The sequence below is a fragment of the Xyrauchen texanus genome, chromosome 21 (genome assembly GCF_025860055.1).
Source record: "Xyrauchen texanus isolate HMW12.3.18 chromosome 21, RBS_HiC_50CHRs, whole genome shotgun sequence".
Lineage (NCBI taxonomy): Eukaryota > Metazoa > Chordata > Actinopteri > Cypriniformes > Catostomidae > Xyrauchen > Xyrauchen texanus.
The window spans coordinates 43,499,805-43,571,893 of NC_068296.1; the positions used below are offsets into that span (position 1 = coordinate 43,499,805).

The window sequence follows — 72,089 nt, forward strand, 5'->3', positions numbered from 1 at the left end:
ATGTTTGTCAATTTACCTTTAGGATCAGGCTTCATCTAGATCTTAGTTTTTATTTCTCCACTGGTTCTTTCTTCATTTTTACTTGGCATATAAAAATTAGAAATTATTTTAGCACCCTTAATTTAGATAAATCAATACACTTAGAGAATAAATGAATCTCTTGTTTTTTAAATGTATTTTCTTATACACTAATCTTCAACGGCAATATTTTGAAACAATTTTCCCAATTTCTTTCACCTTTACTTTTTAATACACAAAGTTCATTCAAGTCACTTTATTATTTATTTATTTCGCTTTCTCATTTCTTTGAGATTTTACACAATGGACTTCTAGATTTTACTCTTTCCCCTGGAGTTTTACCTTATGTAATATAACAACATTTATCTTAAATACAACCTTTGTTTAAATTCCAATTACTTAGTTGACTTCAGTTAAATGCAATACACTGGACTCAAAGCTTTAATTCTTATTCTTATTATTTATTATTTTATTTTTCTCCTAGCTTTTTTTTTTTTTATTTTTCAAACTGATTTTAATTACTTACAGTTGTTTCATTTTTTATTTCAATTTCAAATGTTTTATTGTTACTTGTCCCTGTGCTTTAAAGGCTAAACTTTAAGCACAGATATCTCTTTTGACTTCACAAATTCTCTATATGAAGTTCACTTGTCTTCTGTGACTAAATAGTTTGGAAGCTCAGCATATTTTTACCATCCGCTGCCAGCTGCTAGTTCTAAAAAAACCTCACAGCTCAGATTTTAGTTTTCTATGTGTTACCTAAGGAAATTTCCTTCCACAGTTTTATGAGACAGCTTTCATTTCCAACATTCATTCAACATATAAATGACGAACTTTCGTTATTGGACAGCTTTTCTCCATTCATCTTGTCTCTTATTTATTTATTAGGCTCATAAAACATCCACTCTGTGTTCCTTTTATTGTTTAAGGATTCATCAGACATCTCAATCCCTGTACTAGGTTTATATTTGTATTCAGTCATACACTTCCATACACACACTTTCAAACACAGACTCAATTACATTCACAACCACCGAAATGTCACACTTAGTACACACAATAGGCCTTTATAAAAACAGAGCTCACAATAACACAAAATAATTCTAGAACGCAACTATTCTACCACTCCTCTTGAGTGACCCGTTCCTACAGGATTTATACACACACACACACACACACTCCTCTTGAGTGACCCGTTCCTACAGGATTTATACACACACACACACACACACACACTCCTCTTGAGTGACCGTTCCTACAGGATTTATACACACACACACACATTCCTCTTGAGTGACCCGTTCCTACAGGATTTATACACACACACACTCCTCTTGAGTGACCCGTTCCTACAGGATTTATACACACACACACACACACATCCTCTTGAGTGACCCGTTCCTACAGGATTTACACACACACACACACACACACACACACACTCCTCTTGAATGACCCGTTCCTACAGGATTTATACACACACACACACACACTCCTCTTGAGTGACCTGTTCTTACAGGATTTATACACACACACACACACTCCTCTTGAGTGACCCGTTCCTACAGGATTTATACACAAAACAAGTAACAAAAATTTACTGTTATCCATCAAGGCCCACTTAACAGTAGAAAACAGATGATTGCATGCAATTATTTCTTCTGGAATCAAAACCCTTTATTTATTCTTATTTTCCTTTTTTTATTGGTTTAGAAGAGCTTTTTGAGTGTTCTTACCACCACAGGCAAACTGGCAAGTAACACAAACGTTTATAAGCAAAATATGCTTACCTCTTAATGGTGGCCACCGTGTTTGTGTTCGCCTTCCCAGCCAGTCCGCGATGTAACGACTCTGCTCTCTTCTGTCCCTGTTCAGGCGCCAATTGTAGTAGTTTTTCATGCCAATTTTGTGAAAAATCACTCAGCATCTTTGGGGTTTTGATTTCAGGAGAATAGACTTTATTATCACACAATAAAGCCGAGTTGCCTACAGTGAAACCACAGTACCAACAACAACTGAAGCATCTCTGGTTTGGTTTTACTTAAATACACCTCCTCAAACAAGGTGGGGTTACATGCATTATCATGCTCTTCATTGACTCTGGTCTTGACCATATTAAGAAGTAACAGAATGTCCTTTGGAAGAGATCAATTCTCCCCCCTAAGTAATGCTATTTATGTTTCTGCACACACAGTCAAATAGTCAAACATATGTGAGCACATATTCATCACGTCACAGGCCTTTACATAGAGTAACGTGCATGTTTGCCCCTCAGACATAACTGTGGTATAAATCAACAATATTTTCATTGATTATTCCTGATTAACTTGATAAAAATATACTACAGTACCCAAAGTGATAGTAGCCTCCCTCGGTGAACGAGCTGACGTCGATATTTAGACCAATCCTTGAAAGGTCACGGCACCATTGTAACGGGTGTGCGTGGTCTGCCGTATATCTGGCTAAATGCACATCCGTTGATGTCTGTGTGATCTGCGTTGTGCTCTGTGATTGTGACTGTGCTGATTGAAGGAAGGACCCGGACTAAAAACAGCTACTGGTTGCTCCGTTAATGCAAGCTGTATAGCAGTGGTAACTGTACAAATCAGTGGTATCTGTACAAATCAGTAGAAAACAAAAAATGCTCTGTAACATGCAGTCTCTTCCGCACACTTTGTTCATCAGTCTCCTATTAGCAAATAAACACACAGGAAACCCCGTAGCACTGAAAAACATGTGTCTCCCGTATAACTTGCAAAAGTGTATTTACAAGGTTTACATTTTAATGACACGGCTGCATGTTTACACTCTTAAGACTAGCATTCACTTTATAACTGCATATTGTTATATTATATTATCTACAAAACGAAATAAACTCCTAATGATAACCAGCCGAAAAATCCTTACCTCCTCTCAGTGAGCAAAGCGCGAACTGAGAGAGGCGCAGAGTTGACGTTGTAATACTGAGACCTCTTAAAGTGACAGTACAGGTATTAACACTTCAGTTTGAATATACTCTAAACCGTACAAAACATGTTATGAACTTAATAAAACACATATTCTTCAATATTTATCAGGATTTGGTGAAGTTTCAACAAAAAAAATAAAATATAATTTCAACCTGGTTACACAAGCAGCATGTGATTTAAATAACTGGACAATGTTGTTAGCACATAAAGAGTAGAGCATCACTGTGTTCTTCACCTGTTAGTTGCTTGAGCTGTGTGTTCTTCTCCAGAGACTATTTATTTGAATAGCATGTAAGTCATCTCTGCATGGGACAGTCATGCACTGGAGCTCTTTCTCTGCGCAGTTCTATTGACACTGCCTGCGTCTGTGCTAGAACACATGCAGGAAAAGTAGAGCTTTTAAAATGCCCCTTATCAATTAAATAATTGATTCGATTTTAAAAAGTGAGGTGTGCATTTCTTCTCAATTTAAAAATACTTTCTTGTATTCCAGCGGTGTTCAGAAACTTGGTTTTTAAACCTTTAGGTCATTTTCATTTGGTGATACTAGTGCTGCAGAAATAACACACTTCGTCTTTAAATGGTATGTATGCAGTAGTGTTTATTTGACATTATTTTCAGATTGTGAAGAAATTCAGATCTATTGACTCTTTTGAACGATTCTTATATTTTTTTTAGTATGGTTAGTGAACAATACTGCTAGCAACAGAAGAATCCACAGTAACAAAAATTAACTTGTTGAAGTAACACTAATGCATGTCATAACTTATTAACTAGCAGTGCAGATGATATCTGTAGATTAGGAAATTAGGTCAGGCCCTATTGGGCGAATCTCATGAAAACTTGTCAAGGTCACATTCCAGAAAAGAAAAGACTTTGCATAAAGAAAATGAAACCTATATTTTATTGTATAATTTTGTTATATTTTAACTCATTAAGATATTTTGCATTGTGACATAATTTTCATGAATCTTAAGCACATTTCCATCCACGCAAATTCACCTTTTTTAATGTCATTTTAATTACTTAAATGCAGTTCAGACATTTTACTTTTAGGTTTTTTGTGATTCCCTTTAGGATCTCATGATTGTAATGCAGACATTTTTACTGTATTTTACTGTATTTTATTACTGCAATCATTATTATTTAAAATAAGATTAAACTAAATGATGTGAAACTGCTTTACAATTAAAATAATAAATCACTATTTTAAGTGTGTTAAAATAATGAAAATTGCTAGAAATGGGCTTATTTGTCAGGAAAATATTACAGATCCTAAAATCTTAACCCTTCTGCATTTTAAGACAATGTTTACAATTATATTAGCTTCTTTTTTTTTTACTAAAGAAAAGTAAGATTAATATATAATTTAATTATCACCAAGTCAGCATGCTCTGCATTATGGGCAGACATATTGGTTTAGGTGAGTCTGACTTAATGATCACAGAACAATATAACCAAGTCATGTGAGCCGCATACTCAAAACAGATCCAATTATGATAAATGATAACAAGATTGGGTGAGAAACTCTTTCTCATACACCCTATAAGAAACTAAAGAATATATGTATGTATGTATATATGTATGTATATGAGTATATATGCAGTATGTGTATATAGGAATGTGTGTATGTAGACATATGTTTATACATGTATATTGTTTATGTTCAAAATTTGATGGGTAGTTGTTGTTTTGTAAATAGGGTAGGCGTAATAAGCCATGGCTTCAGCCTACACCCGTTCGGTTACCTTCTTTGTTTATAATGAATTTGTTGTATATACATTCTGTTTTATGTTTAGTAACCGAATAAACCTTTATTATTATTATTATTATTATTATTATAAAGAGTATGTATCTTGTGATGTATGTTGCCTGTTTTAGGGTTAATGCTCCTAAAATTAATCTTCATTTACTTTAAGCAGATTTGGGGGTAAAATTATACCAGGACATGTTCTTGGCAAGTTTTGTGAGATTCACCCTGTATCAGCCAGCAACCAATTAAATATTTTGTAGCAGTCAAGATTTGCTACTACTTGCAAGGTTCATTTTTGGACTTGAGCTTCAGACTCATCATCATCATCATCCTCATACATCTCACCCTCTTCTTCTGCTGTGGCATCCTGGTACTGCTGGTACTCTGAAACCAGATCATTCATGTTGCTCTCTGCTTCTGTGAACTCCATTTCATCCATACCTTCTCCTGTGTACCAGTGCAAGAAAGCCTTGCGCCTGAACATCGCCGTGAACTGCTCAGAGATGCGCTTGAACAGTTCCTGGATGGCGGTGCTGTTGCCAATAAATGTAGAGGACATCTTGAGACCCCTGGGTGGGATATCGCAAACTGCCACCTTTACGTTGTTCGGGATCCATTCCACGAAGTAGCTGCTATTCTTACTCTGAATGGCCATCATCTGCTCATCCACCTCTTTCATGGACATATGACCTCTGAAGACAGTGGCCACGGTGAGGTAGCGGCCGTGACGTGGGTCGCAAGCAACCATCATGTTTTTTGCATCAAACATCTGTTGGGTAAGCTCAGGCACAGTGAGGGCACGGTACTGCTGGCTTCCACGTGCCGTCAGAGGAGCGAAGCCGGGCATGAAGAAGTGGAGACGCGGGAAGGGCACCATATTGACCGCCAGTTTCCGGAGGTCAGCATTAAGCTGACCAGGGAAGCGCAGGGAGGTAGTGACCCCGCTCATGGTGGCTGAAACTAGGTGATTAAGGTCGCCATAAGTGGGCGTGGCCAGTTTGAGGGTACGGAAGCAGATGTCATAAAGTGCTTCGTTATCAATACAGTAGGTCTCGTCCGTGCTCTCCACCAGCTGGTGTATGGAAAGCGTAGCATTGTATGGTTCCACCACAGTGTCAGACACTTTTGGAGAAGGCACTACACTGAAGGTGTTCATGATCCGGTCAGGGTACTCCTCCCTGACTTTGCTTATGAGCAGAGTGCCCATTCCTGAGCCTGTGCCTCCACCCAGTGAGTGGGCGAGCTGAAAACCTTGTAGACAGTCGCAATTCTCACACTCTTTCCTCACTACATCCAAAACTGAGTCCACCAGTTCAGCTCCTTCTGTGTAGTGACCTTTGGCCCAGTTGTTACCAGCTCCACTCTGACCTGCAGTACGGCATACAAAATAATAAAATACATTATACAATATAACACTGTATAAACTACCTCTACACCACACCAATGAACCAATGTAAAGGAGCACTGACTCTGTTACTCTGCAACAGCGGACATAAGTCAGGATAGACTCCAAAATTAACATGATACGAATGAAAGCGAGGCTGTGAGGGATGGACATACAGTCTGTTCTGGGTTGGACTGTTGTTTAAATTGGTGATGCTAGTTTAGCTAAAAAATCCTTTTCAAAAAATTCCAGTGGACAAAAAGACATGTAACACCTGAAGTACTACTTTTGGCATCTATCCCTGACACTGCAGAAAGAAATGTATTGCTGGTCACCAGCAAATGTTGTTTTTGATGGTGGTTGCCAGCATGGACAGCAGGCTTCTTAACTATGTTAACCAGCAATACATCCTTTATCAACCAAGATCATGAGAAAGACCAGGCTTGTCAACCTGAATTACCAGTAACATTTAGCTTGTTTACCACCTAGACAAGCAATAGACCAGAACTAACTAACAAAAACAAAGACGGGCCCATATGGGAATTCAGACAGGTCAAAGCTGGTCTTTTCAGCAGAGGAGATAATGCAGAATTATGCAGTGTAACAGTGTGTTGAAAAATTAGACATTGTGATATAAGGTTCCTTTATGTGTGTAAATGTTTTACTGACCAAAAATGAAATTATCAGGTCTGAAGAGGTGACCAAATGCTCCGGATCGCACACAATCCATGGTGCCTGGCTCCAAGTCGACTAAGATAGCTCTTGGAACATATTTTGAGGCTGAAAGGTGATAAACAGAAATTTTATACAATAATAATTATTACACATCACTGAAAATTCAGTACCTGACAGTTTTGTCTTAACCTTAGAATGCATATGCAACTTTACTCCCATAAAATGTATATGTGGGGCAAAAAAGACCCAGATGAAATAATAAAAAAAGGGAAGTTAAGTTGTCAAGGGAAATTAACAGTAATTTTATTTTGATAATTATTTAAAATTTTTAAATGGCTTTTCAAAGATCTGAATTTTTTAAGAAAATTTAAAATGAATTGCTACTTTTGGTTGACAGTATACAAAAGGTTGTTTAACAGTAATAGGGGCTATTTCCATGTTTGGTGATTAAAAAAAACACTCAAACCAATCAAACACACCTGTATATACAGTAAGTACTAGGTATTAGGATCAAATTAGGTATGACATTACATTGCTATATTACTCTATGTAGTTACTGTATATGTTCTTCACAGTGGTGAGGCATACTAATTAAAGAAAAGTTGCAGGTTCAAACACACTGGTCCAAGAGCTATTAACATTGTACTCTTGCTGTGAACTAGTCATCTAATCTAAAGTTGCTACATAAGGATTGTCTCTGTTATAAGTATAATGTCATGAACTTTGGATAAAAACAAGGACTGCATGAAATCGTCTCAGTTACATATGTAACCTTTGTTTCCCGAAAGGAGAGAACTAGATGCTGCGTCAGTACCTAATACTATTGGAACTCCTCCCAGGAGTGAAGCCCATATAGAATCACTCCAAGCTATTGCCAAATGGTGCGTGATACTCCAAACCTTATGCGCACGCCATCATGGACAAATAAGCCGGAGCACAGTGCCATTTCATCAGGATTTTGTGACTGATGGGTGGAGCCATCTCTTCATCCCTAAACAGTTCTCGTTCAATCCTTTCAGGGAACCAAGGTTAAATTGTTCACTTTAAACCTGTTTCTCAAAGCTACGGCAGTATACTATAACATTGTGCTACTAATTCAGATGCACCTGGGAAGAGAGGAAGAAAGCATCCAGGTTATAGAACCTGGCAAAGGGGTTAGTGGGAAGCCCTGCCTGCAGCCAGACAGATGTCTCCTAGAGACACTCCAAGCCTGGGCTCCTGGTAGAATACAATTAAAACCCCACTGCTTGCCTAGTAAAAAACTCTGTTCTTGGAGATGGCCACTCTTGCGTGAGAGATGCTGAACATGTCGACAATGCTGATGAAGGTTGTTGCTGACTTGGAGGATCTTGCTGTGATACGTCGATCGATCACTGCCATTGAGGTGAAGTTTTCTGATGTGGTTACAAAAGTGGAGGATGTCGAGAAACGGATCAATTTCCTGGAGTCATTGGAAAGGGAATTATATGCTAATCCGCTAGCAACCAAGGTGGATTTGGAGCATGTCTTGGAGAAGTTGGAGGACATCGAGAACCATAGCTGGCAGAATAACATTAGCTTGAAAGCGAGCAAACTCACAGGGTTCCAGCTCGGTAATCCGTTGAGACAGGCTCTGATCCATTCTGGCCAAATTTCTGAGCTCATCCGATAAAGATCTTGTGTTAAGTAAGGTGAGGAGTAAAGGAAGGCTTTCTTGGAAGAACCATAACATTTTCTTGTTCCCAGACATTGCGAATTAGACAAGAGAGAAACGTAATAGATTCAAGGAATGCAAGAAATGTATACATCAATGGAAAGTCTCATTTGCATTGATATTCCCGGCCAAATTGAGAATAGATGCTAAGGATGGCTGTAAAACATTGACATGCCCACAGCAAACAATGACCTTCATAAAGTCAATGGAGTAAGTCATCTAGTTGTACTCATGTTGCAGCCTGAGTGAGTCGGCTCACAGTTTTTTTTATAGATTATCTTTTGCTGTGTAATTCTGTCTCACAAAATTTGATATAAAAACAATATATTTTTTATTATATGTCAAAATGTCAGATGTTAATATGAGTAGATTGCCTCTGTGAATGGGTTGGGGCACCCTGTAAAATTAAGGAAGAAATATGATATAGTGTTCCTTCAAAAAACACATATTTCTCTGCAGGAAGCTGAACATTTTGGGAAGATATGGGGTGGGCAGATTTTCAATGGTGCTGGCTCGAGGAAAATCAGGGGAGTGATTACACTGATAAGATAATATCTAATGGACTCAGTCCTTGATAATAGTGAAGCAAAAGTGTGCAAGCCCCCTAGAGCAACAATGACGCTTTACAGAATGTGTACAAATCTTAGTCTTACATATATTTGGAGACATTTGATCCCATCTGGGCGGTAATATTTTTTCATCAGTCCATATGGTTTACATTTACATTTATGAATTTGGCAGATGCTTTAATCCAAAGCTATTTACAGAGCCCTTATTACAGGGACAATCCCCCGGAGCAACCTGGAGTTAAGTGCCTTACTCAAGGACTCAAAAACAATTATCTTGATTCTGAGATAAGCTTGGAGGAGCTTGGCAAGGTAATTAAGGCAACAAGCAAGGTTCCGGGGCCAGATGGCTTTGATGCAGAATTTTTTAGATCTTATGCTACAGAACTTGCTCCACTTTTGCTAGAAGTTTATGCGAAATCATTAAAGAATAGAAAGCTTCTTTACTTTATAGACACCCGGTAGCGGCAGTTCAAACAAATTTATTAATTTCAGAATATTTTATTCTGAATACGGGTACTCAGCAGGGTTCTCTCTTCCCCCTTATTGTTCTGTCTTGCCCTGCAACCATTAGCAGCCACGATAAGAGAGGAGGATGATTAAGGGATATAATTTCATAAAATTTTATTCCAAGTATTCTGTTGTCTTTTTAATTTGCTGTATGGAATCAATAAAAAAATTGCTGACCAAAGTTTGTTTGCCTAATGACAAATCACCCAAAGAGTCCTGTTCCACTGCTATGACAGCAACATTAACTTTGAGTGTGGATGGTGAGGGTCCTGCATTGGGAGGAATGCCAGGCAACAACAAGCAGCATTTAAAGCATAGAGCTGCCTTGTCGAAAGAGCTCTGGCTTGTAAAATGGTGTCAAGTGTCTGACGAGACCCATTCATTGCCCTACTTGGAGTCTCCACATCTCTGACAGGGGATGCCAGATCGTGTCTCGTGTTTGCAAGAGCAGATCTCTCCTCAAGACAATTTTCAACAGAAGAGCATATAACAGCTCTACCAGCATTGAAAGTCACATGAAATTATGAGTCTTTCAAGTCCTCGACATGAACCAGCCAAACAGATAGACATGAGACAAAATCTTTCTCTGAGTAATCATCTTAAACAGAGATTTTTTGAGAGTCTGGTTCAAGCGACTCTAAGTCTAGTATTAGCCGTAGCCCACTGACTTTTATGGCAACCAGAAAATAACACCTTTTAGAAGCCGGATCTCTGTTGTACCTTTGTCACCTGCAAAACAGCATTCATCTGGCACATCGCTAACAGCAAAGATAGACATAGACACTAAAAAATCATTCCTAGGATCATGATGGCAGGAAAAGCGAGAGGAATGCTTGGCGACATGGAGGCATTTTTCCCCCTGGGCCTCTCAAGGATGAAGCCACTGTGCATACCTTAAATCTCTGTGTTGGGGCATGAAAGTCTTCTAGCATGCCGCTAACAACAGTAAAAACAGGCAGAGACCATCCTGTGTTTCAGAGGAGATGTACTACTGTCGCTCCCAGCCAACAATGTCAGGAAAACAAAAAGCGAATCCCTGAAAAATTAAGTCACGTGTGTAACTACACAGACACCATAGACCTGCTGATTTCCAGGAAATGGAAATGGTGCCTCATCTGAGCATGACTTTTTTCACCATTGGAAGCCTTAGTGACAAATATGCCTCACATCGTCCCTACCACCAAACATGATCGATTGCACCATGACAGAGCAGGCTGCAGATCATCACGGCATTCTGAATAGGGCAAAGAGAAGAGACACACAGTCTAAGCAGGTGACAAATCATTAACAACACTATCTGTCCTCTATAGTCTTCTATGGTTAAAGAAACAATCTCAACCTTCACATTGCAATCCTTCAAAAGGTGACAGGAATTTTACTCAGAACTGCTGTCCGGAAATCGGAACATGAGGACAATTGCATTTCAGACAATACATGGAATGTAGATTTTTCAGATACACAGCAAGGGGATTTAAGAGCTTTCATACATTTCAGTGAGGATGACCAAACTTTGGAAAACGGCATTGTGGACAGGGAGCATTTTGAAAATGAGAATGCTATTTTAAAATGTATCCAGATTGATGTGGATGTAGCCTCAGTCAGTGTGTTGCTTGGTGACAGGCAAATCTTGATACTTTGTTTCTTTTGGAACTATTGTTGTTGGAGGAGAACAAAATGCACATACCAACTGTTGGTAGTAATGCCAATATAACAAGATCCTGAGGCTCAAGGAATGAGCAAGCGGGAGATGGCGATTCCAACACGGGACTTTTTCTATTATTTAACACAAAAAATGTGTTTGCTTCAAGCAAAACAGTATAGCGTCAACATATAATATGAATGATATAAACGGCAGAGGCCAACAAGTCATATCAAGTCATTTTTATTTGTATAGCGCCTTTTTATTTGTATAAAGATTTACATTTACATTTATGCATTTGGCAGACGCTTTTATCCAAAGCGACTTACAGTGCACTTATTACAGGGACAATCCCCCCGGAGCAACCTGGAGTTAAGTGCCTTGCTCAAGGACACAATGGTGGTGGCTGTGGGGCTCGAACCAGCATCCTTCTGATTACCAGATTACCAGTTATGTGATTAGACCACTACACCACCACCACTCCGCTACCGATGTGTGTTGATGTACAACACACATCGTTTCAAAGCAGCTTTACAGAAGATCAGGCATTAACAGAAGACAAAACTGTAATATCTATAACGTCTTAGTCATCATTGTGTAGTTTGATAAAATACGATTTTGAATTGTGTTTAAAAATAAGTAATTAAATAATAATTGTATTAATAACTCCAGCGAGCAAGCCAAAGGCGACTGTGGCAAGGAACACAAAACTCCATAAGATGTTGGTTTATGGAGAAAAATAACCTTGGGAGAAACCAGACTTACTGTGATGGCCAGTTCCCCTCTGGCTAACATCATAAACATAATGCCAGTATTACTTATGTAAATTCATGGTTTAAAATTATTAAACTAAGTGTGGGGACAGCGTTTAAACAAAGATTTTGCAATGAACTGTAAAATTAATGACTAATGTCTTTGAAGTTCATCCTGGATTACCTGCAAGGCAAGGCAAGTTTATTTATATAGCACATTTCATACACAATGGTAATTCAAAATGCTTTACATAGAAGAGATTAAAATAAGAATAAAAAATAAGAATAATTGAAACAGTTTAGAATATAAAATAAAATACAGTACAAACAGTTCGACACACAGTGGCACAGTGCTCATTCAGTAAATGCACAGCTAAACAGATGTGTTTTGAGTCTGGATTTGAATGTGACTACTGTAGGAGCACATCTGATCTCTTCTGGAAGCTGGTTCCAGCTGCGGCTGGCATAATAGCTAAAAGCAGACTCTCCTTGCTTAGAGTGAACCCTTGGTATTTCTAGCTGATGTGATCCTAATGATCTGAGTGATCTGTTGGGTTTATATTCAGTGAGCATATCTGCAATATATTGAGGTCCTAGCCCATTGAGTGATTTATATACCAGTAATAATACTTTAAAATCAATCCTACATGTAACTGGGAGCCAGTGTAAAGACCTGAGGACTGGTGTGATATGTTCATATTTTCTGGTTCTGCTCAGAATCCTGGCAGCAGCGTTCTGTAGGAGCTGCAACTGTCTTATGGTCTTTTTGGGAAGGCCAGTGAGGAGTCCATTACAATAATTCACCCTGCTGGTGATGAAAGCATGCACAAGTTTCTCTAGGTCTTGACTGGAAACAAAGCATCTAATTCTTGCAATATTTTTCAGATGATAGTATGCTGATTTAGTTATTGCTTTGACATGACTACTGAAACTAAGGTCTGACTCTAGAGACCCACCAAGATTCCTGACTTGATTTTTAGTTGTTTGGCCCCTAGTGTCAAGGTATGCATTCACCTTGAGAACTTCATTTTGTTCCCAAACGCAATGACTTCAGTTTTGTCTTTGTTTAACTGAAGAAAGTTTTGGCACATCCAACTGTTTACTTCATCAATGCATTGGCACAGGGAGTCAATGGGGCTGTAATTGTTAGGTGATAGGGCTAAGTAGATCTGTGTGTCGTCTGCATAGCTGTGGTAAGCAATTTGGTTCTTTCTCATTATTTGGCTCATTGGGAGCATGTACAGGTTGAACAGGAGTGGCGCAAGAATTGAGCCTTGAGGGACTCCGCATGTCATGCAGAAGTTCACATAGATGCAATTGTCCTTGTTAGTTGGCTGATGAAGGGTTTTGTTGGCAATTAATTGATAGTCTATTTATTCCATTTCAAGAGTGTAGTCTATCATTAGACAGAGGTGATGCATGCAGAGATCAGGGAGGTGTATCGCAGTTCAACCTGGCCGGTATTTTCGGTGAGGTCTATCCTAAGTCCAAGGTTCAGGCAGTGGCTTATGAAGTATCCCATGTCTTATGATAGGAGTTGGCATCAGTTCATCCTCTGAAGTCCATCGTAATACACTGAAGTGATGTTTGGATGGTGCAGGCTGCTATTAGTCATCATCACACAGCGACACGTAGCAGTGGAGTCCAACACAAAGCAGGAATGGAGCTGGATCCATCAGGTTCTGGTGACCTCAGGATAGGAGTCCTGAGGTTGAGACAGGGAAACAAAGAAGATAATATTAGCATAGATGCCATTACATTTTTTCCAGAGTTATAGATCAAGATCACTGTTTTTGGTTCTGGCAGACCTAACTAAATCAGCCTAATTGTGAGTTGAAGGATAAATTAGGTGTATTTCTGGCTCAATAGATGAGTCTTTAGTCTAGACTTAAATTTAGAGAGTGTGTCTGCATCTCGAATAGTGTTAGGGAGACTATTCCATAGTTTAGGAGCCAAATATGAAAAAGATATACCTCTTTTTGTGGATTTTGATATTCTAGGAACTATTAACAGGGCAGAATTTTGAATTCTATTGAATTCAAACTATGAATTCTATTCTCCAGTATACACCACTCAGACATCCAGCCATTCAGTGACACAAATCTCCTATAAACCTTGTCACCACAATGAGCAGGGAGGGGACCAGAGCATATTACAGTGTCTGACATAGTTTTTGCAAATTCACACATCTCTTTAACATTATCTTTAGTGATCTCCAACTGGCGAAGCCGGATATCATTAGTGCTGAAATGAATAACAATTTTAGAAAATCTACGTTTAGCATTAGCCAGCACCTGTAACTTTGATTTGATGTCAGATGATCTGGCATCCGAAATGCATTTAACAATAGTGGCTGAAGTCTCTATTTCCACGTTCCTTACAATAGAATCACCAATAACAAAGGCTTTTTCAACATGATTCTCAGTGGGTGGATCACTGAGTGGGGAGAATCGATTGGAAACCCTAACAGGAACGGGAGAGTGGTGTCGCTTTGCTGAGCGAGTATGCCATCGAGACGTCACCCAAACGCCCTGCTGCAGGGGCTCATAGCCAGAACCAAAGTGTGTGTTTCTCTCTGTACTGCCCACATCCGAAACAGTATCTACTGGCTTCTCTTTCTCACTGATCTCCACTAGCATTCAGATGCGTGTCTCTAACTCATACATATTCTCCGTCAGCCTGATTAATTCCTTACATTTATCACACATGAATCCTTCACTGCTGACAGAAAAGGCTATTGTAAACATGTGACATGCAATACAGGAAGAAATAACATGAGCGGATGCCATGACTTACTGCAGTTGTTTGCTGTTGTTGGTTGTTGTTGAGCAGTTATGGTTTGAGATTGATGTGAATCCCTCATGTGATTGTTTGTTGTTGTTGGTTGTTCTTGATAAGTGGTGCTTTGAGATCGATGCAATAATCCGTGTAACACAGAGGAGAAAAACAGTGCATGCTGAAAAATGTATGCAGTTTCATTGCGATAAAATTAGAACGCGGATGCACATGGAAAATGCACGCAGTTGAATCGCGACAAGAGTATAATGCGGGGGGAAACCCGAAACGTGCTGAAAAATGGCAGATGTTAAGGATTATTGGCTGAAAACAGATAGATGTGTGATGCTAAAAAGCTAGCAGGCAACAAACACTAGGTGCCAGCAGCAACAGGTAAAATATAGTATACACAGATGAAACAGTAGAAAAGTGGAAAAACCGAAACGTGGTAAAATGACAAAGGATAAAATGTGAAGTGCAATGTGAAGGTTGTACAAAGTAACATTTATCTTTAACAATGATAAAAAAGTAGATGCCAAAATCTCATCAAGTGCCCGGTCTTGCAGGTTCACGCTTTACAACATCAGGAAAATCAGACCTTTTCTGCCTGAATATGCTACACAGCTCCTGATTTAAGCTTTGGTAATTTCAAGGCTGGACTATTATTATGCTCTGTTTGCCGGTCTCCAAGCTAGCACGATTAAGCCACAGCAGATCTTGATTTCACTCCACTGGCTGCCAGTAGCTGCCCGCATCAAATTCAAGGCTTTGACTCTGGTCTTCAGGACAGCTAATGGAACAGTGTCTTCTTACATCAATTCACTCCTTGCTCTCTGCAGTCAATGAACGAGCAGTGCTTAGAGATTCTGTCACAAAGAGGCACAAATTCCAATTCCTGATGATTCACTCTCTCTGGTTCTGTGGTGGAATGAGCTTCCACCTCCACATGATCTGCTGATACCATCTCAGCATTTAAGAAATAGCTGAAAACACATCTGTTCCACAAGCACTAATCAACACTAAATGCTCTTATTTAAAAAAAAAAAAAATCTTTGTCTGTGTCTTTGTCACAGTCTGTCTCCTGTCATGTTTTCTTAGGACTGTTATTTTGAAGTGTTTCCCCAGACTACATCTCCCAGAATTCACTGCCCTCATTATTACCATCTGTTCCTTATCTTCCTCACCTGTCCTCCATTTCCTCATTAGCACATTTTGTATAAATATCCTCTAGTTTTGTCCATTCCTTCATCAGTTCTTGTACTGCATGGTTTGTTGTTATGTTATGGTTTTCCTAGCACTGTTTCCTAGATTGATCCCTTGAATGATATTTGTTTCCACACCAGGGCCTCCAATTAAAAGTCTAAAGTTATTCCTGTGTTCTCCTCTCTTCCACTCCAAGAAACAACATTACGCTCTTTCTTCTGCACTAGCATCTTTACTACTCCAGCCACTGTGAGAATTTGGCAGTGTGACACTGAAGATATTGATTACAAATAGGTTTTGTTCATCATTTGTAAGTTGCTTTGGATAAAAGCATCTGCAAAATGATAAAATGTAAATGACACATGACAACAAATAAGTTTTTTTTTTTATTCTGTCTTCCCTGTCCACACTATAACACGAAGGTGCCATTTGCAAATGTATCCACATGGGAGAGCATTTTTGAAAAGCTCAGTTTTCGCTGGACAAAAACACCATCTCAGTGTGGATTGAAGGGCTAAATGTAGTGAAATCTATGCATTTTCAAATGTAAATGCATTACTGTGGATGTGGCCATAGGATATTTTCTTATAATCTTAGAAAATATACTATTGCCACGTTCTGAGTGCAGGGCAGCAAAGTAGGTTTTCAGTGAAGGCTTGCATCATGATGTTGGTGTTTGTTTCACTCACACGAAGCCTCATTGTAGTAGACACTGATCCGCTCCAGCTGCAGGTCTGAATCACCCATGTAGTTTCCCTCAGGATTGATGCCATGTTCATCACTAATCACCTCCCAGAACTATAGATGCATACAAACACATAATCCACTGCTTGAAATGCTGAGGATGTGCAGTTACATTGATGACAGAACTATATTTGAATCACTTTATTGAGTTTTGTCCTATAAAACAAATCCACATTAGTCAGAGAAATATAAGAGAAAAACTGTGATTGCTTTAAGAAAATCCACAATTGCATCTACACTTGTGGCCAAAAGTTTGGAATAATGTACATATTTTGCTCTTATGGAAAGAAATTGGTACTTTTATTAACCAAAGTGGCAGTCAACTGATCACAATGTATAGTCAGGATATTAATAATGGGAAAAATTACTATTATAATTTGAAAAAATGAAACTACTTCAAAGAGTTTTCATTAAAAAATCCTCCATGTGCAGCAATGACAGCTTTGCAAATCCCTGACATTCTACCTGTTACTTTTTCTAGATACTCCGGTGACATTTCACCCCATGTGGCTTGTCGGGCACTTCTCACACACCATACAATTTAGCTGATCCCATAATCCAATGGTCCAATAGTCCAATGGGGTTAAGATCCATAACACTCTTTTTCAATGATCTGTTGCCCAATGTCTGTGTTTCTTTGCCCTCTTTAACCTTTTCTTTTTCAAAAAGAGAGGCTTTTTCTTTGCAATTCTTCCTATAAAGCCTGCACCACTGAGTCTTCTCTTTACTGTTGTACATGAAACTGGTGTTGGCAGATAGAATTCAATGAAGCCGTCAGCTGAGGCCGAGGCATCTATTTCTGAAACTAGAGACTGATGTACTTATCCTCTTGTTTAGTTGTACATCTGGTCTTTCCACATCTATTTCTGTCCTTGTTAGAGCCAGTTGTCCTTTGTCTTTGAAGACTGTAGTGAACACCTTTGTAAGAAATCTTACAATACCATGCTTGTAAATTGCTCAAAACTAAGAAAGTTGTCAGATTATATCTCCCAATCAGAATGATATAGAAATATGGGGGCAGGGTCAAGTCAATCAGGCTATTTATGGGACCCTAGCAACAACTCTCATTAACTTCCATTCAAATTGTCTCAGAAGGATATCTTCAGAACAAAATGTCTTAGAGACTTGCGGATTGGCAACTTTGAGTCAGGTTAGTAAGCAGCCAATAAGAATCACTATGTTTAATGGTTAGCCACACCCTAACAACCTAAGAGAAATGCTTGAGAAAGCAACCTACTGATCTACTATCTAAAACTCAACAGATGTGCACAAAAACACGTTTGGTGTGAACGGCCCCTAACTCGTCTGTTCATGTGCGTATGTGAGTGAGAGTGCGTGCGCGAAACAAGTTCAGTAAGCTTGTATATTTTTAACTTTATAAAACCCAAACCCGAAGTCTTACTTGGAAAAACTGACCCGAACCCGGCCCGATTCTCGGGTCCTGTCGGACCTGGGTCGAGTTGCAGACCTCTAATTAGTGGTGCTTGTGATGCAAAGTATCACTATTATAATCTCACATACTTCTTAGTGGTGCTTGCAGAGCAAAGCATCGCTATTATAATCTCACACACTTGTTATTATTATTATTAGTGGTGCATGTGGAGCAAAGCATCACTATTATAATCTCACATACTTATTATTAGAGGTGCTTGCGAAGCAAAGCATCACTATTATAATCTCTTATACTTATTAGTGGTGCTTGCTGAGCACCCACGAATGAGGCGTCAAATTGACCGGCCTATTGAGAACACCTGTGCTATGACTTTTCTAAGGGGTTGGGGGAATGGTGCACCCCTGGGGGGCACAAAACTATCCCCAAAAATCCCATTGACATTACATTTGAAAAAAAAAATAGTTGGATAATATCTCCTGATCAGAATTACATAGACACATATGGGTGGTCTCATTTGATTCGGGCTGGAAGACGTCTTCGAACATACCATGTGTTCGGGGGTAAAATGTACCCCAGGATGTAAATGGAGGGGCAAAACACCATCCCAAATAGTCACATAGGGTACTATGGTTAGGGATTTTTGTTCCTACTATGGCAGTCAATGAAAGTAAGTTGTCAGATTATATCTCCCAATCAGAATGACAGAGACATGGGGACAGGCTCATTTCAATAAGGCTACCTATCACTCTTTAAGAATCACCTTAGAAATGTCATAGCCACTTTCTAACAACCATATGTGGGATGCTAGCAACCACCCCCATTAACTTTTTGAACAATTCAAAATATCTCAGAAGAATATCTTCAGAACAGAATGTCGTAGACACTTGGGGATTGTCTCTTTTGAGTCAGGTTAGTAAGCAGACAATAAGAATCACTATGTTCACTGGCTAGCCATGCCCTGGCAACAATTCAGAGCACCCTAGAAACCAACTCTCTTGCTTTCGATTAGAGTGTGATATCTTCGGATCAGAATGTCCTAACGACATGAGAGTTGGCTTGTTTCAATTGGGTGAGAAATCAGTCTTCAAGTATCATCATGGGAACTCTTAGCCATACCCTAGCAACCATTTAGAGCACCCTAACAACCAAAAACCACTGTCTTCCAATCAAAAATTAAATGTGTGTTTGTGTGTGTGTGTGCTATATTTGTTTTGACTTGTCCCATAGTATTAGCTGCTATATTTGTTTTGACTTGTCCCAAAGTATTCGCTGCTGGATTTAGGGTTGGTAATCCAGTGTGTGTAAAACTATCATCGTCTTAGTGTCTGCAAACAGTGCTTCACTTGTTTTAGAGTATTATCTATTGCTAAAGTGCAGCATAATTTATTTGCGGTGTACGGAAGTCACGTTTGTTCCCGCGCTTGGCACCTCACGCGACCCTTAGTTTCGGTTCACCACGTGACTAGCTTTGTTGTGCTAAGTAGCATTAAGGCGTGGCTGCTTTTTGAACAGCTCGTTAAAAGTGTGTATTTACTGGACTGAATGCTGACGCGGCAGCGGTAGTGGTAGCCCTCGTGTGAAGACCTACTTGGGTAAAGACCAGCGAGTCTACCTGTTCGAGTCCAACGAGCAAGGACACTGACAAGGTGCCACTCACCAAAGTATTTTTTTATCTCTTATTATTTCACTTCTACATACTAACATGTCTAGTTCAATAATAACACATGCCTTCAAGCACATCCCTGTTATCTGTTGTAGACCGTTCAGAAGATACAGATGCAAGACCAAACGCAACCCACACAATCTACAGCAACTTTGCACTTCAGCACCTGCTCCGCTCTCGTTCTCAGTGGGACTCTGGAACTGCCAGTCTGCTGTGAACAAAGATGCATTCATTCCAGCCTTTGAAACACAGTCCACCCTAAGCATCCTGGCACGAAGACATGGATACGTCCTGAGGATACAGCAACACCTGCTGCTCTCTCCAACAACTTCTCCTCTCACATCCCTCGTCATACAGGGTGGGTGGGGGAACAGGTTTGCTTATTCATAATAACTTTTGCTTATTCATAATAATAATGACTGTGGCAGCGGGGGCGTGGTCAAGCGCCCGTCCGGGAGAGAAAAGCGGTAAGGGCGCTCACACCTGAGCTAAATTATGTCTAACACCTGTCTCTAATTGCAGTAGCGTGAGGAGAGCGGTAAAAAGCCGGCAGCCACAGAGCATGGGGAGAGAGCCTGACACAAGGCAGAGAATAGTTGTGTGTGACAAAAGGAAAATTAAGTGTAAAAATAAAGCTTTCCCCTTAAGCTGACGTCTGTTTCCGTCCCTTCCTTGATCCGCTTCACACTGGTGCCGAAACCCGGGAATAGAAGGAACATCTTTTTTTGTTCCAAGTTATGGAACAGAGTCGCCCCATAGAGTCCTCCCAGCTGGGGGAAGTCCTTCTGTCCCTCACTACTCTCCATCAGAGCCACCAACACTCTCTGCTGGAGCTCCGACAGGACCAGGATCGTCGGTTCTTTGAGATAATGCGGGCTCAAGCAGAGGACCGGCTTGCTATCCGGAGCCTCCTCAGCCAGGAGGCCGCCTGACTCGCGGAGGACCACATGGCGGCGATTCCAAGGGCGGATGAGCCCTCTCTCTCTCTTCCCCCTTCCCCTGTGTCTTCCCCTGTTTTTCTCCCCTCCCCTCTTCCCTCTCGCTCTGCTCTCTCCCCAGGGTCCGTTCCTGCCCCCCCCGCAGGCGCTGAGGTTTCATGAGACCAACTTCCCGGCCGTGGGAGAACCCGCCTACCCCTTCCCCGTCCTTCAGCCGCTCTCCTCCTCAGGTGGGGGCACCCGCCAGCACGGGTGCGGCCGTGGCGCCTGGGCCGGTCTGCTGGAGGTGCGGAGACCCGGACCACTTCCGGGATCAGTGTCCGCTGATGGAAATAGGGACGGTGGTGCGGGTCTCAGACTTCCCACAGGCTGCCCCCGATCGGGCTGGAGCGTACCGTATTCCGGTAAGAATCCAGGGGGGTACATACCAAGCATTGTTGGATACCGGCTGTAACCAGACCACCATCCACCAACGCTTGGTTCAACCAGGGGCTTTGGGTTTAGCTGAACTGGTGAGGGTGAGGTGTGTGCATGGGGATGTTCACAAGTATCCCATGGTGACTTTGGCGATTAAATTCAGGGGAAAAAATCATAGTGTGGAGGCAGCGGTTAGTTCCCGCCTCACCCATCCGCTAATCTTGGGTACTGATTAGCCGAATTTCAAAGATATTTTAGAGGGTATTTGTGCAGATGGGTCCTGCATAAAGAGGTGTGCGGTGTGCGATGCTTTGGCAGGGGAGGCGGAGCCGGGGCCGTCCTCGGCTGCTCAGAATGACGAGGAAAGGGGCGAGGTGGCTGCCCCTCCTCTCAGGGAATTCCCTGAGGGGGACTTCCCTCTAGAGCAGTCGTGGGACGAAACCCTTAAGCATGCTCTTGACCAAGTGAGAGTAATTGATGGTCAACAGCTCTGGCCGGGCATCGCCATTACATACCCATATTTTTCGCTTATTAAAGATCGGTTGTATAGAGTGACGCAGGACGCTCAAACAAAGGAGGAAGTGACACAATTATTGATTCCACGAAGCCGCCGGGAAATGGTTTTCCAGGCGGCTCACTATAATCCTATGGCCGGTCACCTAGGGGAAAGAAAGACACTTCTCCGTCTAATAGCCTGTTTCTATTGGCCGGGCATTGGCGGCGACGTCCGCAGGTGGTGTGCGGCGTGCCGCGAATGTCAGCTCGTAAACCCACCGGCCACCCCAAAAGCGCCTTTGCGCCCCCTTCCATTGATCGGGGTCCCTTCGAAAGAATTGGAATGGACCTCGTCGGGCCATTAGAACGGACAGCACGCGGACATCGCTTTGTGTTAGTCCTGATGGATTACGCAACGCGATATCCGGAAGCAGTGCCTTTGAGCAACATCTCAGCACGTAGTGTTGCAGGGGCACTCTTCAAAATAATCTCCCGGGTGGGGATTCCGAAAGAAATCCTCACCGACCAAGGCACTACTTTTATGTCACGAACACTTCGCAAACTTTACGAACTCTTGGGCATTAAGTCGATTTGCACTAGCGTCTACCATCCTCAGACAGATGGACTGGTGGAACGATTTAATAAGACGCTCAAAAATATGATTCGTAAATTCGTACACGAAGACGCTAGAAATTGGGATAAGTGGCTGGACCCTCTGTTATTCGCAGTACGAGAGGTCCCACAAGCCTCCACGGGGTTCTCCCCATTTGAGCTGCTGTACGGGCGACGCCCACGCGGGGTCCTCGATGTCATCTGCGAAGCTTGGGAGGAGGGACCTTCTAATAGTAAAAACGAAATTCAATACGTTCTTGATCTTAGAGCAAAACTCCACACACTGGGGAAATTAACACAGGAGAATTTGCTCCAGGCTCAAGAACGCCAAAGCCGGCTGTATGACAGGGGTGCTCAGCTACGGGAATTCGCACCGGGAGATAAAGTGCTTGTATTACTCCCAACATCGAGCTCTAAATTACTCGCCAAGTGGCAAGGACCCTTTGAGGTCACACGACGAGTAGGGGATCTCGATTATGAGGTTAAACGTACCGATAGAGGGGGCACGCGTCAAATATATCACCTCAACCTCCTGAAATTGTGGAGAGAAGAGGCGGCCTCTGTGACGTTGGCAACGGTAGTTCCGGAGAGGGCGGAGCTCGGACCGGAGGTAAACAAAGCCCGCAATCTCAACACCCCGGTTCCTTGTGGAGATCACCTCTCACCGCGCCAACTCGCAGAGGTTTCCGAATGACAAAAGGAGTTTGCAGACGTGTTTTCTCCGCTACCGGGCCGCACAGACATCATACATCACCATATCGAGACCGAGCCGGGCGTGGTGGTACGTTGCCGCCCCTATCGCTTGCCCGAACATAAAAAGAAAGTAGTTCGAGAAGAATTGGACGCGATGCTTGAGATGGGAGTAATAGAAGAGTCCCACAGTGATTGGTCCAGCCCGGTCGTCCTTGTTCCCAAGAGCGATGGGTCTGTACGATTCTGTGTGGATTATAGGAAAGTCAACGCGGTGTCTAAATTTGACGCGTACCCAATGCCCCGTGTTGATGAACTGCTCGATCGGTTAGGTACGGCTCGATTTTATTCGACCTTGGCTCTAACGAAGGGTTATTGGCAGATCCCCTTGACACCAATATCCCGTGAAAAAACGGCCTTCACCACGCCGTTCGGATTACACCAATTCGTGACGCTTCCTTTCTGTTTGTTCGGGGCACCGGCCACGTTTCAGCGTCTCATGGATAGGATCCTCAGACCGCATACTGCGTACGCCGCTGCCTATCTAGACGATATCATCATTTATAGCAATGATTGGCAGCGGCACATGCAACATCTGAGGGCCGTCCTGAGATCGCTGCGGCGGGCGGGGCTCACGGCCAACCCGAAAAAGTGTGCGGTTGGGCGTGTGGAGGTACGGTATCTGGGGTTCTACTTGGGTCATGGCCAGGTGCGTCCCCAAATTGACAAGACCGCGGCGATTGCGACTTGCCCTAGACCCAAGACCAAAAAGGGGGTGAGGCAGTTCCTGGGGCTGGCTGGCTATTACAGAAGATTTGTGCCTAATTATTCGGATGTCACCAGCCCGCTGACTGACCTCACTAAAAAGGGGGCTCCAGATCCGGTCCAATGGTCAGAGCAGTGCCAACAGGCATTTACACAGATTAAAGCTGCACTTTGTTGGGGGCCGCTTTTGCATACACCTGACTTCTCTCTCCCTTTTGTTTTACAGACGGACGCTTCAGACAGAGGGCTGGGGGCCGTACTCTCGCAGGTGGTGGAGGGAGAGGAGCGCCCGGTGCTGTACATTAGCCAGAAGCTCTCCTTGAGGGAGACTAAGTACAGCACCATAGAGAAGGAGTGTCTGGCCATCAAGTGGGCGGTCCTCACCCTCCGATACTACCTGCTGGGGCGGGCCTTCACCCTCTGCTCGGATCATGCCCCACTGCAGTGGCTCCACCGCATGAAAGATACTAACGCCCGGATCACCCGTTGGTATCTGGCCCTCCAGCCTTTTAAGTTCAAGGTGGTCCACAGACCGGGGGTGCAGATGGCTGCCGCTGACTTCCTCTCCAGGAATGGGGGGGGAGTGGTAGGCAGGCCGGATGACGCCCCGGCCTAAGTCGGGCGGTGGGGGTATGTGGCAGCGGGGGCGTGGTCAAGCGCCCGTCCGGGAGACAAAAACGGTAAGGGCGCTCACACCTGAGCTAAATTATGCCTAACACCTGTCTCTAAGATATATCTCTAAGATACGTAAAATGTTGTCAAAGAAGGATCTGGAAATTATTATTCATGCTTTCATATCAACTAGACTTGATTATTGCAACTCTGTCTTTACTTTCATGAATAAGTCTGCTGTGAACAAGCTGCAAATGGTTCAAAATTGTGCTGCTAGACTTTTAACTGGTGCCCCAAGAAGGTCTCATATCACTCCCGTTTTGTTGACTCTCCACTGGCTCCCTGTAAAATATAGGATTGATTTTAAGATTTTAGTGCTGACTTTTAGGGCATTAAATAGTCAGGCCCCACAGTACATCAAGGTCCTTTTGAGTCAGCACTCCTCTAGCCGCACTCTTCGGTCTTCTGGCCAGAACCTTCTTATGGTCCCCAAGACTCGTTATAAAACCCATGGGGACCTGTCTTTTCAGTCTGTTGCCCCCAGACTGTGGAACGCCTTGCCCCTGTCTCTGCGTCTGGCTGACTCTGTTGACTCTTTTAAAAAAGATCTGAAGACTTGTTTATTTAAGAAGGCTTTTGGTTGATGGGTTTTAACTAGTGTCACTTTGATTTTACATATGTATTGTATATATTTTTATATTGTTTATATAAGATTTTGCTTTTACCTTTCTCGTGTACAGCACTTTGTGATTTTATCTGTGAAAAGCGCTTTAGAAATAAACTTTACTTACTTACTTACTTACTCTAATTGCAGTAGCGTGAGGAGAGCGGATAAAAAGCCGGCAGCCACAGAGCATAGGGAGAGAGCCTGACACAAGGCAGAGAATAGTTGTGTGTGACAAAAGGAAAATTAAGTGTAAAAATAAAGCTTACCCCTTAAGCTGACGTCTGTTTCCGTCCCTTCCTTGATCCGCTTCACAATGACTTTTTCACCACAGGCTTCGCGCTATGTAAAAATACATCTTTTGAATTCCATGCCGTTACTACAACGCATCCCACAAAAATACATGTTGTTGTCATTTATCGTCCTCCAGGTCAACTGACAAGCTTTCTTGAGGAGTTGCATGTCCTGCTGTCCTCCTTGCCAGAGGATGGCAGGCCACTTGTGGTTCTTGGTGATTTCAACATACACCAAGTCAAGCCCCAGGCCACTGAACTGAATACTCTTCTGGCCTCATTTGATTTGGAAAGACTACACACCACAGCAACTCACAGATCGGGCAATCAGCTGGACCTCATTTTTACACATAACTGTACCACCTCAAATATTCTTGTTACACCTTTACATGTCTCTGATCACTACTTTGTTTAATTCAACATGATTCTCCCATCTATAGTAAAACCGACTCCACCGTTGGTTTCCTTTCGCCGTAACCTCCATTCCCTCTCACCCTCTCGCCTTTCCACTGATGTCTCTACCTCTCTTCCCACAATAAGTGTATTTTCCATGCTTGATGTAAACACTGCCACAGACACACTTAACTCTACTTTAACAACCTGCCTAGACAACATTTATCCTCTCTCCTCTAGACCAGCTCATACTACACCACCCAGCCCCTGGCTGTCTGACGTTCTTCGTGAACATCGGACTGATCTCAGAGCAGCTGAGAGAAGATGGTGTAAATCTAGAGATCCAGCATATCTAGGTAAATATCAACTTCTGCTTGCAACTTTTTCAGATAACGTGAAAGCTGCAAAAACCTCCTATTACCAGACCAAGATCAACAGCACCACAGACACTCGTAGCTTATTTAGAACATTCAACACACTTCTCTGTCCTCCCCCTCCACCACCTGACACATCACTGACAGCAGATATATTCACCACATTTTTTACACATAAGGTTACAACCATCAGCAATACATTCACTACACCACACCCTGTCAAACACCTGGCTCCTGTATGCATCCATTCTTTCTCTATGTTCTCTCCTCTGACTGACACTGAGGTCTCTAAACTCCTCCTCTCCAACCACCCCACCACCTGTTCGCTTGACCCCATTCCATCACACCTTGTCCAGGCCATCTCTCCGTCCATCCTACCTGCACTTACACACATAATTAACAAATCTCTACTTACAGGCACTTTCCCCACTACATTTAATCAGGCTCGAGTAACCCCACTGCTGAAAAAACCTGCACTTAACCCCACACAGATGGAACACTACAGACCAGTCTCTCTCATCCCATTCATGGCAAAAACACTTGAAAGGGCAGTTTTCAATCAGATCTCTGCCTATCTCTCACAGAACAAGCTGCTGGATTACAATCAGTCAGGCTTCAAAAGTGGACACTCCACCGAGACTGCCCTGCTGTCTGTCACAGAGTCGCTGGGACAGGCGAAAGCTGAATCCAAATCATCCGTTCTGATTCTGCTGGAACTTTTGTGCAGCCTTTGAAACAGTCAACCATCAGATCCTTCTCTCCACCCTTTCTACTCTGGGCTTCAGAGGAACTGTGCTTGACTGGTTGACTTCCTATCTCTCAGATAGGTCCTTCAAGGTAGCCTGGAGAGGTGAGGTATCCATGCCACATTAGTTACTTACTGGGGTACCTCAGGAATCAGTGCTTGCTCCACTTCTCTTCTCCATATACAGAACATCACTGGGACCCATCATTCAGTCACATGGTTTCTCTTAGCACTGCTATGCTGTTGACACCTAACTCTACTTGTCTTTTCAGCCCAACGACACCACAGTGACCGCTCGAATCACTGCCTTTCTGGCAGACATCTCGGCCTGGATGCAGGAACACCACCTGCAACTCAACCCAGCCAAGACCGAACTCCTTGTCTTTCCAGCTATCCCGCTGTTCATTAAAGACCAGATCACAACATCATCGTGCAGCTGGGTTCAGCCACAGTATCGCCTTCCAAAATGGTCAGAAATCTAGGGGTAACCATCGATAACACGCTAAATTTCACAGACCACATCTCAAAGACTGCAAGATCATGTAGATTTACACTCTACAATATCAGGAAAATAAAACCTTTCCTCTCTGAACATGTCACACAACTACTTGTTCAGTCACTTGTCATAACTAGACTGGACTACTGTATCTCTCTCATTGCAGGCCTCCCTGTATGTGCAATTAGACCTCTCCAAATGATCCAGAATGCAGCAGCACATCTGGTCTTTAATGAACCAAAGATAGCGCATGTTACACCACTCTTTGTCTCTCTCCACTGGCTGCAGGTTGATGCACGTATTAAATTCAAAGCTCTGATGCTGGCATACAAAACAGTCACTGGGTCTGCTCCAGCATACCTAAAATCATTTATGTAGATCTACACTGCCCTACAAAGGCAAAACGCCGTAACATCATGTTTGGTCAAAAATGAGTTAATGTCATTTTTGGGGTATTCAAGATCTCCTTTATCATGTGAATAAATATCGTGAGTCAATTTGATTGTTTTAACGAGAAATTAAAGGGCTATGACAACCGTAACATCCAAAACCATAAGAGAAACCACAGCAGAACGCCGTAACAGTTGTTACGGCTCTTAGCCTTTGTTCCGGCACGCTGAAGTTGAGTTAAGGTGTTCTGACTTTGTTTCGCCTGGCATCAAGAGAGATGTTACGGTGCCGCTGTGATGTTACTGTACTCTGGCTTTGTCATACTGTCAAAGATTACCACTCTTTTATTGTCACCAAACCGCGTAACATACACATGACACATCTTTGAAATAAAGTGTAGACTGCCGACTGCTTGTTTGTATTATTACTCTGTGATAGCGATGTGATAGGGTGATGGTTCAGATCTGTCAATGTCAGTGACAGCCCGGAGCTAGCAAAATTTAATCTGTGTCACGTAAATTAGCGCTAACATTGACGCTGACACTCGCCTCACATCAGATGCTGAAAACCAAATATTAAATACAGAGGCATCCTACCTTTCCATGCAATCCGATATAATCCATAGAAGATATAATCCATAGCAATGCACGTCATCTGCTGCATCCACAACAATCCATACGTGTTTGAGCCATATTTCCTTCTTGCAGGTGTTCACGTCAGATTTTACAGCTGGTTATCGCTAACGTCCGTACAAAGTAGGCTAACCTAAATAGTAAAAGTAATTCCAACTTTTTTTCGGTATACTCTGTCTATATTATCTCAGAATTAAAAAGTAGTAATCCAAGTCGAGTTCGTTGACTGAGCATCTTGAGCAGTTTGGTGGCCCTTAACCCTTAACCCTTTAACTGTCACCCCTCCCCCTTTTTTCGCATAGACATGAAAATCACTATCCAAACTTAAATGGTTGTATTTCAAGAATGCTTTGTCATATATACCTATGGACAAGTTGTGTTCCAAATTTTAGGTTGATATCTCAAAAAATTGCTTTCAGTAAGATTTTATTTGGAGCAGTAAAAAACTTGGAATGAGCAGTCTCTAATCTCTAATGTATTGGTCCAATGTTTAATTAAGTATTACTCTATATCTTGCATTTAAATACATATACCTTTGTATTCAATTATAATTAAATTATCTTTATTGTGAAAATATTTATTGTATTTATTCATACTGTACATACTGTACTGCAAAGTAACTTATCTTTTATACTGTTTAACTGTGTTAGTGTTGCCGCACTATCCTGATCATTATAGCACTAAATAGGAACAACCAAAGGTCTTCTATATAATTTAAAACAAATACCATGATGACTAGACCTTGGTTAGGTGTTCTTATAATGGATGTAAGTATGGTGAACAGCAAGTAAATATTGATTATATGTCAGTTACGGCCTTTTGCCTTTGCATGACTCATGATTTTTGGCACATGATACAAAGGCAGAGTACAGTAACTGCCAAACAAGGGTCAAAGGTCAATTTTGAGCTCAAGATTTTTTGCATACAAACATTTCTTCAGTATAGCAACTAGTTGTGAAATTTTGGGAGTCCTACCTATAATACTTTGGTCTGGACAAAACAGAAACTTTAAAGTCATTTTTCTCAGTTTCACACTCTAGTGAGTTAAGGTCTTTTGCTTTTGCAGGGCAGTAAACTCCTGCCAGAAGCCTGCGGTCGGCTAAGGAACGTCGCCTTGTTGAACTAACACAAAGAGGCACCAAAACACTTTCCCGGACTCTCAGTTTCATCATACCATGTTGGTGGAATGACCTTCCCGACTCCATCCATGAAGCTGACTCACTCTCTGTCTTCAAAAAACGGCTAAAAACACATCTTTTCCAAGAGCCAGTCAATAAAAAAAAACAATTCTTGTTGCACTTAAATATGTTCTGAATGCTATTCTGATGCTAGTAAAACTTTGTAGTATGGCACTTTTCCTTAAGATGCTTCGCTTATGTTTTCCTCTTTGTAAGTCGCTTTGGATAAAAGCGTCTGCCAAATGAATAAATGTAAATTTAAACCTGTTTGTTAAACTAATGCCAAACATTATCTTTGTTAAACCATTTATTCATAATTTTAAAGTGAACGTGGATTAGTTATGCAGCATAATGTTCACCTTTTTGTTTTGGAAAATGTTTTTATCCTCTTTGTTAAAAGTAAAAAATTAACAAACTGTCTTCTGTTCTTGGAAGAACTTTGGATCTTTCTGCAAAATTAGATGGTACACGTGACTGGTACATGGACATCATTTTGCCCCCTTTTGGCATCGCAAGCATCTTCATAAATGGAATGTGTCTTGCAATTAAACGCTGTTCTAAACTATTTAAACTTTTAAGCTGTTGTGGGACAGAGTCCAATACAAAATGTTTGCAACATTTTCATCAGACTATCAAGTACTTTCCTATGGCAACCGTAACAAATCCACAGAGTACCTCTGGGCCCCTTTTTAATGTGACAGTCTGTAGCACATGTGTTGCAACATTTGTGGACATAACTGTGAGTAATACATTGTTTAGAAATCATACAAATCATACAACCTTTTCTTGAATATTTCTCTTCATTACATTTTACAACTTGGTGTCTAAAATGAAAACGATGACATGCAGAACATACAAAGTCAGGGACCCTCCTTGTTTTTTCTCTAAATGCAATTTTTGCAAAAGCAATTGTTTTCTATTATTGACAAACACATCTGTTGCCCTTCAGTCACTCACTTTACCCCGTAAGCCCCGTTCACTTCGGATCTTTGAGAAAAGGCCAATGAAAATTGGCGAGTGGAATTTGCATGCCACTCCCCAGACATACGGGTATAAAAGGGAGCTGGTATGCAGGATTCATTCAGATTTGCTGAGCGGTTGTACTTTCAGTGAGCTGAATACTACTGCTGTTCCATTCACCTCAACAGAAGCGTATGCTGTTGGATATACAGCGCATTCCAGTGGCTTTCTCTCCTTCTGCATGCCAACTGCAGATTCGCCACTGGGCGCTTCGACAGCGCTACTAAAGAGAATATTTTCTGCTAAAAGAATACATTTCTTAAAACAGCACACACATTGACATTGAACGTCTTTTTAAATATGCCTTTCTGTCCTTGTGTGATTCCTGTGAGTGATCGTTATCTCTCTGCCTCCGACGGCCACAGGCGCTGCCTCACGTGTCTGGGCAGCGATCACACTGAGGCATTGTTTGTTCTCAATGCGAGAATATGACCATGGCAAAGTTACAGTCGTGGCTTTCCTTCTTCAAATGGGGGAAAGCCACTCCAGCTGCCCCCCTCGCTGCGCCTTCTACCCACGGGTATGAGGCCGGCCCGACTGGCACTGGAGGCGATTTGTGGAGTTCAACGGGCGTGGTTTCGCAGGGTAATTCCCAGCAGACCTCCCATTCTCCAGCACGCTCGTTTGCCCCATCCGCTTCCGAAATGAGACCAGCCCGCCTCACGCGAGTATCTGCTTGGACTGTAACCCTCCAGCCTCCCCCAAGCGATCGCGGCACGATGATTGGTTCCTGTGTTCGGAGTGCCGCTCACGGCCATGCCCCCATTTCCTTTCTTCCTGGAGGTGCATGACTCATGAGGTCGTGGATGGCACCGAAACAGACTTCCTGGTTCATTCGCTCTCACTACCCTCGATGATGGGGAAGCCCACGCCATGTTGGTGGTCCAGGAGCACCACCTGTGGCTGAATCTGGTCAAGATGAGGGACTCCGACAAAGCACGCTCAACACGGCCTTCTCCCAGATTACACTTTTCGGCGACACCATTGAGGACTTCACCCAGCAGTTCTCGGCGGTGAAAAAGCAGATGGAGGCCATCCAGCAAATCTTGCCCCGGCACGGCTCAAGATCCCACACCCCATCTGCTCACCAAGGGCATCCCCCTGCGGCGGCGAAAGCCCATGCAGCTCCGCCTCAACCCGAGCCCAGTTCTCGGCCCCAGAGTAGAGCTTCCAGCAGGAAGCTGACGCCCCCGTCTTCCGGGCCGGCATGAGGACCCGGAAGGCTCCTAAGCGCACCTGAAGCAGATGACCCAGGGAGTGAGACGTCTGCTAAGGAGCTGGTCTCCTGACCACTCCATTACCCGGTGGAGGGCCGGGAGGTAAATCTTTTGTTTGCTTTTTGTTTGCCCCACCCCAAACGGGCTGCGGTACCCAAATTGGAAAAAAAGAGCAGTTTCCTCACTCCTTGGGTCACATAATCGCTGTCCACAGGGCCCTGTAAGTGCTAAGACCAGCTGGTTGTGACAAGTCTCGAGGACGGCCCATGAGGCCCTCCTCCTCAGTGTAAGTGCTTTGAGCTCCCCCTCAGCACAGCCACCTCAGGTCGAAGCGACGCTCCTCGACGCGCCGTTGCCTGCTCCCCCCCTCGGCGAGGCCCCACCCCCAGGTACGTCAGATGCGATCATCCCCTTTGAGCCCCTCGCCTGGAGCTTGGACATGTGGCTAACGCTTTCCAACCCGTTGTGGTGGCTGGCCAGGACCATCCGACTTGGCTATGTGATTCAGTTCGCCAGGCACCCGCCCCAGTTCAGTGGCGTCCGCTTAACTTCGGTGCAGGATGAGAATGCCGCCACCCTGCATGCAGAGGTCCCTCCAGCAGAGATGGGGAAAAGGGTTCTACAGCCCTTACTACTTCGTGCCAAAGAATGGTGGTGGGTTGCGGCCAATCTTGGACCTGCGAGTTCTGAACCGGGCCTTATATAGTCTCCCGAAGAAACTTAGACTTCCGATACTGACACTGAAACAAATTTTGACGTGCGTCCGGAATCAAGATTGGTTCGTGGCAGTTGACCTGACGGATATGTACTTTCATGTCTCTGTTCTACCTTGACACAGACCCTTCCTACGGCCTGTCCCTGTCCCCTCATGTCCAGAGGCAGCTCTTGCCCTGTTAAGGCAAGTGGGCATCCGCATACTCAACTACCTTGACTAGTGGCTGATTCTAGCACACTCTCAAGAGTTGCTGTGCATGCTCAGAGATTTTGTGTTCTAGCACCTCAGCCTTCTAGGGCTTTGAGTCAAATGGGAAAAGGGCAAGCTTTCCCCGGTTCAGAGCATCTTGTTTCTTGGCATGGGACTCTGTCCCAATGATACCGTGCCTCACAAGCGAGTGCAAACAGTCTGTGCTGAACTGCCTGAAGTCATTCAGGTGGAGGACAGTGGTTCCACTGAAACACTTTCAGAGGATCCTGGGGCATATTGTATCCTCAGCGGCAGTCACGGCGCTCAAGTTGATGTATATGAGACCGCTTCAGTACTGGCTTCAGACTCGAGACTCGAGATGGGCATAGTGATGCTGTTCTGCCTCTACTTTTTCAGCCCTTGGACAGACCTTGCGTTTCTATGGACAGGAGTTCCCCTACAGCAAGTGTCCAGACATGTCGTGGTCACCACAGATGCCTCCAAACTGGGCTAGGGCACCTTGTGCAATGGGCATGCAGCTGCCGGTTCCTGGTCAGGACCGTGACTTGGTTGGCACATCAACTGCCTAGAGTATTACTCGCCCTGTGAGGCTATTGCCTTTGATCCAGTGCAAGTATGTTTTGGTCCGGTCAACACAGCGACAGTAGCATATGTAAATCTCCAAGGAGGCATATGTAAATCTCCAACTCTCCTACCATCTCCTCTTCTGAAGTCAGCAGCGGCTGAGGCCACTCATATACCGGGCAGCCTCAACGCCACAGCGGATGCGCTGTCGTGGCAGGCAACACTCAGCAGAGAGCGAGAGGGAGACTCCACCTCAGGTGGTCCAGCTGATTTGGAGTCAATTCAGCAAAGCACAGGTAGACCTGTTCGCTTCCCGGGAATCCTCCCACTGCCCGCTCTGGTATTCCCTGGTGGGAGCCCCCCTCGGGACAGACGCGCTAGCACACATCTGGCCCGTTGGCTGTGCAAATACGCATTTCCACCAGTGAGTCTTCTTGCACAGACCCTGTGCAAAGTCAGGGAGGACGAGGAACAAGTCACCCCCGTGGCCCCATACTGGCCCACCCAGACTTCTCGGACCTCCCGCTCCTCGCGACAGCATCTCCCTGGCAGATTCCTCTGTGGAGGGACCTTCTTTCTCAGGGATGGGGCACAATCTGGCATCCTCGCCCAGACCTCTAGAACCTCCACGTCTGGCCCTTGAATGGGACGTGGAAGACCTAAGTGGCCTACCACAAGCAGTAGTAGACACGATCACTCAGGCCAGAGCTTCCTCTATGAGGCAGCTTTATGCCCTGAAGTGGCACCTGTTCATGAACTGGTGTTCTTCCCGAGGCGAAGACCGCCAGAGATGCGCAGTCAGGTCAATGCTTTACTTCCTGCAAGAGAGGTTGGAGGGGCAGCTGTCCCCTCCGCCTTGAAGGTGTACATAGCTGCTATAGCCACACATCACAATGCAGTGGACTTAAGTCCCTAGGGAAACACAACCTGATCATAAGGTTCCTCAGAGGCACGCGGAAGCTGAATCATCCCAGGCCATGCCTCTTCCACTCATAGGATCTCTCCATGACCCAGGCCGTGCCCGCCCCTTTGCGGTTCGAGCACACTCTACAAGGAGTGTGGCTCCTCATGAGCACTGGCCAATGCACCTCTCAGCAGAGCAGTGGGCTGGGCAACACTCAATACCTTCGCAAGATTTTACAATCACCAGGTTGAGCCGTTTTTTTCTCATGTTCTTTCAGGTATGAACAGGTAGATTTCGGTAATACAGAACAGCTGGATGGGTGTATCGCTTGCGTATTGTGCCTTTCCCCTCCCCTGAGACGAAAACGTGTGCTTTAACCCCCCAGTCGAGACTCTTGATGTTCTTCCTCCCTTGACCATGGTTCGCGAACTCAGCGGAAGAGCTCATAGCCAGCCCCACTACGGGGTCTAATATGCCTGTGCTGGAATAGGTGCTCTACAGGTGCCAATTACACCGTTAACCCCTGGGATGTATATTCCGCGGTATAGTATCCCAGTCGGCGGAACCGCATCTCCCTTGGGCAGAGCTTGTGGTGTATTTTTATCAAGTTAAATATACATTAATCATGTGTAATCAATGCCATTTTATTCTACAATTATTTCTGATGGTCAAGCAGGTCTTTTACTCTGTGTGTGTGTGTGTGTGTGTGTGTGTGTGTGTGTGTGTGTGTGTGTGTGTGTTTTTAGAGGTCTGTGCAGGAACAGGAATAGCCTCACATATGTGCTCTCATGACTGCTGAGAAAATATATGGTGAGGCAGGTGTCTAAAATAAAATAAAATAATCTGACCAGGGTTAAAGCATAGGAATAGCCCCACCTTGTTAGAAGACTCTATTTAAGTGAACCAAAACCCAGAGATGGGTTGGTTGTTCTGCAGGCAACTCGGCTTTGTTGTATGAGAATAAAGTCAATTCTTCTGAAATCAAAATCCCAAAGATGTTGAGTGATTTTTCACAAAATGGGTAGAAACTACTACAAGCTCTCTCTGTCCCCGGTCGATGTGTTTTTAGAGTTCCCCCCTTTTTTTGCTCCTCTTCCAAGTGCGGCTGCTGAGCCCATGTGTCGTATTGCCACATGTTGGCCTCCCCTTTTAGGCAGGATGTTGTCTCCTTTTGGGCAACCAATCAGTCTTTAAGTATCACCTTGGAAATGGCTTAGCCATGCCTTAGCAACCATTTACAACACCCTAGCAACCACCACCATAGACTTTATATTCAAAATGGCTCAGATGGATATCTTCAGAACAGAATATCATAGACACTTAGGGATTGGCTCTTTTGAGTCAGGATAGTAAGCAGCCAATAAGAGTCACTCTGATCACTGGCTAGCCAGACCCTAGCAACTATGTAGAGCTCCCAAGAAATCAGCTCTATTGATTTCAATTACAGTGTGATATCTTCGGATCTGAATGTCCTAAAGGCATGAGAGTTGGTTTTAATTGGGTGAGCAGTCAGTCTTTAGTGAGACTTCTGGGTTAACTTGTATCACTCAGGATAGCAAGGAGCCTTGATAACTATCACCATGGTTACTGCCTAGCAACCAAATGGGCTTACCCTAGCAACCAAGTAACAAATCACATATCTCTGCACCAGAAAATCGTAGAGAATTCCAGGTTGACTTATTTTACTCAGGATGCCAAGTAGCCTTGATAAGTATCACTCTGGTAACTGCCTTGCAACCAGATGGGGTTAACCAAGCAACCAAGTAGTAAAACACATATCTTTGCACCAGAACATCAAAGAGGCTTCTGGGTTGGTTTGTTTGACTCAGGCTAGCAAGGCGCCATTTGAGTATCACCCTGGTAACTGCCTAGCAACCAGATTGTGTTACCCTATTAACAAGTATCAAAACACATATAGAGCCAAAAAAGACATATTTTGTTCCAGTGTATAATGGGCTAAGTCTACACTCTCACCTTTATATTCACTTTGATCCATCTTTAACACACAAAAACAAACTCTCTCTTCTTAAAAGAGCTGTGTATCGCCAGTTTTCTTCACAATAAGATTCAGGAAATTATGATTTACTGTGTTGTAAGCCATCATGTTATAATCTAGCTGCAGCAAACGCTGCATGTATATGAGGTCACCATAGCAACCATTTAGCAAAACCCATATATTTGCAACAGAACATCATAGAGATATGACGTTTGATTCTTTTGACTCAGGCTTGCAAGAAGCCTTTAAGTATCACTCTAGAAACTACTTAGCCATGCCCTAGCAACCAAATAGAGCAACCTAGCAACCAAACCACATTGACTTCCATTCAAAATGGCTCAGTGGGATATATTTGGATCAGAATGTCATACAGACTTCAGTGTTGGCTTGATTGATTTTGGATAGCAAGCAGCCTTGTTAGTATCACTCTAACAACTACCTAGCAACCAAATGAGCTTACCCTAGCAACCAAGTTGCAAAATACATATCTCTGCTACAGAACATAGTAGAGATTTCCAGGTTGGCTCATTTGACTCAAACTAGCAAAGAGCCTTTTGAGTATCACCCTTGTAACTGCCTAGCAACCAGATGGGATCACCCTAGAAACTAAGTAGCAAAACACACATCTCTGCACTAGCAATGTCATGTTAAGTAATTAATTAGCACTTACAACCATAATTAACCTGTCCTGCTTGCTTTCATTTGGCAGCCACTGATTTTGTGAAAGCACAAATTAATAAGCAAGAGAATGACATATTAACAGCTTATGCACAAACAAGCTCAAAGGAATAGTTCACCCAAAAATGAACATTCTCTCATAATTTACTCACCCTCATGCCATCCCAGATGTGTATAACTTTTTTTGCAGAACACAAATTAAGATTTTTAGAATAATATTTTAGCTCTTTAGGTCCATACAATGCAAGTGAATGGGTGCCAAAATATTGACTCTCCAAAAAGCACATAAAGGTAGCATAAAATTAATCTATATAAATCCATATCTTAAAAAGTGATATAATAGTCAAGTTTTTAATATTTTTTTATTATAAACTGGTGAGATTCAATACACCCTACTACATATCTGTTTTTTGAAGTCAACATGGCAAAAAATTCAGAATCCTCAGGCTCTGGAGATATTAAAAGACACTTACGTGCTCAAGCTAGTGCCTTGGATGGGCCCGCAGACAAGGGACTCTGTGTGGACGGTGCGGCGGAAGAGGGTGCGTCAACTGGCGATCATTTCTGTGATGCTGTCGAAAGTTGTTGCTGACTTAGAGGATCTTGTTGTAATGTGTCAGTCGATTACTGTGATGGAAACTAAATTCTCTGAGTTGGTTACAAGAATTGGGGACGTCGAGATATGATCAATTATCTGTAGTCATCGGAGAGGGAATTAGCTGCTAATCCGCTTGCGACCAAAGTGGATTTGGAACGCGTTTGGGAAAAACTGGAGGATTTGGAGAATCGTAGCTGTTGAAATAATGTCAAAATTATTGGAATTCCTGAGCATGAGGAAGGCATAGATATGGTGAAATTCCTAGACAAGCTCTTCCCGAGTCTGCTCAATATAAGAGGCCATAAGATGGAAATCGAGTGAGCTCACAGAGTCCAGGCTCGCAGATCGGCTGAGCAAGATAGGCCCGATCATCCAATAAAGATCTTGTGTTGCGTGAGGTGAGGAGCAAATGAAAGCTTTCTTGGAAGAATCACATAATTTTCTTGTTCCCAGATTTTGTGAATTCGACAAGACAGAAACGTGATCGATTCAAGAATGCACAAAACTTTTACATCAATGGAAGCCAAAAATATCTGAAGACAAAAAGTCTTCTAAAAATCTTAATTTTCAAAAAACATTTTGTGTTCTGCTGAAGAAATTCATACACATCCGGGATGGCATAAGTGTGAGTAAATTATGAGAGAATTTAAAATTTTTTGTGAATTATTCCTAATACTTTTCTATATTTAGGTTTCTATATTTCTATATAGCTTTTCTATATTTAGGTTTCTATTTATATATTTAGATTTCTCTGCACTTTATGTTCACTCCCTACTGTCTGAATTTCTTGATGGACGCACGCCCGGCACTGAATCATCCTAATCAGCTGGGAGGGAGATAAGGACAAGCCGGCGATGCCAGTTTGGGAGCGAGAGAGAGAGAGAGAGAGAGAGAGATGCAAAAGGAGATTGAGGATCTGCTGCCATCCACCAGGGGGCAACGCCCGGCGTCGCGGAGGACTGCTACCCAGCTGACTGAGGACCAGGCGACAGCGTGTCCAGGGACTGGCAAGCCACTTTTTCTCTCTCTCTCTCCTCTCTCTCTCTAGTTCTGACTCTCTTGCTCACTCTTTCTCTTTTCCCTCTCCCTCCCCTCATTTCCCACCAGGAGGTGGGAAAGCCTGGCAGGAGGAAGGATGGCCGAAAGGGCAACACAAAAGCACAAAAGTAAGTCAGGCCGGAGGTCTCCCTGGCCTGAATCTGGTGGTGAAGGAGTGTGACAAGGAGGGTGCGTGGCCGGGCCTAGCACTGAGTTGACTAATCAGTGGAAGAGAGAAAAGGGGGGGTTGCCAGTTTGGGGGAGAGAGAGAGAGAGACGCACGAAGCTGCGTGTGCATCTTTGTTTGTTTTGCAGTATATGTTTGAGTTCAGTTTGTTATTCAAGTTTTACGTTGACTGTTCAGCTGGTTCCTAATAACCTAGTTACATGCATGTACTCTCAAATAACTAAGAATGAGTAAATAAATTATCTACACAAAACATTCAACATGTGTTTGTTATGCAATCTGTTAATTTTTTTTTATTATTTTCTCCCCTTTTTCTCCACAATTTGGAGTTCCAATCCCAATGTGCTCTTGAGTCCTCATGGTGGCGTAATGACTTTCCTCAATCCGGGTGATGGAGGACGAATTTCAGTTGCCTCCATGTCTGAGACCGTCAATCCGCACATCTTATTACGTGGCTTGTTGAGAGTCACTCAGAGTCACTCAGCAAGCTGTGGATTCAAACTCGCAACTCCAGGGGTGGTAGTCAGCGTCTTTTCTCACTGAGCTACCCAGACCTCTGTCTTCATACTTTTCTAATCTCTTAAGAAATCATTTGAAAAGATTCAATAGTTGCTTTATAAAGCTCAATAGCTCCTCTGTGTGTGTGTGAAGCAGCTGCGCAGTAGAAATGCAGCAGCAGCATCACGCCACAGTCTCTCTATCGCTCTCTCTCTCTGTGTGCCACAATGACTCATTAAAAAATTCTCAAACCACCTTCAGACTTGCCCTGTGTGTTTGATATTTTAGCCAATATTGAGAAATCAGCTCACTTGAAATAATGGTGCTAATTATTATCTTTTTAAAGGCTATGATAATTACATTTTGTTCTGTTCATTAACGTTCAGTAGCATTCTATGTTAAACTGACCAGAGGACAATGATAAAACAACAGTTTTTTTTATGACCATGAGCGATTAAGTCATATTGGCAGGTCAGACACTTTAACTGAGTTGCCTTTCTTGTATAAAGTCATGTAGAGTACAACATTTTCTATTTGTGCCATCTGGGAATACATTAGTAACACAGAATATAACATGAACTGCTTTAAGATGCCATAATTACCTTGGCTCCGATCTGATTGCCACACTGTCCTGCTTGAATGTGCACGATCTCTCTCATGGTGTCTGTGGATGGACCTTGTGTTCTGCAGAGGGTGAGGGTCTGTGTGTGTGTGTGTGTGTGTGTGTGTGTTAGTCTGTGCAGAGCTCTTTTATACCACTGTACTGCACAGTGTCTGTGAAGGAGGGAAGAAGTCATGATGTCAGCAGTCTCCATCATGTCACTGATGTCCAGTATCAGCCAATGAGAAATTGATGATCTGTAGTGTCATATAAACAGAGGTGCAACATCAGTACCACAGAGGCATGAAGATATTTTTTAGATCTTTTCTGAGATGAACATGACACCGAACATACTTCTGTTATTGTACTTACATTTGTATTTGTTAATAGTTTTGTTACTCATTGTTACGTCCAAAGACGTATTGGGTTTGTTGTTTCTTTTTTTTCTTTTTTTTTTTGTTTCTCTCTCTCTCTCCCTCTCTGTACCATAAGCAGGAAGTAATGGCTGCCACCTGACTCCAATGATTGGTAACCTGATGTGATTGGAGGAGGAGGAGAGGAAGCTGTGGGGATTTAAGCAGCATGATTCCATAGACCTGTGTGTGTGTGTGTGTGTGTGTGTGGAGGCTGCATCGTGTGGTTCCAAATCTCAACCCCGAAGTTCTATTGAAATGTTCTTTTTAATTATATTTAGTTGATTGATCCTTTTCAGTGTCATCTTGTTGAACACTCTTGTGGTAATTTGTGCCTACAACAAGAGTTTTTTTGTTATGTTGTAAGTTATTATTTACTAATATTTTTCTGTGTTAAAGTCTTTATTATTAGTATTACTATGTTAAGTCTTTGGAGAAAGGATTGGTAGAGAGGTGGGTGGTTTTTTTCTCTTTATTGTATCTTGTTTTCTCTTGGTTAAGTTAGTCAGGGAGTTAGAGTATTTATTGTATTTTTCCTTTTCTTTTCTTGTGTAGCCTAGTTAGTTTTTCCCCCTTAATAGTTAGAGGGTTTATGTTTGTTATTTTTCCTTTCCCCCTCTTGAAGCCTTGAAATCCTCCATCACTCATAAGAATAAAACCCCTTGTTTGCTTCTGAGTTTGTCTTGGGTTATCCTTGTTAAAGTATTGGGGTTGGGAGTTGAACTTTGCTGCCTCCACACATCACATCATTTATTTCTTTGATTTTATTCTGTTACACGTTCCTTCAACCCTAGACTAAATAGGGACGTAACACTCATTTTCTACAAGACATGTTTCTTGTATTTTATTTTGGGAAAATCTGATATTTATTTTATAAAACAACCCTAAAGGTTTTCATCATTCAGTCTTTTCATATTTCAGTTTCTGTTTATCACCATTATATTTTAAAGGGTTGCACAGAATTTTTCCCTGAATTTTTCTTATTATCGAAATTTTAATTTCATACTTGCATTGTCTATGTAGTTTTCTTATTAAATACTTTATGCCAGGTAATGGCTTTTCAGCCAGGCGCCTTTCAGAGTTAATTTTGACCCTTTAACACAAATTTTCATGTGAATTTTCAGGTTGGCTTCATTACAGTTATCTATGATTGGATAGGATAATTTTATTAAAATTAATTGTATTCCAAAATTCAACTACCTGCTACAAGCTACTTGTAGATGTCCCCCTCTCTTATTTCAAGCAATTTTATAGCATAGTGAAGTCATTCATTTGGAATGGTGAACAACCCAGATTATATTTCAGTAAGCTGCATATGCTGATTGACAAAGGTGGGCTTGGCCTACCAAAGATTTTGTTTTATTATTATGCATTCTGTCTCAGACATTTGGCTCATTGGTCGCTTCCACCTGAGAGAGCCACTCCCTGGTTTTGTATTGAAGAAGAGGTTCTTGCCCCTATTTTGCCATTGCAAACCCTTTCTATCAAACTAATCTGAGAAGTTAAGTTTCACCCCATTATCTCTAATTCTCACTCAGATGGACAAAAGTGTCCAGTGTTTAATTCAGACATTTTAAATGTTGACTCAAATATATGGCTGAACCCAAAATTATGTATTAATAAGTCCCCTTTCTGCTGGTCAGAGTGGATTGTGAGGGGAGTTTCTACACTCAGTAAATTATATGAGAGTGGAGTGTTGAGATCCTTTGAAAATTTTGTCATGTTACAAACCCTTTTTAGGTCTAGGGGAATTAGGGTGCAACCTTTAAAAACTCTGTGCATGTACTGGGAAGCAATCACACCAATGTTTAACATAAGGTAAAGTATCAGTATTTATTATAAAGACTAATGGGAGGACAAATATCGGTTGCCAGACTGACTCCCCACAGTGTCAATTAATCATTCAGAAATGTCCTGGTTCATTCTCACAGTTGTGACTTCTGCCGGAGTCTCTCCTTCATCCGTGTCTGACACTGGTTCATACATATATTGCTGAACTCCAGTATTTACGCTGTCAGTCAAATTGGTTCTGATTTGTTGTTGCTGTAGTATATGTAGTACACTGTAGTAACCGCCATCAGCAAGCCTCTTCTTTTGATATAAACGTTTTTTGGCAGTTTCTGTGATACTTGCTAAATAAACATTAGCTAGCAATACTATGTAAATTTGTATCTAAATATCAATAAGTTTTTTGCCAATTTTGTTGCTTGTAAATTTTTTTATTTATTTGTTTTACGCTGTTCACAAGCTGTAAAGACACAGCCCTCTTCCTGAAAGGGGGTGGGGAGCAGCAGCTCATTTGCATTTAAAGAGACACACCGCATGTTTTTGATTCCACCCAAAAAGAGACATTAACAACTTCGTATAATAAATGATCCGTGGGGTATTATGAGCTGAAACTTCAAAGACACATTCTGGGGACACCTGAGACTTATATTACATCTTGTAAAAAGGAGCATAATAGGTCTCCTTTAATATATGAATCCAGACATATATGTCATGCATCATAGAGAGCTCTGAAGCTGTCACAGAAACAACCACTTTACACGACAGTGAGTTCCTGTCCTCGAATCTGATTAGACAAGAGGCATTCCAAGAGTGCTGGTACACAGTAAAACAGCACTGGGATTCTTTTCAGTTTGTATCACTCCACTTATGTTCATCTAGTTTAAACCAGAGTAACGAGAGCAGTGCAGAGAGCAAGAGTTGGGGATTTTGATTCCTCCCTGTGACATTACATACTGTATATACACCTAGGGTTGACACTTGCTGATGTTTTCAGATGGTCCTTTATTACATCCTCCACAGTTTTAGCACAAAGTGTGGACTTTTCAGACAGTCCCTTTCCAACAAATATAAAAGTTAAATTAACGATCTTGAACAATGTTGCTGCGATGCCAACAGACCTGCTTTAAAATGGGGCAAATCGCATCCCGTATTGATTTGATACAGGACACATCATTTCATCTTTAAATGCAGGACCCTGTCTGTCTGTCAGTGAATGTGTGGATATCATTCACATCAAACATCAGCATTATCAAAACATGTCAAAACATCAGCATTATCTCTCACTCCATGATCACTTGAAATACATATCACTCGACTTCCGGCTTTGCAATGTAAGAGGGCAGACACGCTTTGGGACAGCTCCCGCATATTTCACAATTTACGTGCACCATTTCGGGGTTTGCCCTTTTTGACCCTATCTAAAAAGTAAACTTGCCTACATTTTGAAGCAATTCAACGATTCAACTAGCTTACAATGTCTAGACAACTGCGACAGAGAAAGGATTCTGCTGTAACTCAAGCAGCATCAACAGCTAAGATGGAGGAGTCGCTAACCGTTACTAGCCTGGTGCAGGAGCTTGAAAAACACAAAGGAAGCTTGACCGCAGAACTCAAAACGTTCCTCACGACATCGTTAGAGACCTCCCTTACACCTATATGGATGTCTCTCGAAACCATCAGTGCTGCATTTTACTCTCACAACCAAACGATAAAGACCATTGAAATAAACTCCCTACCCATAGTGATGAGCTAGCAGAGCTAACAACAAGACTTGATCAGCTGGAGAAAGCCAATGCTGCACTAGCATCCAAAGCAGAGGACCTTGAGAATCGTTCCAGATGACAAAATTTAAGAATGGTTGGCTTACCTGAAGGTCTGGAAGAACGCTCACCATTGGAGTTCATTTCGGAGCTTCTCCAAACAGTTGTTGGAAAGAATGTTTTCCCCCACATCTCCAGAACTGGACAGAGCGCACTATACATTACCTCCAAAGCCTGCCTTGGGAAAACGTCCGCAAGCCATCATTGTTAGATTCCATCGCTATCAGGATAAGGAGCGTGTGCTCCGATGGGCAAGGTCCAGAAGGAAGACATAAAGTTCAATGGCAACAGAATCCTATTCTTCCCCGATATGAGTGCAAGCCTGGCCAAGCAACGAGCGGCATTCAAGGACAACAAGGCTAAACTCTATACGGCTGGAATCATGTTCTCCCTACAACACCCTGCTCACCTGTTCATTACTGTCAACGGGGAGAAACATATCTTTGACTCCCCTGAAGCAGCAGAAACATTCTACGATCAGATGAAAGGAAAATTTCCAGCCAACACTGATGAAGAACAAGGCTAAATGATGCCTGCCACATCTGAAAGGTTTGAGATATGCTAACAGTAAATAGCCTGGGCGATAGGCTATTACATGCTATTTTGGATAATTAACAGAACGCCTGAGTCGCATTTTAGAATATGAAACTTAAAGGCGAGCTTTGTGTTGAGTAGGGTAAATTGGGTAAACCTGGAAAGAAGCTTAACTTTTGCGGGGGGGGGTTTATTGTAAGTGCACTTGCAGTGTATGCATTCAATAACCGGAGCAAATCCCTTCTTGTGTTAGATAAAGGGATAGTTTGTACTGCATTGTTAGGAGTGGACTTGTGTAGTAGATCTGCAGCTCGCTTCCATGGAAGGACGAGCATAGGCTTTGAAAAACACCAGCAGACTGTTCTAATGCTGCTGGGTTTATTCTATTTGTTTCTTTTTCTTTTTTTTATGGGGAGGGACGTCTGGAGGGGTATGTTGGTCACACCCTTTAAATACAAATGCCAGGTGTATCTACTGTTATGTGTACAATTGGTTTCATATACTGTCTTTAGTTGTTTATCATATTTTTCCTGTTATCGTATACATTAGTGTACATGAGTGAAATAAATGCTTATGGTAGAATAGATAAACTACAGGTCAAATTAATTTCATGGAATGTGAGCGGATTAAATGGTCCTGTTAAGAGGGCAAAAGTTTTTCAACATCTTAAACTACACAGGGCGGACATTGTCTTCCTCCAGAAGACCCATCTCAAGATAAATGATCATACAAGACTTAGGTGTCCATGGGTAGGACAAGTATTTAGTTCATTATTTGATTCAAAAGCCAGAGGGGCTGCCATTTTAATTTCTAAAAAAATTCAATTTATATAAGAGAGCATAGTACCTGATCGTAATGGGCGCTTCATCATTGTTTCAGGCAGATTATTCCACTTACCTGTTACATTAGTCTGTGTGTACGCTCCTAACTTTGATGACGCCGAATTCATGGCTGCACTCTTATCCACTATCCCAAATATGGATACACATCATTTAATTTTCGGGGGGACCTAAATTGTGTAATGAACTCTTGGCTGGATCGCTCAAGCACCAGAGTGACCAATCTATCTAAAATGGCGACAACACTACAGTCATTCATGGAGGATTATGGAAGCTGTGACCCCTGGAGATTCTTACATAATGACACCAGAGCCTACTCATTCTACTCACATGTACATCTTGAATTGGCTACATCACTCTACTCTCTCCACCCCACCAATAGCTGGTGTGTGGTGGGCGTTCTGGCGCACTATGGCTGCCGTCACATCATCCCTTTGCTATGTAAAGCACTTTGAGTGCTTAGAAAAGCGTTATATAAATGTAAGGAATTATTATTATCATGTCTACTCGAGGATAGATTATTTTTGTATTGATAAAGAACTGCTACCACCTATACACTCCATTGAATATTCAGCAATAGTCATATCAGATCATTCCCCTGTATTAATAGTTTTCAGATTTGATTCTCCATCAAGGGGAACCCCACAATGGAGATTCAATACAACACTACTGTCCAATGATGCCTTCTGTTCTACTATAACACAAGCTATTGACGAGTTTTTGTGTTTTAACTGCTCAGAAGAAATTAATTAATCATTACTTTGGGAAACCCTAAAAGCTAACATTAGAGGGCAAATCATTTCGTACTCCTCTTACTCTAATAAGCAACGCAGAAAGACACAAACAGACATAATCGATAAAATATCTGAAATCGATAGGCAATATGCAATAAATCCTACTCCATAGCTACACCAACAAAAAGTTAATCTCCAAACTGAGTTTGATCTCACGTCTACAGAGAATGCAGAAAAAAGCATACTGAGATCTAGAGGGATGCTGTATGAATATGGCGACAAGGCAAAACACTAGGGCCTGACGGGCTGCCGCCTGAGTTTTATAAAAAATTATCCACTCTTTTAGCCCTTTATTACTAGATATGTTTAACCATTCCCTGTCTATAGGAACACTGCCAAGAACTTTGATGGAGGCGTCTATTTCAGTTATCCTTAAAAAGGATAAGAACCCTGCTGAATGCAGTTTCTATCGACCTATATCACTTCTAAATGTTGATGTAAAAATACTAGCAAAAACACTGGCGAGAAGATTGGAGACATGTCTCCCCTCAATAATTTCTGAGGACCAAACTGACTTCATCAGAGGTCGTCAGCTATCATCAAATATATGAAGTCTATTAAATATGATCTCTGCTCCATCCAATGTGAAAAAGCCTGAAATAGTGCTTTCATTAGAAGTGGAAAAAGCCTTTGACAGAGTGGAAGGGGGGTACCTGTTTATGGTGCTGGAAAAATTTGGGTTTGGAAAACAATTCATAACATGGATACGCCTTCTTTATTCATGTCACAGACACGGCTGGAGGCGCCTCCTCCTCGACCCGCCGGAGACCGCATTCACCCGAGTACTAATTACTCGCCCCAGCTGTTGCCCATTACCTCACCCTATTTAATCACGCCAGTTGTTTCCTTCCTTGCGAAGTCTTGTTCTGCCCCGGCGACATTACCAAGCATTATTGTTTACCTCTCTAGTCTTCCCGTGTACCGATCTAGCTTCTCTCCGTTCCTGTTTGTTAGCCACCTGCCATTAGACTCTAGTCTGCCTGACTACGTTTGTTTGCTGCCCGCCCTGATCTTAGCCTGTCCCAGATTACTCTTCAGCCTCTCTGCTTTACTCTGATTGCCTGCACCAGACCCTTGCCTGTATTATCTGAGCTTGCCTGTTTTCAATAAAACCGCACATGGATCCCAACCAACCTGAGTCTGCGTTACAGAAGACTTCGCCTACACTCGATCCAGCGGTGATCACCCGCCTATCGGAGGAACTCTCTGCGCAGGCGAACCAGCTCTCCGCGCAACAGCTCCAGCTTGGGCGCCTCGCTTCAGCCGTCGAGGAGATAATGCGTACTGTACAGGCAGTGCTCCAACCCGCGCCGGCTCCCGCGACCGCACCCGCGGTTCCTCAAGCTAACCTGACGCCAGTCGGCGATTCACTCCCCCAAGCAGCCGCCAGCCCGCGACTCGCCTTCCCGGAAAAGTTTGACGGCACGCCCTCGAAGTGCAGAGGCTTCATCATGCAGTGCACCAATTTCCTCACACAGCAACCGACAGTATACCCGACAGATCAGAGCAAAATTCTCTTCGTCAGCTCCGTTTTGACGGGCCGTGCTCTCGACTGGGCGACCGCGGTTTGGCACAATCAGGGCTTCACACAATTCTCCTTCGACTCGTTCATGCAGAGCCTGATCGACGTCTTTGATCACCCTGAAAGTGGTAAGAGCGCCGGTGAGCAACTGCTGGCCCTCCGTCAGGAAATCGCACAGCGGCTGATTACGCACTCATCTTCCGCACCCTCGCAACGCAAACCGGCTGGCTCGAGTGCACCCTAAAGCTCCTCTTCCGCCAGGGTCTGAGCGCGGATCTGCAATCGGAGCTGGCGTGTCGCGATGAGGGGGCCACCTTGGAACAGTTCATCTCGCTGGCTATCCGTGTCGACAACCTCATCCGCTCCCGACGACCAGCTAGATGGCTCCCGCAGCCCGCTCCTGCACCCCAGCGTCAAGCGGCTCCTGAACCCATGCAATTAGACCGCGCCCACCTCACTCCGGAGGAGAGAGAACGCCGTATTTCCAACCGCCTCTGTCTCTACTGTGGTCAGGCCGGACATATCCGCTCCAACTGCCCGACGCGCCCGCCCGAACGACAACAGCCAGGGGTGAGTTTGTTACTATCTTCCACTCTATCCAGTTCCAGCCTGAATGTACCCATTTCACTCTACTACCAATCGCATAGCTTAAATGTCCACGCCATGATCGATTCTGGTGTGGCTGGGAATTTCATTGATGTGGACTTTTGTAAGAAATATGGCATCCCCTTGACTGTGTGTGAACCTCCCTTGGCAGTGGCGGCCCTAGACGGACGGCCCCTGGGTACCGGTAAAGTGTGCAACACCACCACCGACATCCGCCTGCAGGTAGGAGCACTGCACACCGAAACCATCCGTCTGCACCTCGTCACCTCCCCTCACCACCCGGTAATCCTCGGCCTCCCCTGGCTCTGTCTTCATGACCCACGATTCTCCTGGCGGCACGGTCAAATCACGCAGTGGGGCACCGACTGCTCGGCGAGGTGCCTGAGAACTATCCACCCCTTAACCGTGGGGGCCACCAAGGCCCAGGAAGCTCCCGACGACTCCGCTCTGATACCCCCCATGTACGCCGACCTGCGCGAGGCCTTCAGCAAGGCCAAGGCCTCCCAACTTCCGCCCCATCGACCTAGCGATTGTGCCATTGATCTCAAACCGGGAGCCACACCACCCCAGGGCCGCATCTTTCCCCTGTCAGAACCCGAGTCCTTGGCCATGAAGTCATACATCAAGGAGGAACTGGCCAAGGGATTCATCCGGCCCTCCACGTCCCCGGCAGCCGCCGGATTCTTCTTCGTGGGTAAGAAGGACGGCTCCCTTCGCCCATGTATCGACTACCGCGGCCTCAATGACGTCACCGTCAAATTCAGATACCCCCTGCCACTCGTACCCGCAGCTTTAGAGCAGTTGAGAAATGCAAAGATCTACACCAAGCTGGACCTGCGCTCCGCCTATAACCTGGTGCGTATTCGGGAGGGAGATGAGTGGAAGACTGCCTTTTCCACCACCACCGGCCATTATGAGTATCTGGTGATGCCGTTCGGCTTGTCTAACAGCCCCTCAGTGTTCCAATCCTTCGTCAACGATGTATTCAGAGATCTTCTCAACCGCTACCTTATCGTTTACATCGATGACATACTAATTTACTCCAACTCCCTTGAGGAACACATCTCACATGTCCGGACCGTCCTCAAACGCCTCATCCAACACCAGCTGTACGCCAAGGCCGAAAAATGTGAGTTCCACCTGAAGTCAGTAGCCTTCCTGGGGTACATCATCAGCCCAGATGGAGTGGCCATGGATGACCACAAGGTGTGAGCTATCCTGGAATGGCCTCAGCCCGCCACGGTGAAGGAGCTCCAACGCTTCCTGGGGTTCGCAAACTTCTACCGCCGGTTCATCCGCAACTTCAGCACAGTTGCTTCCCCTCTCACCGCCATGCTGAAGAAAGGTGGCAATAAACTCCACTGGTCAGCCGAAGCCCTCCAGGCCTTCACTCAACTCAAGGCACGCTTTACCTCGGCACCCATCCTGCACCACCCCAATCCTGACCTCCCCTTCGTGGTAGAGGTGGACGCCTCGAACACCGGTATCGGGGCCATCCTCTCCCAGCGCCACGGAAACCCACCTAAGCTGTTTCCCTGTGCCTACTATTCCCGCAAACTCACCCCCGCCGAGCAAAACTATGACGTTGGAAACCGGGAACTGCTAGCCATAAAAGTAGCCCTGGAAGAATGGCGTCACTGGCTGGAGGGGGCCAGGGAACCGTTCCAGGTCTTGACGGACCACCGAAACCTTGAGTACCTCCGCTCCGCCAAGAGGCTCAACCCCAGACAGGCTCGTTGGGCCCTGTTCTTCACCCGCTTCAACTTCAACATCTCCTACCTCCCGGGTTCCAAGAATACCAAGGCAGACTCCCTCTCCCGTCAACACGAGACCACTGCCCAAACCCTTGCCGTCGAGCCCATCGTACCGCCCGAGCTCTTCCTGGCTCCTGTCCAGTGGGATCTAATGTCCGACATTACCCAGGCTCAAGTCTCAGTCCCACCTCCTCCTGAGTGCCCTGCGGATCGGACCTTCGTACCCCCAGCCTCCGGGAGAGGGTACTCAGCTGGGTGCACGACTCCCCAAGTTCCGGCCACCCCGGAATCACAGCAACCACCCGCCTTCTGAGTAACCGCTTCTGGTGGGGGACCCTACCGAGGATACCGCCGACTTCGTCAAGAAGTGCCCGGTCTGCAACCTAGCTAAGTCTCCAAAACAACCACCGGCCGGCCTGCTCCAACCTCTCCCCATTCCTCATCGTCCATGGTCACATATAGCTGTGGACTTCATAACCGACCTACCCAACTCCCAGGGGCACACCACCATCCTCACGGTTGTGGATCGGTTCTCCAAGGCTTGCCGCCTGATACCTCTGCCCAAGCTCCCCACTGCCCTCCAAACCGCCGAACACCTGTTCCAACACGTGTTCCGCTTCTACGGTCTGCCCGAAGAAATTGTCTCGGACCGGGGGACCCAGTTCACCTCCAGGGTCTGGAAGGCCTTCTGCCGTCTCCTAAATATCAACCTCTGCCTCACCTCCGGTTACCACCCCCAGTCCAATGGACAGACGGAAAGGCTGAACCAGGAAATCATCAGATTCCTGCGAACTTACTGTCACAACAATCAGTCGGACTGGAGCAGGTTCCTTCCGTGGGCTGAATACGCCCAGAACTCCTTGCTCAAACCATCCACCAAACTGACCCCCTTCCAATGCACCCTGGGGTACCAGCCTCCTCTCTTCCCTTGGTCCGGAGAACCCTCGGAGGTCCCCGCCATTAACGACTGGCTGCAGCGCAGCGAAGCAGTTTGGGACCAAGCCCACGTCCACTTACAGCGGGCCGTGGACCGCACAAAGTCACAAGCCGACTGTCACCGCCGTCCCGGACCCGACTACGCCCCAGGCCAATGGGTTTGGCTCTCCACCCGAGACCTCCGCCTCCGCCAGCCCTGCAGAAAACTCGGCCCTAGGTACGTAGGCCCCTTTAAGATCCAAAAGAAAATTAACCCTGTTACCTTCCGTCTCGAACTCCCCACTAATTACCGTATCTCTCCCTCTTTCCATGTCTCCCTACTGAAACCGGCCAACGACCCGGGGGCCGAGGAGGAGGCCACACTCAGACCCCCTCCCCTGATCGTGGGCGGCGAGGAGGCCTTCCTGGTGCGAAGACTACTCGACTCCAGGCGCCACCGAGGTCAGATGCAGTACCTGGTTGACTGGGAGGGGTACGGCCCGGAAGAAAGGTCCTGGGTCGGCACCAATGACATCCTCGACCCAAACCTCATCTCAGAGTACCATCGGACCAACCCGGAACGACCGGCCCCTCGACCTCGGGGGAGACCTCGACGTGGGTCGCATCTTCGCGTCAGGAGCCGCTCACAGGAGGGGGGCTCTGTCACAGACACGGCTGGAGGCGCCTCCTCCTCGAGCCGCCGGAGACCGCATTCACCCGAGTACTAATTACTCGCCCCAGCTGTTGCCCATTACCTCACCCTATTTAATCACGCCAGTTGTTTCCTTCCTTGCGAAGTCTTGTTCTGCCCCGGCGACATTACCAAGCATTATTGTTTACCTCTCTAGTCTTCCCGTGTACCGATCTAGCTTCTCTCCGTTCCTGTTTGTTAGCCACCTGCCATTAGACTCTAGCCTGCCTGACTACGTTTGTTTGCTGCCCGCCCTGATCTTAGCCTGTCCCAGATTACTCTTCAGCCTCTCTGCTTTACTCTGATTGCCTGCACCAGACCCTTGCCTGTATTATCTGAGCTTGCCTGTTTTCAATAAAACCGCACATGGATCCCAACCAACCTGAGTCTGCGTTACAATTCATCACCCTCTGCCCATGTCAACACAAACAGGCAGTACTCAACATACTTTCCTCTATCTCGCAGAACCCGCCAAGGGTGTACGCTATCACCTCTGCTGTTCGCCCTTGCTATTGAACCGTTCTTCATAACATCTGCAGGGTATCAAACGGGGAAATATTGAGCATCGTGTCTCCCTGTATGCAGATTATCTACTAATTTATATAACAGATCCCATCACCTGTGCTAATAAAATCATACAGATACTAGAGGAATATAGTACATATTCAGGCTACAAAATCAATCTCCAAAAAACAGTGTGTTTCCCAATAAACTCTAAAGCCAAAACACTCACACAGGGACAAATTCCTTTACATTTTTCACCAGAAAGGGTTCAATATCTAGGGATTAACATTACCGATTCATTTCAGGGGTTACATAAAAATAACATTGGCAACCTAATGACTGAAGTGAAAGCCGACGTACAGAAATGGTCTAGGTTAGCGGGCAGAGTACAAACTATAAAAATTAATGTCTTGAGATTTTTGTTCCTTTTTCAATGTCTACTACTCTTCCTGACAAAATAATTTTTCAAGAAGCTTGACCAAATTATACTTCCATTCTTGTGGGCAGGCAAGGATTAACAAAAAAGCTTTGCAGGCAGCAAGACAAGAAGGTGGCCTGGGCCTGCCTCATTTCATATTCTACTACTGGGCAGCAAATATACAAAAAATACTCAGCTGGTGGTATGAGAGTGAGTTAGACTGGTGTAAAATGGAGTCCCTCTCCTGCCGCACCTCATCACTTGTAGCTCTGACATGCTCCTCTTTACCATTCTCAGCCACAAATTATACCTCAAACCCTGTAATCCTGTCAACCTTGAAAATATGGTCACAGTTCCGCAAACACTTAATATTATACTTAATAATTTCATCCTCCTTGGTCCATTATGCTATAACCATATACTTCCATACTAGACTCTGCATTTACACTTCGAAAGGAGAAAGGTATCACATCTGTAAGCCCGTTTATCGGTCCAATGGCGGTCTCCAATAATACGGGTGAAGGTCTCTGCGCGTTACTGTCTTTCTTGTTACGCAACACAACAATATTAAATGAAATACATTTTCTCTTATGTATTACCTCGTTTATTCGTCTGACTCCATAAATGAAAAGGTTTTTAATGATATCTGAGTATCATTAAAAGTGAGCGAATGTTTGATTATTCCTTTAACTCTTTAATTATACTTTACCCGTTTAGATTAAGAAACTATGTCGCTTTGAGGTCCTGGCGTGTTTTCTCTACACCGCGGGTCTCACGATCACAAGCGGCCAGTATTGGATCATCAAACAGAGGTAATTGCTATATACCTGAGATCGGTTACGTTCACGTATACACAATCAAAGATACTTCAGTATAGCCCCATGGAATTGCACACACTTGAATGTAACTTAACGTTTTCTTCAGTAGAGGTCACGGCCACTATTACAGATGTAAGTTGACCAACATAACTTCTCTTATAATAGCTTTGGATTGGCCATGCGTGGTTTCCCACATACACTTATCTGGAGAAACATCAAATTAAAACAGAGGTTAGACACCCAAATTTAGATTGGTCAAGCAGCGTTCACTGTTCTAAACGGAAATTCCCTTTTTCAAGTACACTTGAATCGATGCCAAATATTAGTCGTCACTAATCTGACGCAGACTTGCGGTAACATACGAATCGTTAACCTCTTCCCAATCCTGTAAAATTAGCCTAAAACGCCTAATCAAGGCATACCCAAAGTAAATTTAAAGCTGTTCTTGAACCGTTTGGAGTACATGCATGGTTTTGGTCACATTTGAAAGGGGACACTCTGAAGTTTTTTCTCCAGCAGTCAGAATTACTGTAAGTGCTACTGATTTTGAGTAATAGAAGTTTGAACACAATGAAATAGAATTTTCTTTTTCCGCCTGAAATTTTTTTTGCATACAGATGCCTGCAGATGACTATAACTTGTAGCTATTAGCTTGAGAACACAATGGGATCACAGCATGAATCCTTACCTAGTCCAGGTTCAAATGTTATAACAATATCATAAAAAAATGAATATTTTACACATGTTTTTCTAAGGGTACACCCAGGCGTTTTACAAAAGTGCCTTTTGGATACTCCAAAAGGTCACTTTGGAAACCTAGGACAAAAAGGCTGCAACTTTTGAACGCTTCAACGTACAGTCATAATTTTGGGCTCTAATGAAAGATGACACTTAGAGCTATCATATTCCATATCCAGATCCACTATTAGTTTTGCTGACACAGAGTAACTGATGCATAAACACATTAGAGTGCCTTTTCCCTTCTTGAAACTAAATGTTGTGCATATAAAAGAGTCAAAACTAGTGCTATGGTGGACAATTTGTTTATATAACAAATACACAACAAACTATTTACATTAATTTTTACATAAAGTATTTACAAACCATTATAAAATTGTACATGTTTCTAGCAACATGCCAGTCATTGTAGCAGTCACATTTGTGTACAAAGCACATAGGCACAACACAGGAGAGTACTTCACTGGTGTCTTTGCATGACACTGCCTGCACTTCAGACGACCAGCGGTGCAAGATTGGGTGATGTGCAACGGCCTGTGATGTGCTCTTCGTGGAGCAGGAGATACGGGTCTGGCTGTGGATTGAGACCCCAACTCTGCCAGCTCCTCAGCAAGTGTCTCTCTGAAAGCCCTCCTCTCTTGATGAGGTGCTGTCCTGCTGCTCCACTTTATGTGGCCGCTTGCTGAGTGGGGGATAATAAATAAATATAATTTACAAAGCTAGACACAACTTTTCCATCTTTTCTGTATTCTATATATATATATATATATATATATATATATATATATATATATATATATATATAGTTTTTCTTTTCGAGTGTGTAAAAATGTATTATTGTATGTATATTTACTGTAAATACTGTATACTTTGCCAATGTACTATGGAACAAAGAGATGGGCCTACACCTCCCCCATGAATTCAGCACTGTAACAAATAGATGGCCCTACACCTCCCCCACCTCCCCGCATTGTAACAAATAGACTCTCAAACACAACATATATTCTTATTTTCAACTTATATTTATTGATTTATTTACTATATATATATATATATATATATATATATATATATATTTTACAGTAAATATACAAAACATCTATATAGCATGTCAATAGATCTGAAACAAACAATGAACTAAAAACACGCACAAACGGTTCAAACACTCACTGAGGAAACACAGGACAAAGGGTAATTACAAAATGTGTATTCATTATTCAAACTAAAGCTTATTTATGCGGAATATACAGTAATATATGTTATAAACACAAGAAAACACTTACTTGTCCAGAGCCGTGTCTCATCTCTCCATCTGCCTCTGAATCATCTGTATTGTTTTCAGAAATTTCATCTCCAAACTCAGAATTTTGACAATGAATGCCTTCTTATATCACATCCTGGGGTGAAAATCCTGTTTTTCGCGTCCGTTTCACCATATTTAAATCGCCAAATGTGTAAACAGTTCCAAAGCAGCTCTGCATGCATTTACGCGCGGAGGCGCACAGCAGTGGGTAAACTCGAGGAAACATTGCGCACACACACAACAGAGCCGTCATCTAATCGTTCCACTAAAGCCGCATATCACTGTTTTCAGAATTTCATTGGCTATACGATGCGTCAGTCATTTCCACTCTTCAATGTAATTGGTTTGATCAGTAAACAAAGGAAAGTGGGTATGCCCTTACACTCGACACAGATGGTGGTTGGGTATTGAAGGCTGTGGACAGGACATGGAAGCTCCTATTGGGTCAAATGAGGTGTCAATCGAAAGGTCAGAGTGCGTGCTTCCATTTTGATACCGGATATAGGAAATGTTTACATCTGAACTGAAGTTATTACCGGTAATATGTGAAAGATTAGGCACAGCTGCCAGGTGCTTTGAAATGATGCAACAAGAGTCTGTGGATATTTATTGATGTAATACTGTGATTTGGACTAAACATTTTACTTGATTTGATCATTTGGACATTTGACAATGAAACAACACCGTTTTTGTCGGGAAGTTATGGCTCAGTGTACAACTATGAGGCATCATAGGTGAGTTGCCTAAATTTTGTTATTGGTTGTTTATATGTTGGTGGTCTGACAAAGATATAGATTGTACCTGCTGTTGTGATTGTATCTTAAAATGGTTTATATCAATAGAAAATCAAGAAATGTAGCTTTCCAAAGATATGTGGCATGTGTACCAATGTAACACACAGCTGTTTTGTTTATCGCATACTTTTATTTTGTACATTTAAGGGCCCGTCCGCGGGCCTAGATTTCCATGGTGTTAAATCTGTTTGGGAAACACAATGTCAGAGTCAGTCAGAATAAAATCAAATGTTGACAATTTATTGACCAGGTAACATAATCAATTCATCAATTCCAATTAGACATTGATAAGTCAAAGTTAGACATTTTATCAAAACATAAGAAATTCAAATTGCAATCACCTGAAATAAACTACAAACAGTAAACTGTTTGGGATCGTCTGATTACAGAGAGCCCTGAGCAATGTGTCGCCTTTCCTTAAATACCCAACCATGGACAAAGGGGATTTTGGGAGTGGTTAGGTTTGGAAGTCCTGGGGACATACTTCATTAACATACAAGCAGGGATGGAAACAGACCTCCAGAATTATAAAGCATTTGGCAAAGACCTTATAACTTTGCTGTCATTAAGTTTACAAACCTGGGAATAAGAGCACTATACCAGACGCACTGAGACATTTTAAATGATTCCAAACATGTTACACTAGTTACATTATTTGTATACATCAGATATATACTTTTGTTACATACAGATCTTAGGTGATTCTGAGCTGAATGGGGAGAGAGGAGAGAATGGGACAGATGTGGGAGGGCGACAATGAGGTGTGAATTTGCAGTCTCCGCTCAGTGGGGTGTGGTGCCTCAGGAAGAGATGCTAATTGTGAGAAAGTTAGTTTGGTGATTTTCTCAAAGATCATACATTTGCTCTTTGCCTTTGAATGCAAACACATTGGCACCCTGCCTTACAGTTTCCTCTGCTTGACCCCGGGGACAATTCCAGAAGAGTCCCTGTGGGGTCATTGTGCCTTAGTTTCTATTTTTATCTCAGTCGCAGAAGAGTGTGCAGTTGCGAAGGGCTGAGAGCCAGTGCCATGTCGGTTGATGTCCGCATGGATCTGATGAGGCAATTCGCAACAATGTGTCTGGTTGAGGTTAGCACATGCATTCAGTTCATAGAGTCCATCAAGGCATTTGTGGCTTGTTCAGTGGACATGTCATTCCATCATGGAGGAACATTGCACCTTCCCTTTGATGATGATCTGACTCTTTGAAGAATTCTCTGCCACCTCCAGTGGTGGTCTTCTGGGCAGACCTCAATTAGGTGAAGGAGTTCTCCCTGGCAATGCATAAACACCTGAACAGCTTCTTAAATGACCGTGTAAAGATGAAACTCTGAAGAACTTTACTGACACAAGAAAAGGTTGAGTAATACATGATGAAAAGACAAACAATGAATCAGTATCACCAGTGCGAGTTGTAATCCAGGTCTCAAGTGTGTATTTAAAAATGCAAAGGGGAATAATTAATCTGAATTAATTAAAGGAAAGGTGGCACAGAGTTCAAGGCAATTAGAACATGTATCATCAATATACAATATTACAGTGGATACTAAATTAAAGAAAACATACCACAAAGTCAGTATAACTAGTATTTCCATCAGTGGCAGGCATCATTAAACATATAGTTATAATACTAATTCTATGATTTTAGAATCACAGTTACAGACATATACAATAATAACAGTGTTAATTCAAAATGATCTAATGTGTGTGATTTGGTGGCTAAGTCACAATCGATGATACATGTCTATTTTCAAAATGTGAAGTGGATCGATAGAAGTGTCTGCATTTCATATCATCAACTTATTTTATTTTTATATTGTTATTAGCAATGCGTTGGAAACCAGGGGCCCTCTGGTTTGCAACCATTCCAACAACAATCAATTGGTTTGATTTATATGTACGTGGAAATGTTGAAATTTGGGTGGCAAGTTTGCTTGCAATTAGTAATTAAATCATCGATGTGTGACAGTAGCCATGCACATGTCCCATGTATATTACAGTATTTAAAAGGAAAGTTGTAAATAGTGCCTGTTTTATGGAAACAGGTTTGTAATATCCTATGTGTGAGACGCTATGTGTATTTGAGAGGCGGGCCAGATCTTCAGTGGATTAGTATTTTCAGAATCTCTGCCATTATTTTGTTCCATGATGTGTCAGTAATAAAAGTGTGTGCTCTGTATGTTTAGGAGATGGGTGGAACCTGATCTAGAGCAATTGGTGTTGCATAATTTTTGGTTCCGGTGCTAAACCGGGAGGCCATATAGCTATTTTTGTTTTTGTGGAGCTGTGAGGTGTGAATGGCCTGTTAGATTTGCTTTCGCACCCATCTCCAGCATGGCCAAATTGATGTCCTGGCTTGAGGCCGGGGGATCAGAATTATTTTTTCATCTGTCCCTCACGACATTGTAACCTGAAATATGAACAACTACAGAAAGAGAAAACAGTTAATGTTGAACCTTTAATTAATTTGCATTTAGACATGTGGTACTTTATTTTCCTCTGATGTCAAAGCCAAACTGTTACAGACAGCTTTAGTCTCATAATGTATGGTTTGTGCCATCAGGGGGAAGAAACATGTACCATTACAATGTCTAATGCAAATTTTATTTCAAAGATCAAATTAGACTGAGCATCCTTGGTGAGCTCTGAATTACTGCTGATATTTTAGTGCAGTTTGAAGTGTGAAGCACCTTAAGCTGTTCTCACAGTTGAGTCTGTACTGTCTGCTGTTGTGAGTAATATAAGCCCCAGTTCTGCTGGGGAACTTTCTGAGCTTTATTTTATTGCTCCCAACACAGCCCTGTGGTCAAAGAATCAATTCACATTTTTGGTGATGTGTCTTCTGCTTAGCATTTTTTAAGGGTGCTATTCACACGTTTGATCATCTATGACCTATGATCTTGGTGGTCCGTTAGGGTTATGAAATTTTGCCTGATGTTTAGCATTTTTCACAAACATTTTTTTCCATTGTCTATCCAGTGGAATGTTTCCCCTGATCAGATTTTAAATTAAATTGGTGCTTCTCAGCGAGAGATGATTTGGTTCATTATCATGTGCCACTGCATTGGTGCACAGCAAACAACGACCGTATACTCCTCCCTCTTGGCACTGATAAGAGAACCAATGAAATTCAAATCACAAGAATTTCCAGGGCCGGTAAGGTTGTTCGGTTTGCAGTGTCACTACAAATATACATGTCTAATATACATCTGCAATGCCATGCATAACCTTTCCCCGTCTGTGGCCATGCATGGTCATTATAATATAATGCATATTTTAATGTGATTATAATACCACTATATTATATTAAAATAGTATAAATTAAACTGATTTTATCACTGGTTTCTGGAGGGCTTCTGGAACAATGTATTTATTGTCATAAATCATGCCTTCAGTGACCTTGACTAGTTGGTCCTGCTGCAGGTGCGGTGTCAGCTCTCCATCAGAGCTCCACAGTTCTTGTTGGTACTGTTTTAAGTTAATAGGAATAGTCTGAACCGCACTCACAGCAGGAACAATCAGCCTGTCAGGCTGCCATTCATCTCCCTATGGGGATGGAGGCCACATATCCCTATTGGTGATGGTATTTTCCATTATTCCGTTTGCGTTCTGGGCCACGCCCTTTTGGCAGTTTTGTTTTTTAAACTCTGTGAAGAAATTTGTGAATAGTTTCAACAGGTCGCTATAGGGCGTTTTTTGGCAATGCTTTGCTTGTTTTCTCCAATCTCTTTCTCTTTTTTGGCAATCTCTTATGAGATGGTTAAACTTTTTGCAGTAATGGCATTGCATTTTGCTTTGACATCTTTGGTTAAATTTCTCTGTGCTGTTCCCTTCTGTTAACCATTTTGTGGACGCAACACTACGGGGTTTTGATCTCCACCTGCTTTCTATTCTTGAACCCCAGTCTACTATTGATCTGAACGTGTTTTCGGCGGGATCGACACCATTGGATAAAGCCGTTTGAACTGGGATGCTGGCATTTTTCTTAACAAGTTGTAGTAATGCGTCATGGTCACGGTTTGCATTTTCTAGGCCTGAGTGTTCTCTGTATGTTACCCATAACCGTTCTGCGTACGTTTCAAATGACTCATTACTGGCTTGTTTGATTTCAAATATTTTTCTCCAATCTGCATGTGTCGGTCCCCTCATGGCTAATAATGCCTGTTTTAGACGCTCGTAGATAATCTCGTCGGTTTCGTTATTGTCTCGGTACATAATGTTGCCAGATTTCATCTCTGTGGTTAGTTTTGGTCTGAGCTCCTCAGGAATTGTGAAGAGAGCTATTTGCCAAACGTCTCTAATTTCTAATTTGTACACCGTGGCCTGTAACATCAATGCTTCCCAGTAGGGTTGAAACGGCCCTTTTCTCGGCATAATTCCTACGACCTGTCTATGTCTAGAGCATTCTTTGCATGTTAACGGGCGGCTGATTTTTGTGATTTCATCATCCGCGTTCGTCATGGTTTTAAGCACAGCAACTTTTACTGATTTCTTTGGCAAGTCATTTGATTTTGTTCAAGTCTTTACTGAGCTTTGCAGGTTTGGTTCTTCAGGCCACAGGTTCACAAGAGCTCGGTTACGAGTTTCTCTCTGTGGCCTTTCTCCTAATGCGGCATCATCATCATCATTTTGAGTCTCTAGCTCAAAGGTTTTATCCAGTGCTGCTCGTTTAACTGCAGCTACTGGAAACCCGGATTTATCGCAGCAATTTTCGAGAGCAGATATGTAATTCCTGCCGCTTTTAAGTTTTCTTTGAATTTGATACATTTTTGTTGCCATTTCTTCGCGTTGTCTAGCCCACCCCTGTTGCTCGTACGCGAAGGCTTCGACTTGTGCTCTTAACTTTTGCAATTCGTCAGATCACAATCTTTCGATTTCTTTGATATTTGCTATTGTTCGTTCATTCTCGGTTATGGTCTCGAGGTCGTTGTGACGAAGCAAATAAACAATTGCAGCGGGAATGTTATTGTATTTTGATTTTGATTTCAATTTCGCACCCTCAGCAGAATACCAGGATATTATTTCGTTGTTACTCCATTTTAAATTTAGTCCCTTGTCGCTTAACCGAACAAGGAGGTTTTTTAATTGCACGCTTAGAATCTCCATAATTTCCCCATCTATACCGCTGCTGTGCTTTCCCTGGAAAGACATGTTTCCCGTCTAATTCTTATGCCCACCGGAGTTTTCGGTTCCGGTCTTAATAGATGTGAGGTGCAAACAATCTTCCCCTCAACACTTCTAAAAGGCAAATAAGATTGAATTACCACAGCAGCTGGAGATAAGTGAGAAGATCAAACCTCATGTCCCGGGCAGGGATCAAGTTGAATGTCGCGCTGGAAAGACGTTGCTCGTCTGGTTGCGAGATCACGGAAGGGCTGTCACCACTTTGTAAGCCCGTTTATCGGTCCAATGGCGGTCTCCAATAATACGGGTGAAGGTCTCTGCACGTTACTGTCTTTCTTGTTACGCAACACAACAATATTAAATGAAATACATTTTCTCTTATGTATTACCTCGTTTATTCATCTGACTCCATAAATGAAAAGGTTTTTAATGATATCTGAGTATCATTAAAAGTGAGCGAATGTTTGATTATTCCTTTAACTCTTTAATTATACTTTACCCGTTTAGATTAAGAAACTATGTCACTTTGAGGTCCTCGTGTGTTTTCTCTACACCGCGGGTCTCACGATCACAAGCGGCCAGTATTGGATCATCAAACAGAGGTAATTGCTATATACCTGAGATCGGTTACGTTCACGTATACACAATCAAAGATACTTCAGTATAGCCCCATGGAATTGCACACACTTGAATGTAACTTAACGTTTTCTTCAGTAGAGGTCACGGCCACTATTACAGATGTAAGTTGACCAACATAACTTCTCTTATAATAGCTTTGGATTGGCCATGCGTGGTTTCCCACGTACACTTATCTGGAGAAACATCAAATTAAAACAGAGGTTAGACACCTGAATTTAGATTGGTCAAGCAGCGTTCGCTGTTCTAAACGGAAATTCCCTTTTTGTCTTTGCAAACCAAGTATACTTGAATCGATGCCAAATATTAGTCGTCACTAATCTGACGCAGACTTGCGGTAACATACGAATCGTTTAATCTGTTTGGGAAACACAATGTCAGAGTCAGTCAGAATAAAATCAAATGTTGACAATTTATTGATCAGGTAACATAATCAATTCATCAATTCCAATTAGACATTGATAAGTCAAAGTTAGACATTTTATCAAAACATAAGAAATTCGAATTGCAATCACCTGAAATAAACTACAAACAGTAAACTGTTTGGGATCGTCTGATTACAGAGAGCCCTGAGCAATGTGTCGCCTTTCCTTAAATACCCAACCATGGACAAAGGGGATTTTGGGAGTGGTTAGGTTTGGAAGTCCTGGGGACATACTTCATTAACATACAAGCAGGGATGGAGACAGACCTCCAGAATTATAAAGCATTTGGCAAAGACCTTATAACTTTGCTGTCATTAAGTTTACAAACCTGGGAATAAGAGCACTATACCAGACGCACTGAGACATTTTAAATGATTCCAAACATGTTACACTAGTTACATTATTTGTATACATCAGATATATACTTTTGTTACATACAGATCTTAGGTGATTCTGAGCTGAATGGGGAGAGAGGAGAGAATGGGACAGATGTGGGAGGGCGACAATGAGGTGTGAATTTGCAGTCTCCGCTCAGTGGGGTGTGGTGCCTCAGGAAGAGATGCTAATTGTGAGAAAGTTAGTTTGGTGATTTTCTCAAAGATCATACATTTGCTCTTTGCCTTTGAATGCAAACACATTGGCACCCTGCCTTACACATCATTCTGAGATGTTTTTAAATGGGACATTTGTTGACTTTAAAAGCTTGTCCCATGAGCACGACTTACCCCAAAGCAACTTCTTCCGCTATCTTCAGGTACGCAGTTTTGTTAAAGACCATTGCAACACATTCTCGTCTCTGCCTGCAGACTTACCAAAAATTCTTGACAGACTTGAAAGCCTGACAAGAATATTGTCTAAGTTATACACATATATCCTTCAATCCAACCCCTCTCCGCTGGTCGAAGTTAAGCAGGAGTAGGAAAACGAGCTAGGAGTCCAATGTCAAGACTCTTGGTGGGACAGGGTTGTTACAGGTGAATCACTCCTCATCCTGTGCCCATCTTAACTTAATACAATACAAAGTACTACACAGAATGCATTTTAGCAAAGCCAAATTAGCGAAGTATTTCCCTGGTACCAGTGAGTGCAGATATCACTCATTGTCCACTTATTGCCATATTTGGAGTTCCCCTGAACCACACTGAACTTAATAAACAGAAATTAAATGTTTTAGCATTTGCCTCTCTGATTGCCCGCAGATGTATCCCTTCTCTTTGTCATTTACACCCTGTCTACACCGGACAAGAGCGATATTGCATTGAAACGCCTTGAGGTCGTTTATTTTTCTTGTTGCCAGAACATGCAGCACAAAATGGCCATTTACTGTTGGTGATCACATGATTTACGCATCCAGTGCAGATAGCAGCATTGATTTTAATTGGAGTGATTTGCTTTTGTCAACAAAGTTCAACAACAAAGGGTGAAATAAAAGATTGCAAGAATGAAGGGAAGCTGCAAACTGTGCCTCTTTTTCGCGCTCTACTGCCCACTCACTCCCTCCTAACTCATCAGTCCTCCTCATGATGGATTATGAGCAATGTAGCATCAGGGAGTGTGGTGGACATCTAGGGAGCGAGTTGTTCACTCAGTATTCAGTCACCAATACAAAATGGCTGACACCCTTTAGTGTACTATACTATACACTCACCTAAAGGATTATTAGGAACACCTGTTCAATTTCTCATTAATGCAATTATCTAATCAACCAATCACATGGCAGTTGCTTCAATACATTTAGGGGTGTGGTCCTGGTCAAGACAATCTCCTGAACTCCAAACTGAATGTCAGAATGGGAAAGAAAGGTGATTTAAGCAATTTTGAGCGTGGCATGGTTGTTGGTGCCAGACGGGGCGGTCTGAGTATTTCACAATCTGCTCAGTTACTGTGATTTTCACACACAGCCATTTCTAGGGTTTACAAAGAATGGTGTGAAAAGGGAAAAACATCCAGTATGCAGCAGTCCTGTGGGCGAAAATGCCTTGTTGATGCTAGAGGTCAGAGGAGAATGGGCCGACTGATTCAAACTGATAGAAGAGCAACTTTGCCTGAAATAACCACTCGTTACAACCGAGGTATGCAGCAAAGCATTTGTGAAGCCACAACACACACAACCTTGAGGCGGATGGGCTACAACAGCAGAAGACCCCACCGGGTACCACTCATCTCCACTACAAATAGGAAAAAGAGGCTACAATTTGCAAGAGCTCACCAAAATTGGACAGTTGAAGACTGGAAAAATGTTGCCTGGTCTGATGAGTCTCGATTTCTGTTGAGACATTCAGATGGTAGAGTCAGAATTTGGCGTAAACAGAATGAGAACATGGATCCATCATGCCTTGTTAACACTGTGCAGGCTGGTGGTGGTGGTGTAATGGTGTGGGGGATGTTTTCTTGGCACACTTTAGGCCCCTTAGTGCCAATTGAGCATCCTCTGATGGCTACTTCCAGCAGGATAATGCACCATGTCACAAAGCTTGAATCATTTCAAATTGGTTTCTTGAACATGACAATGAGTTCACTGTACTAAAATGGCCCCCACAGTCACCAGATCTCAACCCAATAGAGCATCTTTGGGATGTGGTGGAATGGGAGCTTCGTGCCCTGGATGTGCATCCCATAAATCTCCATCAACTGCAAGACGCTATCCTATCAATATGGGCCAACATTTCTAAAGAATGCTTTCAGCACCTTGTTGAATCAATGCCACGTAGAATTAAGGCAGTTCTGAAGGCAAAAGGGGGTCAAACACAGTATTAGTATGGTGTTCCTAATAATCCTTTAGGTGAGTGTATAGTGGATGGGGTGATTTCCAGTACAGCTACAGGTTCTGGCCCTATGAAAACCATAACCCCGTCCACATGAACAGTGGTGAGTGCGATTTGGAAGTTGCATTTTTTTATTCTAAGATTACATTTTTACTTCACTGACAGTTAGGTTTAGGGTGGGGGTTGGGGTTTGGGTAAGGGTGTAGGGTTAATAAAATATCCATTCCTGTTGACTGTATTACTTAATTTACAACTAAAAATACATCTCACTTTTGGCTAAAAATACATCTCGCTTTTGGCTTCACCCTGTGGACGTTACAATTTAACAACACTACCAGTTTTGGCCACTGGGGGCAGTAAGAACAGACTGATTTCAGCAGCAGATGTTTTGACTTCCTTTCACCAAATTCACAGTGAGCTCATGTTGATTGATTTGTGTTATGCTGCAACATTTACCCCCTTTAAAAGTTTGATATTTCTGACATATTTAAGAGAAAGACCCCAAATATAGCTATTTATTATCATTTAAAAAGTTAAATGTAAAAATGTACAACTTTAAAATAAAATATAAATAAGAAGAATATGAATTCCAAACTTATTGTGACAGAGCTGAAATGATGTAATGTTCTAGGGAATAATAAAAGTAGTGATAAATTACTATTTACTTTTCAAGGCTGTAACATCTTAAAGGTGGGGTATGTGATTTGCAAAACGGCTGTCAGATTTTGAAAATACACAACTCATAAGGTCCTACCTTCTCTCCTCCAACGCTGGCCCTGACTCCACCCATTCGAAAAACATGGACGCGCAATCATGCACGAGCGAAAACTCAGATGCGCGAGAGCGAGCCAGGCTAGCATAGGTTGGAGTTTCTGCATGACGTCACCATTTACATGCTAAGACCGTCAACATGGCACAACATTCAGCGGTAAGTTGCACCAGATATTATTAACATTCAACAGTCACATAAATCATTAGTATTGTTAGAAAATTGATGTTTTTGAAATGTAAATATATATTGTATAAATATATATAAAATATATAAAAATATATTGGACGTCCTGGTTGTCACCGAAGTTTATGGCTAAATATAGGGCTGACCGATATAACGTTATCAGATGAGATTGTTATGCGCATCTCGTCAGTAAAGCACATAACATAAAGTGCATTCATTGATTAGTAAATCAGCCATCAGCTGCTTTCAGATGGAGCGGCGTATACTACACAGAGCCGTAGTTCACTAACAAGCTGGTCCGTGATAATGAAGGGTAAATTGCCCAGCTTGTCAGTGATGAACTACAGCTCTGTGTAGTAAATGCCGCTCCATCTGAAAGCAGCTGATGACGAATGGGACACGCGCGCCAGGGTGGTGGGGGGAGGGGGGCATGGTACGACCGTTTGATTGACACATTTTCTGTCCAATGATTCTAGATGGTCTTGAAAATGATCGGCTGGAGTTTTTCGAGTCCTGCCCGTTCACCAGATGATTAAATTGCTTAATTTTCATTTCAGTGCTTCTAATTTACAGCCAGTAAGTGGGTTAGGATAGGTCAAAAAAGAAAATCACATACCCCACCTTTAAGGTTTGAGGGTAATAGTCAGAAACATTTGCTTGTTCCCCAGTGTTTATGGTTACAGCCCTGCTACTTTGGGCTTGCGGTGGGAAAAAGTGATTTTATGAATGTTCAGCAGTAACCGGAGCAGATTACATTAAGAAATGATACTGATAAAATTATTAAAATGTTTTGAAAATGACCCCCTGGATCCTTTTGAAAATTCTAATTCTTAATTATTAAATATTTTTTTAGACACCTACCTACACATGTCTTCAAGTGGTGGGCTGGTCTTCTTTTCATTTCATATGAGCACTGCTGGACTGATGCAGTTAAGAGCTCAATTAACAGAACACAAAGACATCACTCACAGACAGATGGGGCCATACAGGGATGCATGTATCTGGATTCAGCAAGATACAAGAAAAAAACACTCACACAAAGGCCGCCTTTCATCTGATGAGATTCTGCTGAAAGTTGCAAAGAGATGCACATCTCCATTAGAAACATACATTTCCAATAGTGCCATCTAGCGCTCTGCATATGTGTCAGACATTAGGATGAAGTGTTGTAACTAGGGGTGTGCAGCGAAGCCATTATCTGTATTTAGGGGTCAAGCCCTGAAGGGGTGAAAGACCCCTATTGTTTTCGTTAGTTTTCTTATTATTAGGGGTTCAAACCCGAAGGGCTGAAACCCTATTGTAATTGTAAGGATTTTTAGGTGTTCAAGCCTGAGAAATTGGTAGACAGAATTTGCATGTCCTGCCCCCGGACATATGGGTATAAAGGGAGGGAAATGCGTCTGTTTCATTCAGAAATTTCCTTCGGAGCTGACCGGTTGTGTATGCAGCGAGCTGCGAGTCACACACTGTTCCTCCCATCTCTGGCTTGCTCCTTCTCTGCACGGCAGTGCAGCTTTGCCCCTGGGTGCTTCGACAGCGCAGTAAAAAGAGTTATTTCTCTAAAAGAGTTATTTTCTCTAAAAGAGCATATACACAGTTGGCATTGAACGTCCTTTTCAGGACGCTTCTTTATAAAGATGCCCTTCCACCCCTGTGTAGTACCTGGATGCATTGAGTGCTCTCTGCTCCTGACGGATGATTGGTTCCTCGGGTCTGTGCGCCGCTCACAGCCGCACCCCCCCCGGTTCCTTTCTTCCCGGAAGTGCATGATGAGATGACGAGTTTGTGGAGAACACCCTTCTCCACCTGTCACCGTGCCTCTCGCTCATCTGCTCTCACTACCCTCGACGACAGAGCGGTTGCGATCCACCTGTGCCCCGAGAATGCCGCCACCTGGCGGGGTCGCCCTGTGCTCCCCTCCAAGGCCTATAGGATGACGTCTTCACTGACCTCCAAAGCCTAAATCGCCACCGGACAGGCCGCTTCCGCCCTGCATGTCCACCAGGCCAAGTCTCTTAAAGATCTGAACTTGGGTAGCCCTGATCCCGACGTGCTGCAGGAACTGTGCTCATCGACCAACCTCGCCCTCAGGGCCACGAAGGTCACAGCGCGGTCACTCGGGCAGGTGATGGCCACTCTCGTGGTTCAGGAACGACATCTGTGGCTGAACATGGTCGAGGTGCACGAAGTAAACAAAACAAGCTTCCTCGACGCACCTGTCTCCCAGTTTGGCCTTGGAGGGCGACACTGTAGAGGACTTCGCCCAGCAGTTCTCCGCGGTGAAAAAGCAGACGGAGGCCATATCTCACATCATGCCCCGCCGCACCTCCAGTGTGGGCCGTGCAGTGTCTTCCCGCCGAGGGCGTCCCCCTGCGGCACCTAAAAAACACACAGCTCTGCCTCAACCTGGGCTCAGCTCACAGCCCCAGCGTCGAACACCCCGCAGGAGGCACACGCCCCCCGTCTCACAAACCCCTTTGAGGACCTGGAAGGCTCCCAAGCGTTCCTGAGACAGACGACCCAGGGACCAAGATGTTTGCTCCGGAGATGGTAAGCAAACCACTCCATCCCCCGGTGGAGGAGAATTTTTTGCCGCAGCCCAAAGGGGGTGCCCACATTCTCAATAAAAGAGCAATTTCCTTTGTCTCTGGGTCACCTGGCCAGCAAATGCCATTCTCACGGCACTCTGCCACCACACCTCAACAGTCGCAGCACATTGGACGCAGACCTCTCACCTCCAGCCCCACGATTGTTGTCCCCCGGCTGGCCGGTTCTGATGAGTCTAGAGGACGCCTCCATAGGACCTCCTCCTCAGTCAATAACCCGCCCCCCGCCGGGTGTGCGGAGCAAGGTAAGTGCTTTGAGTCTTCTCTAAGCACCAGAGCCTTGGACGCATTTTTGCCTCCCAATGCCGCATTACCTACTCCGCCCACTGCGAAGCCCCGCCGGGTACATCAAAACATTCTAACTTGTGTCCAGCATCTAGATTGGTTCGCAGTGGTAGACCTGAAGGACGCGTACTTCCACGTCTCAATATTGCCTCGACATCGACCCTTTGTACGGTTCGCGTTCGACGGCCAGGCATATTAGTATAAGGTCCTCTCCTTTGGCTCGCCCCTGTCCCCCCGCGTCTTCACGAAGGTCGCAGAGGCAGCCCTTGCCCCACTTTGGGAAACTGGCATCCGCACTCTCAACTACCTCGAAGACCGGCTCATTCTGGCCCACTCCTGAGAGTTACTATGCGCCCACAGGGACCAGGTGCTCAGGCACCTCAGAGCATCTCTTTTCTCGGCATGGAGTTAGACTCAGTTTCAATGTTAGCGCACCTCACCAACGAGCATGCACAGTCAGTGCTGAAATGTCTCACTGCGTTCAGGCTGGGCACGGCGGTCCCCTTAAAACATTTCCAGAGGCTCCTGGGGCATATGGCATCCTCTGCAGGATTCGCGCCGCTGGGGTTGATGCATATGAGACAGCTTCAGCACTGGCTCCAGACTCGAGTCCTGAGACGAGCATGGTGCCGCGGCACGCACCGTGTGTTCACCCCCACCTGCCGCCAAACTTTCAAACCTACGGACAGGAGTCCCCTTGCAGCAGGTGTCCCGATGCGTCCTGGTCACCACAGGTGCCTCCAAATTGAGTTGGGGCGCAGTGTGCAACGGGCACGCCACTGCGGGCCTTTGGAAAGGGGCCCCGCTGCGCTGGCACATCAACTGCATAGAGTTGTTGGCTGTACTTTTTGCCCTGCGGAGGCTAATTGATCCAATCAGACAGCACCTCCACAGTGGCGTACATAAATTGCCAAGGCGGCGTATGCTCCCATCACATGTCACAGCTCGCCCGTCGTCTCCTCAAACTCTCGACTCAAGTCACTGCGTTCCACTCACATCCCGGCAACCTCAACATGGTAGCGGACACGCTATCACGACAACGCTTGTCCATGGAGAGTGGAGGCTTCACCCCTAGTCGGTCCAGCTGATTTGGGAAAGGTCCGGCAAGGCCCAGGTAGATCTGTTCGCCTCCCGAGAAATCTCCCACTGCCCGCCCTGGTATGCCTGAACGGAGGCTCCCCTCGGGGGCAGATGAGCTGGCACACAGCTGGTTGCGCAATTATGCATTTCCCCCAGTGAGCCTGCTTGTACAGGTGCTGTGCAAAGTCAGGGAGGATGGGGAACAAGTCATTCTAGTGGCTCCCTATTGGCCCACTCGGACTTGGTTCTTGGATCTCGTACTCCTCGCAACAGCCCCTCCCTGGCAAATCGCCCTGAGAAAGGACCTTCTTTCTCAGGGACGGGGCACGATCTGGCATCTGCACCCAGACCTCTGTAACCTCCAAGTCTGGCCCATGGACAGGATGCGGAAGATCTAGCTGATATACCACCTGCTGTCATAGACACAATCAACCAAGCCAGAGCCCCTTCTACCAGGCAATTTTATGCCCTGAAGTGGCGCTTGTTTGCAAATTGGTGTTCTTCCCGGGCTGAAGACCCACAGAGGTGCACAGTTAGGTCAGCGCTTTCATTCCTGCAGGAGAGGTTGGACGGAAGGCTGTTCCCCTCCACCTTGAAGGTGTATGTAGCTGCTATCGCGGCCCACCACGACACAGTAGACGGCAAGTCTTTGGGTAAGCACGACTTAGTTATCAGGTTCCTAAGAAGCGCCCGGAGGTTGAAACCCTCCCGGCCGAGCCAGTTCCCCTCCTGGGATCTCTCAGCGGTCCTCTCAGGCCTTCAGAGACCCCCCTTCAAGCCGCTAGAATCAGTCGGACTCAGGGCCCTCTCCTTAAATACGGCCCTCCTGATCACGCTCACTTCCATCCAGAGGGTCGGGGACCTGCAAGTGTTCTCTGTCAGTGACACCTGCCTGGAGTTCAGTCTGGCAGACACTCACGTGATCCTAAGACTGCGACTGGGCTACGTGCCCAAGGGTCACACCACTCCCTTCAGGGACCAGGTAGTAACCTGCAAACGCTGCCCCGGGAGGAGGCAGGCCCAGCCCCTTCGTTGCTGTGTCCGGTACTTGCTTTGCGTATCTACCGTAATTCCCGGACTATTGAGCGCACCTGAATATAAGCCGCACCCACTGAATTTAAAAAAAAATATTATTTTGAACATAAATAAGCCGCACCTGTCTATAAGCCGCAGGTCGGTATATTGAAACAAATGAACTTTACACAGGCTTTAACGAAACACGGCTAGTAACAAAAATAAATAGGCTTTAACGAAACACGGCTTGTAACAAAAATAAATAGGCTTTAACGAAACACGGTGTGGCAGCGGGGGCGTGGTCAAGCGCCCGTCCGGGAGAGAAAAGCGGTAAGGGAACTTACATCAAGTGCTGAAAACTGTCACACTGGTGCCAGTGTGACAGTTTTCCCAATAAGGACACGTGAAGCAGGGCACTTGACATTCCAGGTAAGGCTTTTAATGGCCACAGCAATGTTTACAATCAATTTTATAAAGTTTCTCATTTCTTGGACTTCTATGCGCCAACACTAGACTGACGTGTGTCTGTCTGTCTCTCACTCACTCACTCACTCTCTCTTTATGCCGCTCTCCCCACGCTTACTGAAATTAGACACAGGTGTTAGACACATTAGCTCAGGTGTAAGCGCCCTTACTGCTTTCCTCTCCCGGACTGGTGCTTGACCACGCCCCCGCTGCCACACACGGCTTGTAACAAAAAATAAAAAATTAGCAGTAAACAGTAGCCTAGCAAGAAAGTCATTGGTCACTATCTTCCTCCTCTTGTGCACATGAAACCACTGAAGTCATCTCCTTCGGTGTTGGAGTTGAATAGCCTCAGCTTTAGTTGTCTTTTTGCACTGAGTCAATTCATCACGCTGCTGTTTCCAACGTCTCCCGTGCAGCAGCTCTATTTCCTTTTCCAACAGCCAGATCAATCGCCTTCAACTTGAAAGCTGCATCATATGCGTTTCTCCGTGTCTTGAGGGTGACAAAATGACTACCGTAATCAGAATGATGGGAAGTTTCAGCGCGCTCGATTTAATCTAAACAGTAAACAAAAAAGTTGTTTGACCTTAACCCGTTCGGCAATTTCATTGGTCTAATGAAAGCTTCATGCCGCCAAAAAACTGAGCACGTTTTTTTATTTTTTTTTATAAAATTTGATCCATATATTAGCCGCGTCGTTGTTTAAGCCGCGAGGTTCAAAGCGTGGGAAAAAAGTTGCAGCTTATATTCCGGAAATTACGGTACTTGGACCGCACCCAGAGCTTTAGATGTTCTGAGCAGCTCTTTGTCTGCTTTGGTGGA

The 72,089-nt window shown here is 43.7% G+C and overlaps 1 protein-coding gene across 1 annotated transcript; it reads right to left on the reverse strand.

Moving 5' to 3' along the window:
• Positions 1-3,576: 3,576 nt before the first annotated feature.
• Positions 3,577-39,754, reverse strand: LOC127661528 (tubulin beta-3 chain). Its single transcript, XM_052152270.1, has 4 exons — positions 39,659-39,754; positions 16,627-16,735; positions 6,794-6,904; positions 3,577-6,108 (listed from the first exon to the last, which is right to left on the reverse strand). Exons 1-4 carry the CDS (start codon positions 39,713-39,715, stop codon positions 5,030-5,032), a joined length of 1,356 nt encoding a protein of 451 aa, XP_052008230.1. The 5' UTR covers positions 39,716-39,754; the 3' UTR covers positions 3,577-5,029.
• Between the last annotated feature and the right edge of the window lie 32,335 nt (positions 39,755-72,089).

Coding starts and splice junctions, on each gene's coding strand:
- LOC127661528 (XM_052152270.1), bottom strand. CDS start 39,715: ATGAGAGAGATCGTGCACATTCAAGCAGGACAGTGTGGCAATCAGATC. Junction 16,736..39,658: donor GCAATCAGATCGGAGCCAAG/GTAATTATGGCA, acceptor ATGCATCTATAG/TTCTGGGAGGTGATTAGTGA. Junction 6,905..16,626: donor CTACTACAATGAGGCTTCGT/GTGAGTGAAACA, acceptor ATCACCTTTCAG/CCTCAAAATATGTTCCAAGA.